The 70,877-nt window shown below is 44.2% G+C and overlaps 3 protein-coding genes and 2 long non-coding RNA genes across 24 annotated transcripts; 1 reads left to right on the top strand and 4 right to left on the bottom strand.

Annotated features, from left to right (window-relative positions):
* Positions 1-13,232: 13,232 nt before the first annotated feature.
* LOC129605072 (uncharacterized) lies at positions 13,233-14,481 on the bottom strand. Its single transcript, XR_008696559.1, has 4 exons — positions 14,461-14,481; positions 14,305-14,375; positions 13,926-14,041; positions 13,233-13,737 (listed from the first exon to the last, which is right to left on the bottom strand). It is a non-coding gene; the product is annotated as an uncharacterized LOC129605072 (long non-coding RNA).
* Positions 14,479-15,412, bottom strand: LOC129605034 (cellular tumor antigen p53-like). The gene is made up of 3 exons (XM_055514124.1): positions 15,205-15,412; positions 14,950-15,059; positions 14,479-14,707 (listed from the first exon to the last, which is right to left on the bottom strand). The coding sequence occupies exons 1-3, from the start codon at positions 15,373-15,375 to the stop codon at positions 14,479-14,481; spliced, it is 510 nt and encodes a 169-aa protein (XP_055370099.1). The 5' UTR covers positions 15,376-15,412.
* Positions 15,413-32,294: 16,882 nt separating this feature from the next.
* LOC114868413 (uncharacterized) lies at positions 32,295-44,907 on the top strand. 20 transcript variants are annotated; one of them, XM_029171963.3, is made up of 15 exons: positions 32,297-33,915; positions 34,262-34,424; positions 34,927-35,119; positions 35,602-35,679; positions 38,123-38,200; positions 38,903-38,980; positions 39,709-39,786; positions 40,497-40,574; positions 41,284-41,361; positions 42,070-42,147; positions 42,857-42,934; positions 43,417-43,476; positions 43,631-43,684; positions 44,153-44,272; positions 44,448-44,907. In XM_029171963.3, the coding sequence occupies exons 1-14, from the start codon at positions 33,804-33,806 to the stop codon at positions 44,198-44,200; spliced, it is 1,254 nt and encodes a 417-aa protein (XP_029027796.1). In that variant the 5' UTR covers positions 32,297-33,803; the 3' UTR covers positions 44,201-44,272; positions 44,448-44,907. The 20 variants fall into 20 exon arrangements, with proteins under 20 accessions (XP_040929469.1, XP_055370066.1, XP_055370065.1 ...); XM_041073535.2 differs by lacking the exon at positions 42,070-42,147 and having other exon boundaries at positions 32,295-33,915; XM_029171965.3 differs by lacking the exon at positions 38,123-38,200.
* A 4,235-nt stretch (positions 44,908-49,142) lies between these two features.
* On the bottom strand, positions 49,143-50,188 carry LOC129605064 (uncharacterized). Its single transcript, XR_008696552.1, has 2 exons — positions 49,827-50,188; positions 49,143-49,640 (listed from the first exon to the last, which is right to left on the bottom strand). It is a non-coding gene; the product is annotated as an uncharacterized LOC129605064 (long non-coding RNA).
* A 190-nt stretch (positions 50,189-50,378) lies between these two features.
* On the bottom strand, positions 50,379-51,341 carry LOC129605063 (cellular tumor antigen p53-like). Its single transcript, XM_055514254.1, has 3 exons — positions 51,115-51,341; positions 50,860-50,969; positions 50,379-50,617 (listed from the first exon to the last, which is right to left on the bottom strand). The coding sequence occupies exons 1-3, from the start codon at positions 51,283-51,285 to the stop codon at positions 50,389-50,391; spliced, it is 510 nt and encodes a 169-aa protein (XP_055370229.1). The 5' UTR covers positions 51,286-51,341; the 3' UTR covers positions 50,379-50,388.
* Between the last annotated feature and the right edge of the window lie 19,536 nt (positions 51,342-70,877).

The raw sequence follows: 70,877 nt of genomic DNA, 5'->3' as shown, positions 1-70,877 counted from the left end.
TCAGATTTTTAGGCCCAACAATAAGAATCTCGGTTTTATCTGAGTTTAGTTGAAAGAAGTTTTGGGACATCCAGGATCTGATGTCTTTTAAACAACCCTGAATTTTGACTAGTTGATCTGTTTCATTTGGTTCCAAGGACATTAATAGCTGAGTATCATCTGCATAAAAATGAAAATTAATAGAATGCTTTCTAATAATCTCACCTAGAGGAGACATGTATAGGCTAAACAGAATTGGACCCAGCACAGAACCCTGTGGAACTCCATAGCTAATCCTTGTGCGTGTGGAGAATTTATCATTAACATGAACAAACTGGAATCTGTTCAACAAATAGGATTTAAACCATCCCAATGCTGTTCCATTAATCCCGATTCTATGTTCTAGTGTCTGTAATAGAATGTTATGATCAATTGTATCAAATGCAGCACTAAGATCTAACAGGACAAGGACAGAAACAAGACCATTGTCCGAAGCTAATAGAAGATCATTAGTGACTCTAACCAGAGCTGTTTCTGTGTTATGATGTTTTCTAAATCCTGACTGAAAATCTTCATACAGGTTATTCCCACTAAGGTGGTCAGATAATTGCTTAGCCACGATTTTTTCCAGAATCTTGGAAATAAAGGGTAAATTTGAAATGGGCCTATAGTTGGCTAGTTGTCCAGGGTCAAGGGTTGGTTTTTTCAATAGAGGTTTGACCACAGCCACCTTAAAAGCCTGTGGTACATAGCCTAGTTGTAAAGATTGGTTGATTTGATTTAATATGGATGAGCCGATTAAAGGTAGAACCTCTTTGAGTAATCTGGTTGAGATTGGATCTAAAAGACAAGTGGACGACTTGAAAGACTTAATTATTGAGGTTAACTCCATATGAGTTACGGGGAAGAAGCTGTCTAGGTAAGACAGAGGATTTGGTATACTGTATTTAAAGTTGATGGATCTAGACAGTGCCTTCTGTCATTTGGAAAAAGTTGCTGCTGAATGTTTTTTCTAATGATGATAATTTTATTAGTAAAGTAGTTCATAAAGTCATTGCTGCTGAGATTTAAGGGGATAGTAGACTCAATACAGCTATGACTCTTTGTCAGCCTGGCTACAGTGCTGAAAAGAATCCTGGGGTTGTTTTTGTTTTCCTCAATTAGGGGGGAATAATATGTTTTTCTAGCAGCACAAAGTGCTTTTTTATATTTCATTAGACTGTCCTTCCATGCAATGCAGTTTACATTTATTTTGTTGGAACGCCACTGTCTTTCTAGTTGTCTAGTCCTTTGCTTTAGGCTGCGGATGTCTGAGTTATACCACGGAGCTAACCTCCTCTGATTCACTGTCTTCTTCTTCAGAGGAGCCACTGTGTCTAACATTGTACGTAGAGAAGCTGCAGCATCATCTACAAGACAGTCAACCTGTTCATAAGGATTAAGGTGACTGTTCTCTGTGTATCTGCAAGACATTGAGGCAAAAGATGATGGAATCATCTGCTTGAATCTGGCAACAGCATTGTCAGATAAACATCTGCTATAGTAACATTTCTTTCCAGCTGTTATAGGGTCAGTTGTGCTAAATTTAAAAGTTAATAAGAAATGGTCAGATAACAGAGGGTTTTGGGGAAGAACTATTAAATTATCAATTTCAACCCCATATGTCAGGACAAGATCTAGGGTGTGGTTAAAACGATGAGTTGGTTCATTTACCTGCTGTGTAAAACCAATAGTGTCTATTAAGGAGTTAAAAGCAGTGCTGAGACAGTTGCTGTCAACATCTACATGAATGTTAAAGTCTCCCACTACAATGACTTTATCTGTGCTAAGAACTAAGTCAGATAAGAATTCAGAGAATTCAGTTAAGAACTCTGAATATGGAGCAGGAGGACGGTAAACAATACAAAACACAACTGGTTTCTGAGTTTTAGAGTCTGGGTGAGAAAGGCTCAGAGTGAGGCTCTAAAATGAGTTATAACTATGTTTAGGTTTAGGAGTAATTAATAAATCTGATTTATAAACTGCTGCTACTCCTCCACCTCTACCTGTACATCTTGGAACATGATAGTTCCAAGGCATATGCAACTGTACATTTATGATGCATTGTTTTAAAGTAGCCTGGCATCAAAACATGACCAGTAGAGGCTGTTCTAAATGAAACCAATGCATAAACACTAAAACATCGTTTTTGAGCTTTTCAGGTGATAAGAACACTAGTTTAAACCAAGGCATTTGCAACTGTGCTTTTAGGTTGTAATGAGCTGTATTAGAGGCTGCTTTGATGGAAACGAATGCAGAAACACTAAAATATTGTTTTTGAGCTTTTCAGGCCAATAGAAAGCTAGTTTAAACCACATCATCTGCAACTGTGCTTTTAGGATGCATTGAGCTGTTTTAAAGTAGCCTGGCATCATAACATGACCATTATAAGCTGTAATGTTAGAAACCAATGCAGAAAAACTAAAACATCGTTTTGGGGCTTTTTAGGTCATAAGAACACACTAACATGACCATTATACCACGGCATATGCAACTATGCTTTTAGGGTGTATTGACCTGTTTGACAGTATCCTGGCATCAGAACATGACCATTAGAGGTTGATCTGATGGAAACCAATGCAAAAACACTAAAGCATCGTTTTTGAGCTTTGCAGGTCATACGAACACTAGATTCAAGCACAGCATGTGCAACTGTACATTTAGGATGCATTGAGATGTTTTAAAGTAGCCTGGCATGAGAACATGACCATTACAAACTGTAATGCTAGAAACCAATGCAGAAACACTAAGACATCGTCTTGGAGCTTTTTAAGTCATAAAAACACTAGTTTAAACCAAGGCATATGCAACTGTGCTTTTATGGTGTACTGAGCTGTTTTAAAGTATTCTGGCATCAAAACATGACCAGTAGACACTGTTCTAAATGAAACCAATGCATAAACACTAAAACATCGTTTTTGAGCTTTTCAGGTCATAAGAACACTAGTTTAAACCAAGGCATATGCAACTGTACATTTAGGATGTATTGAGCTGTTTGACAGTATTCTGGCATCAGAACACGACCATTAGAGGCTGTTCTGGTGGTAACCACTGCAGAAACACTAAAACATCGTTTTTGAGCTTTTCAGGTCATAGGCACACTAGTTTAAACCAAGGCAATGCAACTGTGTTTTTATGATGTTTTGAGCTGTTTTAAAGTAGCCTGGCATCAAAACATGACCAGTATAGGCTGTTCTGATAGAAACCAATGCAGAAACACTAAAACATCGTTTTTGAGCTTTTCAGGTCATAGGAACACTAGTTAAAACCAAGGCAATGCAACTGTGTTTTTATGATGTTATAAGCTGTTTTAAAGTAGCCTGGATTTAGAACATGACCATTACAAACTGTATAGTTAGAAACCAATGCAGAAACACGTAAACATCGTTTTGGAGCCTTTCAGGTCAAAGGAGCACTAGTTTAAACAAAGACACATGCAACTGTACATTTAGGATGCATTGACCTGTTTGACAGTATCCTGGCATCAGAACATGACCATTAGAGGCTGTTCTGATGGAAACCAAAGCAGAAATACCAAAACATTGTTTTTGAGCTTTTCAGGCCAAAAGAAAACTAGTTTAAACCACAGCATCTGCAACTGTGCTTTTAGGGTGTATTGAGCTGTTTTAAAGTAGCCTGGCATCATAACATGACCATTATAAGCTGTAATGTTAGAAACCAATGCAGAGACACTAAAACATCGTTTTGGAGCTTTTTAGGTCATAAGAACACTAGTTTAAACCAAGGCATTTGTAACTGTGCTTTTATGGTGTCCTGAGCTGTTTTAAAGTAGCCTGGCATCATAGCATGACCAGTAGAGGCTGTTCTAAATGAAAGCAATGCATAAACACTAAAACATCGTTTTTGAGCTTTTCAGGTCATAAGAACACTAGTTTAAACCAAGGCATATGCAACTGTACATTTAGGATGCATTGAGCTGTTTGACAGTTTTCTGGCATCGGAACACGACCATTATAGGATGTTCTGGTGGTAACCAATGCAGAAACACAAAAACATCGTTATTGAGCTTTTCAGGTCATAAGAACACTACTTTAAACAAAGACACATGCAACTGTACATTTAGGATGTATTGAGCTGTTTTAAAGTAGCCTGGCATGAGAACATGACCATTACAAACTGTATAGTTAAAAACCAATGCAGAAACACTAAAACATTGTTTTTGAGCTTTTCAGGCCAAAAGAAAACTAGTTTAAACCAAGACACATGCAACTGTACATTTAGGATGCATTGACCTGTTTTAAAGTAGCCTGGCATGAGAACATGACCATTACAAACTGTAATGTTAGAAACAAATGCAGAAACACTAAAACATCGTTTTGGAGCTTTTTAGGTCATAAGAACACTAGTTTAAACCAAGGCATTTGCAACTGTGCTTTTATGGTGTACTGAGCTGTTTTAAAGTAGCCTGGCATTAACACATGACCAGTTGATGCTGTTCTAAATGAAACCAATGCATAAACATTAAAACAGCGTTTTTGAGCTTTTTAGGTCATAGGCACACTAGTTTAAACCAAGGCAATGCAACTGTGTTTTTATAATGTTTTGAGCTTTTTTAAACTAGCCTGGCATCAAAACATGACCAGTATAGGCTGTTCTGATAGAAACCAATGCAGAAACACTAAAACATCGTTTTTGAGCTTTTCAGGTCATAGGAACACTAGTTAAAACCAAGGCAATGCAACTGTGTTTTTATGATGTTATGAGCTGTTTTAAAGAAGCCTGGCATCAAAACATGACCATTGGAGGCTGTTCTGGTGGTAACCAATGCAGGAACACTAAAACATCGTTATTGAGCTTTAAGGTAATAAGAACACTGGTTTAAACCACAGCATATGCAACTGTACATTTAGGATGCATTGAGCTGTTTTAAAGTAGCCTGGCATGAGAACATGACCATTACAAACGGTATAGTTAAAAAAAAATGCGGAAACACTAAAACATCGTTTTGGAGCTTTTCAGGTCATAAGAACAGTAGTTTAAACCAAGACACATGCAACTGTACATTTAGGATGCATTGACCTGTTTGACAGTATCCTGGCATCAGAACATGACCTTTAGAGGCTGTTCTGATGGAAACCAATGCAGAAACACTAAAACATTGTTTTTGAGCCTTTCAGGCCAAAAGAAAACTAGTTTAAACCACAGCATCTGCAACTGTGCTTTTAGGGTGCATTGAGGTGTTTTAAAGTAGCCTGGCATCATAACATGGCCATTATAAGCTCTAATGTTAGAAACCAATGCAGAAACACTAAAACATCGTTTTGGAGCTTTTTAGGTCATAAGAACACTAGTTTAAACCAAGGCATTTGCAACTGTGCTTTTAGGTTGTAATGAGCTGTATTAGAGGCTGCTCTGATGGAAACCAATGCAGAAACACTAAAACATTGTTTTTGAGCTTTTTAGGTCATAAGAACACAGTACTTTCAACCACTGCATATGCAACTATGCTTTTATGGTGTACTGATCTGTTTTAAAGTAGCTTGGCATCAAAACATGACTAGTAGAGGCTGTTCTGAATGAAACCAATGCATAAACACTAAAACATCGTTTTTGAGCTTTTCAGGTCATAGGAACACTAGTTTAAACAACGGCATTTGCAAGTGTGCTTTTACAGCATCCTGGCATTAGAACATGACCATTGGAGGTGGTTCTAATAGCAACCAATGCAGAAACACTAAAACATCGTTTTTGAGCTTTTCAGGTCATAGGAACACTAGTTTAAACCAAGTCAATGCAACTGTGTTTTTATGATGTTTTGAGCTGTTTTAAAGTAGTCTGGCATCAAAACATGACCAGTATAGGCTGTTCTGATAGAAACCAATGCAGAAACACTAAAACATCGTTTTTGAGCTTTTCAGGTCATAGGAACACTAGTTAAAAGCAAGGCAATGCAACTTTGTTTTTATGATGTTTTGAGCTGTTTTAAAGAAGCCTGGCATCAAAACATGACCAGTAGAGGCTGTTCTGATAGAAACCAATGCAGAAACACTAAAACATCGTTTTTGAGCTTTTCAGGTCATAAGAACACTAGTTTAAACAAAGGCATATGCAACTGTACATTTAGGATGCAATAAGCTGTTTGACAGTATTCTGGCATCAGAACATGACCATTGGAGGCTGTCCTAATAGCAAAACATCATTTTCGAGCTTCGCAGGCTGTAGAATTACTAGTTTGAACCACGGCAATGCAACTGTGCTTTTATGATGCCAGTAGCCTGGCATGAAAACATTGACAATATAAACTGTAATGTTAAAAAAACAATGCAGAAACACTAGAACATTGTTTTGGAGCTTTTCAGGTCATAAGAAAACTAATTTAAACCAAGGTATATGCAATTGTACATTTAGGATGCATTAAGCTGTTTAACTGTAATCTGGCATCAGAACATGACCACTGGAGGCTGTTCTGATGAAAACCAATGCAGAAACACTAAAACATCGTTTTTTAGCTTTTCAGGCTGTAGAATTACTAGTTTAAACCACAGCAATGTAACTGTGCTTTTAAGATGTATTGAGCTGTTTTAAAGTAGCCTGGCATCAAAACATGATCATTAGAGGCTGTTATGATGGAAAACAAAGCAGAGACACTAAAACATCGTTTTTGAGCTTTTCAGGTCATAGGAACACTAGTTTAAATCAAGACAATGCAAGTGTGTTTTTATGATGTAACGAGCTGTTTTAAAGTAGCCTGGCATCAAAACATGACCAGTAGAACTGACCCATTGGAGTATTGATCTAGACAAATTAGTCATGGATTGTTAAAATGTATTAATTTTGGCTGTGTATTACTCTGTCCCTTCTCCCTTACCCCTCCCTTCCCGGGTCCAATCTAGCTCATCAGCTGTGCCTCTATCTATCCTCTTCCCCTTATTGTGACTCCCTTCAAGGACAACTGTTGGACTGACCTGTAAACATCTTGGTCGGCCTCGGTCATACTTCTATAAACAACACTTCACTACACTGATTCAGATACACCCCCCCCCCCCCCCCCCCCCTCCCCTCCTTACAGTCTCACTGTCTGCTCTCCGACCTTATCTATCTGTCCTGATGAACCCGAGAAAAAATTCCAGCAAGGTTTCCACTTGTACTGTTTGATACTGTATGTGTGTGCGTTTTATTTTTACTGTTTGTACTGCAATTTGCTTCCACTGTCGGACTAGCGCCGGGTAACCTGGCTGCTGATGGGAATTTCCCCGCTGTGGGACTAATAAAGGCATTCTTAATTCTTAATTCTTAGAGGCTGTTCTGCTAGAAACCAATGCAGAAACACTAAAACATTGTTTTTGAGCTTTTCAGACCATAAGAAAACTAGTTTAAAACCACGGCATTTGCAACTGTGCTTTTACAGTATCCTGGCATTAGAACATGACCATTGGAGGCAGTTCTAATAGCAACCAATGCAGAAACACTAAAACATCGTTTTTGAGCTTTTCAGGTCATAGGAACACTAGTTTAAACCAAGGCAATGCAAGTGTGTTTTTATGATGTTTTGAGCTGTTTTAACCCTCACGCAGCTCTCATTTTTAGACCCCACGAGGGCAACGGAGGAGGGTTTTACATCTGACCCCACAAGTGGGTGAGGATGTGCAGTGGGGGGGTGGTGGTCGGGGTCACGCCAGACCCCAGGAGGAAAGCGAACGTGCAGGTTGGGAAGGGAGAAGAGGGGGTCACGCCAGACCCCACGAGGGCACAGAAAGTGCAGATTAGGAGGAGAGAGGTGGGGGTCACGCTCGACCCCACGAGGACACAGAAAGTGCAGGTTGGGAGGAGGGAGGAGGGGGTCACGCCGGACCCCACGAGGTCACAGAACGTGCAGGTTTGGAGGAGGGAGGTGGGGGTCACGCTAGACCCCAGGAGGAAAGCGAACGTGCAGGTTAGGAGGAGGGAGGTGGGGGTCACGCCAGACCCCAGGAGGAAAGCGAACGTGCAGGTTAGGAGGAGGGAGGAGGGGGTCACGCCAGACCCCAGGAGGAAAGCGAACGTGCAGGTTAGGAGGAGGGAGGTGGGGGTCACGCCGGACCCCAGGAGGAAAGCGAACGTGCAGGTTGGGAGGAGGGAGGAGGGGGTACCGCCGGACCCCACGAGGAAAGCGAACGTGCAGGTTGGGAGGAGGGAGGAGGGGGTCACACCGGACCCCAGGAGGAAAGCGAACGTGCAGGTTAGGAGGAGGGAGGTGTGGGTCACGCCGGACCCCACGAGGAAAGCGAACGTGCAGGTTAGGAGGAGGGAGGAGGGGGTCACGCCGGACCCCAGGAGGAAAGCGAATGTGCAGGTTAGGAGGAGGGAGGTGGGGGTCACGCCGGACCCCAGGAGGAAAGCGAACGTGCAGGTTGGGAGGAGGGAGGAGGGGGTAACGCCGGACCCCACAAGGACACAGAAAGTGCAGGTTGGGAGGAGGGAGGCGGGGGTCACGCTAGACCCCACGAGGACACAGAAAGTGCAGGTTAGGAGGAGGGAGGAGGGGGTCACGCCAGACCCCACGAGGACACAGAACGTACAGGTTAGGAGGAGGGAGGTGGGGGTCACGCCGGACCCCAGGAGGAAAGCGAACGTGCAGGTTAGGAGGAGGGAGGAGGGGGTCACGCCGGACCCCACGAGGACACAGAAAGTGCAGGTTAGGAGGAGAGAGGTGGGGGTCACGCTCGACCCCCCGAGGACACCGAAAGTGCAGGTTGGGAGGAGGGAGGCGGGGGTCACGCTAGACCCCACGAGGACACAGAAAGTGCAGGTTGGGAAGAGAGAGGTGGGGGTCACGCTCGACCCCACAAGGACACAGAACGTGCAGGTTTGGAGGAGGGAGGTGGGGGTCACGCCGGACCCCACGAGGACACAGAAATTGCAGGTTAGGAGGATCCACAGGTTGGAAGATGGAGAATCTCTGTCTGGAGAAACTGTGTGTGTGTGTGTGTGTGTGGGTCTTGTTTCCAAGTTGGAGGAATCTCCACCACGTTGGAGGAATCCTTCTGGTGGGATAAACTGCCGCGTTGGAGGATTTTTCACGTTGGACAAACCCAGGTTAGATGATTTTTTCCCACCACGCTGGAGGAATCCTTCTGGTGGGATAAACTGCCAGGTTGGAGGATTTTTCAAGTTGGATAAAGTGGAGAAAGTGTGTGTGTGTGTGTGTGTGTGTGTGTGTGTGTGTGTGTGTGTGTGTGTGTGTGTGTGTGTGTGTGTGTGTGTGTGTGTGTGTGTGTGTGTGTGTGTGTGTGTGTGTGCTTGTGGGGTTTTGTTTCCAAGTTGGAGGAATCTCCACCACGTTGGAGGAATCCTTCTGGTGGGATAAACTGCCAGGTTGGAGGATTTTTCATGTTGGATAAAGTGGAGAAGGTGTGTGTGTGTGTGCGTGTGTGTGTGCGTGCGTGCGTGTGGGGTCTTGTTGAAGGACGTGAGAGTGGTGGTGAAATAAGCCCCCCCCCCCCCCCCCCCCCCAGGTTAGATGTTTTTTTTTTGTTGGAGAAATCCTTCTGGTGGGATAAACTTGGAGGAGCTTGGAGGATTTTTCACGTTGGATAAGGTGGAGAACGGCTCCGAGTTCTTTGGCGGTGAGATGATTTTGGTTTGATGCCTCTGGCAGCGATGGAGATGTGGTGCCAGAGAATACGAAAAAACAAAACAAAAACAAGGTTAGGGTCGGGGATCGGACCCCCGGTCAGACCTGCCACCTTCCCACGGTCGGCGTCATATAAACCCCACAGAAGACAGAAGAGGATAGCTACTCTTCCCGTCCCTCTAAACTGAACAGAGCTCACCGACATGGACGCAGAGACCTCTAACTTCTCTAACGGACCGGAGCTCGTCGCCGTCGCTCAGATCTTAGAGACCTTCTCTAAAGGCACTGGAAAAGCCAGAGACAATGACAAGTTCGCTGTCTGGCGAGACGCGCATCCTCACGTCTCGCAACGCAGACCCGTGGGAAATTGGGCGCTCCTGAACGCCACCTGGGAGGAAATGGAGGTCCTAACGGGGAAGATCTGGGCCTCGCCCGGCAAGGGGCTGGTGCATCTGTGTCGCGCGCGCGTTACACCGTGCGAGGGAATAGTTTTGCTGGCCGACTGCATCCCAAGTCCCCGGAAAGAGTCGGGGGACGGCGTTGTTCTTTGGGGTGCATCAAGACCGTGAGGGGTCTGAAATTTTTCTCTCTGGTGGTTTACAATGGAGTCTACCGGATCCTCTTCGAGCCGGTGGCTTGCGACGACACGGTCATGGACACCACCGCCCCAATTTGGGCGTTGGACCCCGTGAGGCTGATCGGCAAAGTTATCGCCAAGGACCGCGCCAGGCTTATGAGTCCCCCCCAGGAAGACGGAGTGCGCTTTGAGGATCTGTCTGCCACGAGGTTGCTGAGTGAGGTGCGCGGCGCGATAACGACACTTGGCGACACCTGGTGGGGGCTGTACGCCTATCCGGAAAAGCTGCCCGAGGTGAAGCCGAACGCGGGGATAGTCTTTTGTTATATGGGCGGCTACAACGCGGGATACCTGTTTGACATCGCTACCGACGAGTGTACTCGGAGCGTTTTGTTTTGTTCGACCCCGTGCGGTTTCCAATACGTGCTCGTGGATGGCACTGTGAGAGACCCGTTCAAGTCTGTCTCTGAACTATTGGCTCACATCGCCGGCTGTATTGAGCTTCTCCCCGCCACGCCAGCCTCTGTCGTTACGCGTGCCGATTAAGATGTCCGGACACCTTTGGATTATGAATACATGTGATGTGAATTCTAATATGAATATAAATATGAGTGCATATGAATGCATTGTGTACCCCTTTCTTTGATTACTGTTTTATATTCAATAAATATTTAGCATTTAATCAAAAGTTTTGCTTATTTGGTCTTTATTTTCTCCCTCATAATATAATATAATATATATATAATATAATAATATAATAATCAATCAGTGTGTGTGTGTGTGTGTGTGTGTGTGTGTGTGTGTGTGTGTGTGTGTGTGTGTGTGTGTGTGTGTGTGTGTGTGTGCGGAGCATGGGGTCGTGTTGGACCTAGGGATGATGCGGAATGTGAGGGTGGTGGTGAAATAATTTGCAGGTGAAAGCACACACACACAAACACCGGGTTTCCAAGTTGGAGGAATCTTCACCACGTTGGAGGAATCCTTTTGGTGGGATAAACTGCCACGTTGGAGGATTTTTCACGTTGGATAAAGTCTCTCTGAGGTTTTAATATGAATATGAATATGAGTACATATGAATGCATTGTGTACCCCTTTCTTTGATTACTGTTTTATATTTAATAAATATTTAGCATTTAATCAAAAGTTTTGCTTATTTGGTCTTTATTTTCTCCCTCATAATATGATAATATTCAAATAATGTGTGTGTGTGTGTGTGTGTGTGTGTGTGTGTGTGTGTGTGTGTGTGTGTGTGTGTGTGTGTGTGTGTGTGTGTGTGCGAGCGTGGGGTCGCGTCAGACCCCGGGAGGACGCGGGACGGGTGGGTGGTGAAATCAATTTTTTTTTTATATTTTACATGTATGGGGAGCGTGGCTGCTGCGGGCACGGAGGTCTGCGCTATTGTGTCAACGCTATTCCACCAGTCTCAATGTGAGGAGCGCTGCGGCGGAACCTATTGACCAGTCGCCGCCTCATTTCCAATTTTTACACAAGTTTACACAAGTTTTCCCTCGATTTCCCAGGTTTCCCAGGATTTTTCCAAGTTGGAGGATCCTCCTGGTGGGAATAAATTGCCCCGGTCGGAGGACTTTTTCCACGTTGGACAAAGTGGAGGACGGTTCAGGAGGAGTTGTCTGGCGGTGAGATGACGATGAGCCGGTTGGAGGATCCCTCGCTGGTTGGAGGATTCCTAGATGGTCCGATTTGGGTTGAGGTGCCTGTGTGCCGGGGGGAGTGGGGGGGGGGGGGGGGGGGGGGGTTTGGGGGGGGGGGGGGAGGTGCGGCGAACCTTAACAAGTCGCAGAGAGAATACGTCGCCAGTACCACTTCCACCTGACGAGCTTGGAACGGAGCGTTACCCCCACAGGTCTTGTCGAAGGTTCCCAACGCTATGGCCCTCTCAAGAAAGAAGGTGACCTGCAAACCGACGGCATGCGCGGTTTGTTCAAGCCGCGGCTCGAGCGGACCACAGACTCTCTGCGCCTTCGCGTAGAAGAAGAGGGAACCCTGTGCCCGTTGGATCATAGCGGATTCCCAGACCCGGAAGGAGGCCGAGACGAAGGTCTGGAGTGCGACTGTTTGTGTGGGAACGCTCTGGCCGCTGAGGGTGCCTTGAGGGACGGACGGTGTGCTCGTGTCAAGGCTCATTACAGACACCGCCACCTGCCACCGGATCAATTGGCCTTGGACCTGGGCGAACTCAGGTTCGCCCACGGCATGGTGGCGTTTCCGGACGCCCTCTTATTTGCCAGCGGTGGCAAATGTTACCTGCTAAACGTAAAGTGATGCGTCATCTGTGGCGGCGCGGGGAGACGACACCGCAACAGATGCAAAGAAGTTTGCGAGAGATTCACGGCGTACCTGACCGACACCCTGCTGGACGACGACTACGGGCGCAAGCCTCTGCTGTACACGAAAAGGCCGAGTGAGAGGAGCGTGGTCGGCCCTCGCACTGCGGACAACCTGTTCAGGGAGCTGGGCAGCCGTGAGGGCATGTCGTATGAGCTGGACACCGTAGACACTCACGTGTGTGATGCGTGCGGCGTCAGGCTTTTCCCGTTTCGTAGCGGGTGACAACATGCTGAGAGAGCATGTGTATCACGTGCACGTTGCCGGAGTGGAGGAGTGCGACTTCCTGGCGAAAAAGTTCTCTGGCAGAGAAAGCGTCCGGAAAGCAATGATAGGCAAGGAGCGTTACAGAAGGGGCTACGTGGCGTTCCCCGAGTTGATGCTGAAGGAGGCCGTGGAAGGCCATGTCGGCTTTGGCTACGATATGCCCTGCGTCGTGTGCGGCTCGCGGCGGAGCGAGAGCCCACAACCAACGCTGCGGGATACTGATGCTGGCGCTGCTGCGAAAGTTGCTTCGCGTCAAGTTTTGATGAGCCGAGAATCCCGTTGATGAAGATTAAAAAAAAAAAAAAAAGGGCCGTATTCAATTTCTTTCTACGCCTGCCTCTGTTGCTTTACGCGTACAGATTAAATTATACTGTACGGAATGCGCCTTGTACTCCTTTATTTCATAACTGTTTTATATTATTAAATAAACTTTTGGCATTTAATCAAATGTTTTTGCCTGTTTGGTCTGTTTTATTTTTCGTTTAAAATGGTCAGCCCTTGCACGCAGCTGTCTGCTTGCATCATCATCATCATCATCATCATCATCATCATCATCATCATCATCATCATGTTCGTCATCATCATCATGTTCATCATCAGTGGGCCTGTGGCACGGGTGGAGGTAAAGGGGAGGAAAGGAGAAGGAAAAATAAAAAACAAAAAAAAATGGGGTCGCGCCGGACCCCGGCAAGACGCCTGACGGGGAGGTACAGGGGGCTGGGTTAGCGCCTGACCCCGGGAGGATGCGGGACGGGGAGGTACAGGGGGCTGGGGTCGCGCCGGACCCCGGCAGGACGAGGGACGGGGAGGTTCCGTGGGCTGGGGTCGCGCCGGACCCCGGCAGGACGAGGGACGGGGAGGTACAGGGGGCTGGGGTCGCGCAGTTCATCTGAACTCGATGATCGTGCAGCCTCCTGCTGAGGGATGTTGGCCAGGAAGCAACACTGAACATAACCTGCAGGAGATAAAAAAAAAAAAACTATTTAAAGGGCTTTGTAGTTAAAAATAGTAAAGCCCCACTGAATCGTTAATACGTTACTGCTCAACGTATGCCCTCAGACTGATGGCAGGAATTAATGTAGAAACATCAAAGGGAGGTAAACAATGATTCATAGTCATGATCGTAGATGTTCGTACTCGTACATGGCGGTTAAAAGAAGGCAGATTGCAACTAGTCGCTGTCGCTTCGTTCTGCTTTTTGCAAGACGCGCTTTCCACTGGACGGCAGCAGTTCCTTAGAAGCCCTGGTTTTGTTTTTACTGTGGAGAGAGGAAACAAACAGTGACCATGCAGAACAGAGATGGGACACGTCTGGTTTAAGGGAAAAAGTATTTAACACTACAGCTATGCAATGCTGAAAGTCTCATGCAGCTGTTCCGTAGCAGCTAATGTTTATCAAAGTGACATCCGATCACAGTTTCTGTGTGTGTGTGTGTGTGTGTGTGTGTGTGTGTGTGTGTGTGTGTGTGTGTGTGTGTGTGTGTGTGTGTGTGTGTGTGTCTTGTAGTTTAAAGATACTTACGCCTCTTTTTCAGCCAGTTCTAATGCATCATTTATCTTTTTTAACATGTTATAGCGCTCACGGCCTTTAACCTGCAGAAAAAAAAAAGGATTTAAATTGAGAGCTGCAATTCTGTGACAACACTAGTTTTTTTAAATACTTTGTGTGTGTACTAACTGGCAACATAAGTACTTCCTAGAACACTTCTAGGCACTTTCTAGAAAAGCAAAACGTGATCCGTAAGATAGAAGACAGCCAAGGTGCAAAGACAAACCCAGCATTAATAAACAAACACATACTTCTTTTCTTCACTTGTTTGGCCCCTGTCTGAAGTTTGGCACTATTTGCCTCCTCTGTTTTACGATCCCTGCCGGGACACGCGCAGACACGCACCTCGAAGCATCTTCGGCCCAAAAGTTGTCCGCTAAAAGACAGTAGAAAAACATTTACTAAGGCTGCAAAAGCTATCTTTGAGGTGGGATAACAGTGATGCACAACTTCAACTTCAAGTTACATTTAGAAACAAAATACACATAAAACAGGCAAATACATAAAGCAGGAGATCAAGTTACACCACGTCGACCCTCGGTTTCCATGTAACACTACTCTTTATCCAGCAAATACATTTCAGCTCACACCAATCCTGGTAGATGAAACCATACGTACTCTGAAGTCTCAAGGGTCAGGATGGTGAGGATGGGTCTGCGGTTCATGCCTCCCATGCAGGAGCTGTTGCACATGAAGTTGAACAGGATTGTGGTGATCTCTGAGCCCGGCTGAAACACATGCAGGATAGTAGTCGTTTAGTGCACGGGTAATTTCAGGGATGACAAACCGTGAAAGCAGAACGAGAGGCACAACAGAATGATAACATTTAATTGCTACGTTAGGGGAAAGGTCAGAAGTGAGAGGCAGTGATACCTGGGGCGGCTCATAGGGAACAGTCACACTGTGCCTTTTTGTGTTGTAATCCTCAAGATACTGAGGCCTTTGGCTGCCCTCCGCTCTGATCAAATGACTGCGATGGTCTGCAGCTGAAAAGGAAAAACAAAGCCAAAGCATCTCTCTCTCTCGTTTTCTTTTAACAAACATTTTAAAACAGAAGGTATTATTTCACTGAAACGCTTTTCTTACTGTCTTCTTGTAGACAGCCATTATTCTGAGAACCGCACCATGTGGAGGTTTACAACCAGGCTCAACTCCCCCGCAGACCGGTGGACAAGTCGCAGGGGGCGGGAGCTCCTCGACAGACCACCTCAACTAAACCTGCCAACAGCAGCGCGCTGATCAGTGACTCGCTGTGGAAACGTCGATGCCACTGGCTCTTCACACGCAGCGACTCGCTCTGGGCACGAAAATGTAGCAAATGGCCACAATGAACAAGGCTGCACACGAACGCCACAATGAGAGCTACGAAAGAATGGGTTTCTAACGCGGCGCCAAGACCCCGGCAGGACGCGGGACGGGAAGGTACAGCGAGCTGGGGTCGCGCCGGACCCCGGGAGGACGCGGGACGGGGAGGTACAGCGGGCTGGGGTCGCGCCGGACCCCGGGAGGACGGGGGACGGGGAGGTACAGCGAGCTGGGGTCGCGCCGGACCCCGGGAGGACGCGGGACGGGGAGGGTACAGCGGGCTGGGGGCGCGCCGGACCCCGGGAGGACGCGGGACGGGGAGGTACAGCGGGCTGGGCTCGCGCCGGACCCCGGGAGGATGCAGGACGGGGAGGTACAGGGAGCTGGGGTCGCGCCGGACCCCGGGAGGACGGGGGACGGGCCTGTGATGAAGAAGAAGGGAGGAATGACCGAGCCGCAGCGGATCCTGCAAAGGAATCAAAAGTTTCATAGTTTGTCTCGTGGGGTCAGACTGACCCCCTCGAAGGCTGCGTGAGGGTTTAAAGTAGCCTGGCATCAAAACATGACCAGTAAAGGCTGTTCTGATAGAAACCAATGCAGAAACACTAAAACATCGTTTTTGAGCTTTTCAGGTCATAGGAAAACTAGTTAAAACCAAGACAATGCAACTGTGTTTTTATGATGTTTTGAGCTGTTTTAAAGAAGCCTGGAATCAAAACATGACCAGTAGAGGCTGTTCTGATAGAAACCAATGCAGAAACACTAAAACATCGTTTTTGAGCTTTTCAGGTCATAAGAAAACTAGTTTAAACCAAGGTATATGCAATTGTAGTTTTAGGATGCATTAAGCTGTCTAACTGTAATCTGGCATCAGAACATGACCACTGGAGGCTGTTCTGATGAAAACCAATGCAGAAACACTAAAACATCGTTTTTGAGCTTTTCAGGTTGTAGAATTACTAATTTAAACCACGGCAATGTAACTGTGCTTTTATGATGTATTGAGCTGTTTTAAAGTAGCCTGGCATCAAAACATGACCAGTAGAGGCTGTTCTGATAAAAAACCAATGCAGAAAAACTAGAATATTGTCATGATCCGTGTCTTTGTTTCTAGTTGTTCCCTGTTTTCACGTCATGTCCTGCTTGTCTTATTTTGGTTCCAGTTTCCGTTTCCTGTTTTATTTTGGTAGTCTCCCGGTCTCTGTTTTGTGTTCTAGCTTTACTTCCGGTTTCTTGTCTTGTCACAGCTGCCCCTGCTCATTACCCACACCTGCACTCTGTTAGTCATCAAGTCACTGTGTATTTAACCACCACCTGTGTCCTTAGTTCCCTGCCAGATTGTCGTATTCGAGTTCCCTGAGTGTTCGTGTTTGATGAGTTGAGTTCCCTGAGTGTTCGTGTTTCCCGTGTCCTGTTCCTGCCTGTATCATGTATCCTGCCCGACCTTGGATTACCTACTTACCGTGAGTTTTTGCCTGTTCCCTGTCTGTACTTTCGCCGAGCCTTTTCTGTGTATGACCTGGACCGTCTGACCGTGCCTTTGAGAATAAACCCTTTTGTTGATTATAATATCGCCTCCGTGCTGTGCATGTGGGTTCGCCGTCTGCCTGCTTCGAGTCCCTGACAGAACAATCTGGCCAAACTTGGACCCAGCCAGCACTTAGCCTCCGGTCAGGTCAGTGACTGTTTTTCCTTGTTTTTTTTTACGGCGAATATAACTCTCCCGCGGAAGTATGGAGTTTACCTGCGCCGAGCTACCCAGCGACCTACATAAGTATTTCGAGATCCTTGCGGAGGATTACCGACGGGCTAGTAACTTGGAGGATCAGCGCAGCGCCGTAGAGGTGGCAATAGTGACGCTGGAGGACGATGACACCGCGTTAGATCACCCCAGCGTTCATCGCCTCTACGAGCGACTATGCGCGAAGTTTGATGAATTAAGCGACACGCTCTGTACCACGCCAGCGCCAGTCGCACCGCCTATGGTTTCGGTTTCCTCCTCCCCGCCCCGTCGGATCGTCGTGCCTACACCAACCTGCCCAGCTCCATGGTTATTTCCCTGGGAGGATTTCCTGCTCTCACGCGGCCCTCAGTCTCCAGTTCCGCCGCGCGCTGCTCAGCCTCCAGTTCAGCCGCGCGCCGCTCAGCCTCCAGTTCAGCCGCGCGCCGCTCAGCCTCCAGTTCAGCCGCGCGCCGCTCAGCCTCCAGTTCAGCCGCGCGCTGCTCAGCCTCCAGTTCAGCCGCGCGCTGCTCAGTCTCCAGTTCAGCCGCGCGCTGCTCAGTCTCCAGTTCAGCCGCGCGCTGCTCAGTTTCCAAGTCAGCCGCGCGCTGCTCAGTTTCCAAGTCAGCCGCGCGCTGCTCAGTTTCCAAGTCAGCCGCGCGCTGCTCAGTTTCCAAGTCAGCCGCGCGCTGCTCAGTTTCCAAGTCAGCCGCGCGCTGCTCAGTTTCCAAGTCAGCCGCGCGCTGCTCAGTCTCCAGATCAGCCGCGCGCTGCCCAGACCCCAGTTCAGCCGCGCGCTGCCCAGACCCCAGTTCAGCCGCGCGCTGCCCAGACCCCAGTTCAGCCGCGCGCTGCCCAGACCCCAGTTCAGCCGCGCGTTGCCCAGACCCCAGATCAGCCGTGTGTTGCCCAGACCCCAGATCAGCCGTGTGTTGCCCAGACCCCTGATCAGCCGTGTGTTGCCCAGACCCCTGATCAGCCGTGTGTTGCCCAGACCCCAGATCAGTCGTGTGTTGCCCTGACCCCAGTTCCGTCCTTGTCCCCGTCAGAGGGCGCTGTCCGTCTGACGACTGTTAACCCCACCCAATCAGGCCCGACGTCTCCCCCGTCGAGCTCGGCAGCTGTAAGCTGTCATGCCAGCTCCGGAGGGGACGCCGCTCCAGTCCCTGTCGGCCATGTTGCGGCCGTTCCAGTCCCTGTCGGCCATGTTGCGGCCGTTCTAGTTCCTGTCGGCTCCTCAGAGGAGGACGCCGTCCCTGTTCCCGTCGGCCATATTGAGGCCGTTCTAGTTCCAGTTCCTGTCGGCTCCTCAGAGGAGGACGCCGTTCTAGTTCCTGTCGGCCATGTTGAGGTCGTTCCAGTTCCTGTCGGCCATGTTGAGGTCGTTCCAGTTCCTGTCGGCCATGTTGAGGTCGTTCCAGTTCCTGTCGGCCATGTTGAGGTCGTTCCAGTTCCTGTCGGCCATGTTGAGGTCGTTCCAGTTCCTGTCGGCCATGTTGAGGTCGTTCCAGTTCCTGTCGGCCATGTTGAGGTCGTTCCAGTTCCTGTCGGCCATGTTGAGGTCGTTCCTGTTCCTGTCGGCCATGTTGAGGTCGTTCCAGTTCCTGTCGGCCATGTTGAGGTCGTTCCTGTCCCCGTCCCTGTCGACCAAGTTGAGGTCGTTCCAGTTCCTGTCCCTGTCGACCAAGTTGAGGTCGTTCCAGTTCCTGTCCCTGTCGACCAAGTTGAGGTCGTTCCAGTTCCTGTCCCGGTCGACCAAGTTGAGGTCGTTCCAGTTCCTGTCCCTGTCGACCAAGTTGAGGGCGTTCCCGTAGGCCAAGTTGAGGGCGTTCCCGTAGGCCAAGTTGAGGGCGTTCCCGTAGGCCAAGTTGAGGGCGTTCCCGTAGGCCAAGTTGAGGGCGTTCCCGTAGGCCAAGTAGAGGGCGTTCCCGTAGGCCAAGCAGAGGTCACCCCTGTCTTTGACCCCGTTCCTGTCGACCCTGTAGCGGTCGTTCCAGTCCCCGTTCCTGTCGACCCTGTAGCGGTCGTTCCAGTCCCCGTTCCTGTCGGCCCTGTAGCGGTCGTTCCAGTCCCCGTTCCTGTCGGCCCTGTAGCGGTCGTTCCAGTCCCCGTCACCCGTGGAGCCGCAGCGCCCGCCGGCCCCCAGGAGGAGGTCGCGCCAGTCGCAGTTCCTGCGCACCTCCAGGAGGAGGTCGCGCCAGTCGCAGTTCCTGCGCACCTCCAGGAGGAGGTCGCGCTAGCCGCAGTTCCTGCGCACCTCCAGGAGGAGGTCGCGCCAGTCGCAGTTCCTGCGCACCTCCAGGAGGAGGTCGCGCTAGCCGCAGTTCCTGCGCACCTCCAGGAGGAGGTCGCGCTAGCCGCAGTTCCTGCGCACCTCCAGGAGGAGGTCGCGCTAGCCGCAGTTCCTGCGCACCTCCAGGAGGAGGTCGCGCTAGCCGCAGTTCCTGCGCACCTCCAGGGGGAGGTCGCGCTAGCCGCAGTTCCTGCGCACCTCCAGGAGGAGGTCGCGCTAGCCGCAGTTCCTGCGCACCTCCAGGGGGAGGTCGCGCTAGCCGCAGTTCCTGCGCACCTCCAGGAGGAGGTCGCGCTAGCCGCAGTTCCTGCGCACCTCCAGGAGGAGGTCGCGCTAGCCGCAGTCCCTGCGCACCTCCAGGAGGAGGTCGCGCTAGCCGCAGTCCCTGCGCACCTCCAGGAGGAGGTCGCGCCAGCCGCAGTTCCTGCGCACCTCCAGGAGGAGGTTGCGCCAGCCGCAGTTCCTGCGCACCTCCAGGAGGAGGTCGCGCCAGCCGCAGTTCCTGCGCACCTCCAGGAGGAGGTTGCGCCAGCCGCAGTTCCTGCGCACCTCCAGGAGGAGGTCGCGCCAGCCGCAGTTCCTGCGCACCTCCAGGAGGAGGTCGCGCCAGCCGCAGTTCCTGCGCACCTCCAGGAGGAGGTCGCGCCAGCCGCAGTTCCTGCGCACCTCCAGGAGGAGGTTGCGCCAGCCGCAGTTCCTGCGCACCTCCAGGAGGAGGTGCCCGCCGCAGGCCCGGCGGACCCCCAGGAGGGGGTCGCGCCCGCCGCAGTCCCGGCAGACCCCCAGGAGGGGGTCGCGCCCGTCGTAGTTCCTGCCGACCTCCAGGAGGGGGTCGCTCCCGCCGTAGTTCCTGCCGACCTCCAGGAGGGGGTCGCTCCCGTCGTAGTTCCTGCCGACCTCCAGGAGGGGGTCGCTCCCGTCGTAGTTCCTGCCGACCTCCAGGAGGGGGTCGCTCCCGTCGTAGTTCCTGCCGACCTCCAGGAGGGGGTCGCTCCCGTCGTAGTTCCTGCCGACCTCCAGGAGGGGGTCGCTCCCGTCGTAGCTCCTGCCGACCTCCAGGAGGGGGCCGCTCCCGTCCCGGCTCCGGCCGCACCTGCATCGGTTCCTGGCGGCCCGGCTCCGGCCGCATCTGCATCGGTTCCTGGCGGCCCGGCTCCGGCCGCATCTGCATCGGTTCCTGGCGGCCCGGCTCCGGCCGCATCTGCATCGGTTCCTGGCGGCCCGGCTCCGGCCGCATCTGCATCGGTTCCTGGCGGTCCGGCTCCGGCCGCATCTGCATCGGTCCCTGGCGGTCCGGCTCCGGCCGCATCTGCTTCGGTTCCTGCCTCTCGTCGCGGTGGTCCAAGGAGGACGCCGCTGGTTCCTGCCTCGTCTCTGCCTTTGCTGCCGGACTGGTGGCCTCGCCCTCGGCGCATCCTGCTGCTGGGATGGCGCTGCCTCCTGCGGCGCCGTCCGCCTCGACTCCTCAACCGCCTGGATCAGCGTCCGCCTGGAGGACGCTGCCATGCGGGGTGGTCCCCGGGGACATCGTCCCAGCTCAAGGGCACTAAGAGTGCCATCCTGGCTCAGCGGCTGCTGAGCAGGATCTCGCCACGCCGTCACCCTCCGTGACGGAATCCCTGGACTTTTTTTTTATTTTCCTGTTCATGGACTTTGGGGTTTCCTTTGGACTCTTGTTTTGGCCCTCCTCCGGTCCTCCCTCCACCCACCCTGCTCATGTACCTTGAGGGGTAGGGATTCGGTCCCTCCGCCTGGGACCACCCTCCGCCCGCCCTGGTTTGGGGGGGGAGGCTTCCGTAGGCGCCGTGGAAGGCGCCATAGGGGGGGGGGGTACTGTCATGATCCGTGTCTTTGTTTCTAGTTGTTCCCTGTTTTCACGTCATGTCCTGCTTGTCTTATTTTGGTTCCAGTTTCCGTTTCCTGTTTTATTTTGGTAGTCTCCCGGTCTCTGTTTTGTGTTCTAGCTTTACTTCCGGTTTCTTGTCTTGTCACAGCTGCCCCTGCTCATTACCCACACCTGCACTCTGTTAGTCATCAAGTCACTGTGTATTTAACCACCACCTGTGTCCTTAGTTCCCTGCCAGATTGTCGTATTCGAGTTCCCTGAGTGTTCGTGTTTGATGAGTTGAGTTCCCTGAGTGTTCGTGTTTCCCGTGTCCTGTTCCTGCCTGTATCATGTATCCTGCCCGACCTTGGATTACCTACTTACCGTGAGTTTTTGCCTGTTCCCTGTCTGTACTTTCGCCGAGCCTTTTCTGTGTATGACCTGGACCGTCTGACCGTGCCTTTGAGAATAAACCCTTTTGTTGATTATAATATCGCCTCCGTGCTGTGCATGTGGGTTCGCCGTCTGCCTGCTTCGAGTCCCTGACAAATATCGTTTTGGAGCTTTTCAGGTCATAAGAACACTAGTTTAAACCAAGGTATACGCAACAGTACATTTAGGATGCATTAAGCTGTTTGACAGTATTCTGGCATCAGAACATGACCATTGGAGGCTGTTCTGATGGAAACCAATGCAGAAACACTAAAACATCGTTTTTGAGCTTTTCAGGTCATAGGAACACTAGTTCAAACCAAGGCAATGCAAGTGTGTTTTTATGATGTAACGAGCTGTTTTAAAGTAGCCTGGCATCAAAACATGACCAGTAGAGGCTGTTCTGATAGAAACAAATGCAGAAACACTAAAACATCGTTTTTGAGCTTTTCAGGTCATAGGAACACTAGTTTAAACCAAGGCAATGCAACTGTGTTTTTATGATGTTTTGAGCTGTTTTAAAGTAGCCTGGCATCAGAACATGACCATTGGAGGCTGTTCTGATGGAAACCAATGCAGAAACACTAAAACATCGTTTTTGAGCTTTTCAGGTCATAGGAACACTAGTTCAAACCAAGGCAATGCAAGTGTGTTTTTATGATGTAACGAGCTGTTTTAAAGTAGCCTGGCATCAAAACATGACCAGTAGAGGCTGTTCTGATAGAAACAAATGCAGAAACACTAAAACATCGTTTTTGAGCTTTTCAGGTCATAGGAACACTAGTTAAAAGCAAGGCAATGCAACTTTGTTTTTATGATGTTTTTAGCTGTTTTAAAGTAGCCTGGCATCAAAACATGACCAGTAGAGGCTGTTCTGATAGAAACCAATGCAGAAACACTAAAACATCGTTTTTGAGCTTTTCAGGTCATAAGAACACTAGTTTAAACCAAGGCATATGCAACTGTACATTTAGGATGCATTAAGCTGTTTGACAGTATTCTGGCACCAGAACATGACCATTGGAGGCTGTCCTAATAGCAACCAATGCAGAAACACTAAAACATCGTTTTCGAGCTTCGCAGGCTGTAGAATTACTAGTTTGAACCACGGCAATGCAACTGTGCTTTTATGATGTATCAAGCTTTTTTAAAGTAGCCTGGAATGACAACATTGACAATATAAACTGTAATGTTAAAAAACCAATGCAGAAACACTAGAACATCGTTTTGGAGCTTTTCAGGTCATAAGAAAACTAGTTTAAACCAAGGTATATGCAATTGTACATTTAGGATGCATTAAGCTGTTTAACTGTAATCTGGCATCAGAACATGACCACTGGAGGCTGTTCTGATGAAAACCAATGCAGAAACACTAAAACATCGTTTTGGAGCTTTTCAGGTCATAAGAACACTAGTTTAAACCAAGGTATACGCAACAGTACATTTAGGATGCATTAAGCTGTTTGACAGTATTCTGGCATCAGAACATGACCATTGGAGGCTGTTCTGATGGAAACCAATGCAGAAACACTAAAACATCGTTTTTGAGCTTTTCAGGTCATAGGAACACTAGTTTAAACCAACGCAATGCAAGTGTGTTTTTATGATGTAACGAGCTGTTTTAAAGTAGCCTGGCATCAAAACATGACCAGTAGAGGCTGTTCTGCTAGAAACCAATGCAAAAACACTAAAACATCGTTTTTGAGCTTTTCAGACCATAAGAAAACTAGTTTAAACCACGGCATTTGCAACTGTGCTTTTACAGTATCCTGGCATCAAAACATGACCAGTATAGGCTGTTCTGATAGAAACCAATGCGGAAACACTAAAACATCGTTTTTGAGCTTTTCAGGTCATAGGAACACTAGTTAAAACCAAGGCAATGCAACTGTGTTTTTATGATGTTTTGAGCTGTTTTAAAGAAGCCTGGCATCAAAACATGACCAGTAGAGGCTGTTCTGATAGAAACCATTGCAGAAACACTAGAACATCGTTTTGGAGCTTTTCAGGTCATAAGAAAACTAGTTTAAACCAAGGTATATGCAATTGTACATTTAGGATGCATTAAGCTGTTTAACTGTAATCTGGCATCAGAACATGACCACTGGAGGCTGTTCTGATGAAAACCAATGCAGAAACACTAAAACATCGTTTTTGAGCTTTTCAGGTTGTAGAATTACTAGTTTAAACCACGGCAATGTAACTGTGCTTTTATGATGTATTGAACTGTTTTAAAGTAGCCTGGCATCAAAACATGACCAGTAGAGGCTGTTCTGATAAAAACCTATGCAGAAAAACTAGAATATCGTTTTGGAGCTTTTCAGGTCATAAGAACACTAGTTTAAACCAAGGTATACGCAACAGTACATTTAGGATGCATTAAGCTGTCTGACAGTATTCTGGCATCAGAACATGACCATTGGAGGCTGTTCTGATGGAAACCAATACAGAAACACTAAAACATCGTTTTTGAGCTTTTCAGGTCATAGGAACACTAGTTAAAACCAAGGCAATGCAACTGTGTTTTTATGATGTTTTGAGCTGTTTTAAAGAAGCCTGGCATCAACACATGACCAGTAGAGGCTGTTCTGATAGAAACCAATGCAGAAACACTAAAACATCGTTTTTGAGCTTTTCAGGTCATAAGAAAACTAGTTTAAACCAAGGTATATGCAATTGTAGTTTTAGGATGCATTAAGCTGTTTAACTGTAATCTGGCATCAGAACATGACCACTGGAGGCTGTTCTGATGAAAACCAATGCAGAAACACTAAAACATCGTTTTTTAGCTTTTCAGGTTGTAGAATTACTAGTTTAAACCACGGCAATATAACTGTGCTTTTATGATGTATTGAGCTGTTTTAAAGTAGCCTGGCATCAACACATGACCAGTATAGGCTGTTCTGATAGAAACCAATGCAGAAACACTAAAATATCGTTTTTGAGCTTTTCAGGTCATAGGAACACTAGTTAAAACCAAGGCAATGCAACTGTGTTTTTATGATGTTTTGAGCTGTTTTAAAGAAGCCTGGCATCAAAACATGACCAGTAGAGGCTGTTCTAAATTAAACCAACGCAGAAACACTAAAACATCGTTTTTGAGCTTTTCAGGTCATAAGAACACTAGTTTAAACCAAGGCATATGCAACTGTACATTTAGGATGCATTAAGCTGTTTGACAGTATTCTGGCATCAGAACATGACCATTGGAGGCTGTCCTAATAGCAAAACATCGTTTTCGAGCTTCGCAGGCTGTAGAATTACTAGTTTGAACCACGGCAATGCAACTGTGCTTTTATGATGCCAGTAGCCTGGCATGACAACATTGACAATATAAACTGTAATGTTAAAAAACCAATGCAGAAGCACTAGAACATCGTTTTGGAGCTTTTCAGGTCATAAGAAAACTAGTTTAAACCAAGGTATATGCAATTGTACATTTAGGATGCATTAAGCTGTTTAACTGTAATCTGGTATCAGAACATGACCACTGGAGGCTGTTCTGATGAAAACCAATGCAGAAACACTAAAACATCGTTTTTGAGACTTTCAGACCATAAGAAAACTAGTTTAAACCACGGCATTTCCAACGGTGCTTTTACAGTATCCTGGCATTAGAACATGACCATTGGAGGCAGTTCAAATAGCAACCAATGCAGAAACACTAAAACATCGTTTTTGAGCTTTTCAGGTCAAAGGAACACTAGTTTAAACCAAGGCAATGCAAGTGTGTTTTTATGATGTAACGAGCTGTTTTAAAGTAGCCTGGCATCAAAACATGACCAGTAGAGGCTGTTCTGATAGAAACCAATGCAGAAACACTAAAACATCGTTTTTGAGCTTTTCAGGTCATAGGCACACTAGTTTAAACCAAGGCAATGCAACTGTGTTTTTATGATGTTTTGAGCTGTTTTAAAGTAGCTTTCCATCAAAACATGACCATTGGAGGCTGTTCTAATAGCAACCAATGCAGAAACACTAAAACATCGTTTTTGAGCTTCTCGGCTGTAGAATTACTAGTTTGAACCACAGCAATGCAACTGTGCTTTTATGATGTAATGAGCTGTTTTAAAGTAGCCTGGCATGAGAACATTGACAATATAAACTGTAATGTTAAAAAAACCAATGCAGAAACACTAGAACATCGTTTTTGAGCTTTTCAGGTCATAAGAAAACTAGTTTAAACCAAGGTATATGCAACTGTACTTTTAGGATGCATTAAGCTGTTTAACTGTAATCTGGCATCAGAACATGACCACTGGAGGCTGTTCTGATGAAAACCAATGCAGAAACACTAAAACATCGTTTTTGAGCTTTTCAGGTCATAGGCACACTAGTTTAAACCAAGGCAATGCAACTGTGTTTTTATGATGTTTTGAGCTGTTTTAAAGTAGCCTGGCATCAAAACATGACCAGTATAGGCTGTTCTGATAGAAACCAATGCAGAAACACTAAAACATCGTTTTTGAGCTTTTCAGGTCATAGGAACACTAGTTAAAACCAAGGCAATGCAACTGTGTTTTTATGATGTTATGAGCTGTTTTAAAGTAGCCTGGATTTAGAACATGACCATTACAAACTGTATAGTTAGAAACCAATGCAGAAACACGTAAACATCGTTTTGGAGCCTTTCAGGTCAAAGGAGCACTAGTTTAAACAAAGACACATGCAACTGTACATTTAGGATGCATTGACCTGTTTGACAGTATCCTGGCATCAGAACATGACCATTAGAGGCTGTTCTGATGGAAACCAAAGCAGAAATACCAAAACATTGTTTTTGAGCTTTTCAGGCCAAAAGAAAACTAGTTTAAACCACAGCATCTGCAACTGTGCTTTTAGGGTGTATTGAGCTGTTTTAAAGTAGCCTGGCATCATAACATGACCATTATAAGCTGTAAGAAACCAATGCAGAGACACTAAAACATCGTTTTGGAGCTTTTTAGGTCATAAGAACACTAGTTTAAACCAAGGCATTTGTAACTGTGCTTTTATGGTGTCCTGAGCTGTTTTAAAGTAGCCTGGCATCATAGCATGACCAGTAGAGGCTGTTCTAAATGAAAGCAATGCATAAACACTAAAACATCGTTTTTGAGCTTTTCAGGTCATAAGAACACTAGTTTAAACCAAGGCATATGCAACTGTACATTTAGGATGCATTGAGCTGTTTGACAGTTTTCTGGCATCGGAACACGACCATTATAGGATGTTCTGGTGGTAACCAATGCAGAAACACAAAAACATCGTTATTGAGCTTTTCAGGTCATAAGAACACTACTTTAAACAAAGACACATGCAACTGTACATTTAGGATGTATTGAGCTGTTTTAAAGTAGCCTGGCATGAGAACATGACCATTACAAACTGTATAGTTAAAAACCAATGCAGAAACACTAAAACATTGTTTTTGAGCTTTTCAGGCCAAAAGAAAACTAGTTTAAACCAAGACACATGCAACTGTACATTTAGGATGCATTGACCTGTTTTAAAGTAGCCTGGCATGAGAACATGACCATTACAAACTGTAATGTTAGAAACAAATGCAGAAACACTAAAACATCGTTTTGGAGCTTTTTAGGTCATAAGAACACTAGTTTAAACCAAGGCATTTGCAACTGTGCTTTTATGGTGTACTGAGCTGTTTTAAAGTAGCCTGGCATTAACACATGACCAGTTGATGCTGTTCTAAATGAAACCAATGCATAAACATTAAAACAGCGTTTTTGAGCTTTTTAGGTCATAGGCACACTAGTTTAAACCAAGGCAATGCAACTGTGTTTTTATAATGTTTTGAGCTTTTTTAAACTAGCCTGGCATCAAAACATGACCAGTATAGGCTGTTCTGATAGAAACCAATGCAGAAACACTAAAACATCGTTTTTGAGCTTTTCAGGTCATAGGAACACTAGTTAAAACCAAGGCAATGCAACTGTGTTTTTATGATGTTATGAGCTGTTTTAAAGAAGCCTGGCATCAAAACATGACCATTGGAGGCTGTTCTGGTGGTAACCAATGCAGGAACACTAAAACATCGTTATTGAGCTTTAAGGTAATAAGAACACTGGTTTAAACCACAGCATATGCAACTGTACATTTAGGATGCATTGAGCTGTTTTAAAGTAGCCTGGCATGAGAACATGACCATTACAAACGGTATAGTTAAAAAAAAAATGCGGAAACACTAAAACATCGTTTTGGAGCTTTTCAGGTCATAAGAACAGTAGTTTAAACCAAGACACATGCAACTGTACATTTAGGATGCATTGACCTGTTTGACAGTATCCTGGCATCAGAACATGACCTTTAGAGGCTGTTCTGATGGAAACCAATGCAGAAACACTAAAACATTGTTTTTGAGCCTTTCAGGCCAAAAGAAAACTAGTTTAAACCACAGCATCTGCAACTGTGCTTTTAGGGTGCATTGAGGTGTTTTAAAGTAGCCTGGCATCATAACATGGCCATTATAAGCTCTAATGTTAGAAACCAATGCAGAAACACTAAAACATCGTTTTGGAGCTTTTTAGGTCATAAGAACACTAGTTTAAACCAAGGCATTTGCAACTGTGCTTTTAGGTTGTAATGAGCTGTATTAGAGGCTGCTCTGATGGAAACCAATGCAGAAACACTAAAACATTGTTTTTGAGCTTTTTAGGTCATAAGAACACAGTACTTTCAACCACTGCATATGCAACTATGCTTTTATGGTGTACTGAGCTGTTTTAAAGTAGCTTGGCATCAAAACATGACTAGTAGAGGCTGTTCTGAATGAAACCAATGCATAAACACTAAAACATCGTTTTTGAGCTTTTCAGGTCATAGGAACACTAGTTTAAACAACGGCATTTGCAAGTGTGCTTTTACAGCATCCTGGCATTAGAACATGACCATTGGAGGTGGTTCTAATAGCAACCAATGCAGAAACACTAAAACATCGTTTTTGAGCTTTTCAGGTCATAGGAACACTAGTTTAAACCAAGTCAATGCAACTGTGTTTTTATGATGTTTTGAGCTGTTTTAAAGTAGTCTGGCATCAAAACATGACCAGTATAGGCTGTTCTGATAGAAACCAATGCAGAAACACTAAAACATCGTTTTTGAGCTTTTCAGGTCATAGGAACACTAGTTAAAAGCAAGGCAATGCAACTTTGTTTTTATGATGTTTTGAGCTGTTTTAAAGAAGCCTGGCATCAAAACATGACCAGTAGAGGCTGTTCTGATAGAAACCAATGCAGAAACACTAAAACATCGTTTTTGAGCTTTTCAGGTCATAAGAACACTAGTTTAAACAAAGGCATATGCAACTGTACATTTAGGATGCATTAAGCTGTTTGACAGTATTCTGGCATCAGAACATGACCATTGGAGGCTGTCCTAATAGCAAAACATCGTTTTCGAGCTTCGCAGGCTGTAGAATTACTAGTTTGAACCACGGCAATGCAACTGTGCTTTTATGATGCCAGTAGCCTGGCATGAAAACATTGACAATATAAACTGTAATGTTAAAAAAACAATGCAGAAACACTAGAACATTGTTTTGGAGCTTTTCAGGTCATAAGAAAACTAATTTAAACCAAGGTATATGCAATTGTACATTTAGGATGCATTAAGCTGTTTAACTGTAATCTGGCATCAGAACATGACCACTGGAGGCTGTTCTGATGAAAACCAATGCAGAAACACTAAAACATCGTTTTTTAGCTTTTCAGGCTGTAGAATTACTAGTTTAAACCACAGCAATGTAACTGTGCTTTTAAGATGTATTGAGCTGTTTTAAAGTAGCCTGGCATCAAAACATGATCATTAGAGGCTGTTATGATGGAAAACAAAGCAGAGACACTAAAACATCGTTTTTGAGCTTTTCAGGTCATAGGAACACTAGTTTAAATCAAGACAATGCAAGTGTGTTTTTATGATGTAACGAGCTGTTTTAAAGTAGCCTGGCATCAAAACATGACCAGTAGAACTGACCCATTGGAGTATTGATCTAGACAAATTAGTCATGGATTGTTAAAATGTATTAATTTTGGCTGTGTATTACTCTGTCCCTTCTCCCTTACCCCTCCCTTCCCGGGTCCAATCTAGCTCATCAGCTGTGCCTCTATCTATCCTCTTCCCCTTATTGTGACTCCCTTCAAGGACAACTGTTGGACTGACCTGTAAACATCTTGGTCGGCCTCGGTCATACTTCTATAAACAACACTTCACTACACTGATTCAGATACATCCCCCCCCCCCTCTCCCCTCCTTACAGTCTCACTGTCTGCTCTCCGACCTTATCTATCTGTCCTGATGAACCCGAGAAAAAATTCCAGCAAGGTTTCCACTTGTACTGTTTGATACTGTATGTGTGTGCGTTTTATTTTTACTGTTTGTACTGCAATTTGCTTCCACTGTCGGACTAGCGCCGGGTAACCTGGCTGCTGATGGGAATTTCCCCGCTGTGGGACTAATAAAGGCATTCTTAATTCTTAATTCTTAGAGGCTGTTCTGCTAGAAACCAATGCAGAAACACTAAAACATTGTTTTTGAGCTTTTCAGACCATAAGAAAACTAGTTTAAACCACGGCATTTGCAACTGTGCTTTTACAGTATCCTGGCATTAGAACATGACCATTGGAGGCAGTTCTAATAGCAACCAATGCAGAAACACTAAAACATCGTTTTTGAGCTTTTCAGGTCATAGGAACACTAGTTTAAACCAAGGCAATGCAAGTGTGTTTTTATGATGTTTTGAGCTGTTTTAACCCTCACGCAGCTCTCATTTTTAGACCCCACGAGGGCAACGGAGGAGGGTTTTACATCTGACCCCACAAGTGGGTGAGGATGTGCAGTGGGGGGGTGGTGGTCGGGGTCACGCCAGACCCCAGGAGGAAAGCGAACGTGCAGGTTGGGAAGGGAGAAGAGGGGGTCACGCCAGACCCCACGAGGGCACAGAAAGTGCAGATTAGGAGGAGAGAGGTGGGGGTCACGCTCGACCCCACGAGGACACAGAAAGTGCAGGTTGGGAGGAGGGAGGAGGGGGTCACGCCGGACCCCACGAGGTCACAGAACGTGCAGGTTTGGAGGAGGGAGGTGGGGGTCACGCTAGACCCCAGGAGGAAAGCGAACGTGCAGGTTAGGAGGAGGGAGGTGGGGGTCACGCCAGACCCCAGGAGGAAAGCGAACGTGCAGGTTAGGAGGAGGGAGGAGGGGGTCACGCCAGACCCCAGGAGGAAAGCGAACGTGCAGGTTAGGAGGAGGGAGGTGGGGGTCACGCCGGACCCCAGGAGGAAAGCGAACGTGCAGGTTGGGAGGAGGGAGGAGGGGGTACCGCCGGACCCCACGAGGAAAGCGAACGTGCAGGTTGGGAGGAGGGAGGAGGGGGTCACACCGGACCCCAGGAGGAAAGCGAACGTGCAGGTTAGGAGGAGGGAGGTGTGGGTCACGCCGGACCCCACGAGGAAAGCGAACGTGCAGGTTAGGAGGAGGGAGGAGGGGGTCACGCCGGACCCCAGGAGGAAAGCGAATGTGCAGGTTAGGAGGAGGGAGGTGGGGGTCACGCCGGACCCCAGGAGGAAAGCGAACGTGCAGGTTGGGAGGAGGGAGGAGGGGGTAACGCCGGACCCCACAAGGACACAGAAAGTGCAGGTTGGGAGGAGGGAGGCGGGGGTCACGCTAGACCCCACGAGGACACAGAAAGTGCAGGTTAGGAGGAGGGAGGAGGGGGTCACGCCAGACCCCACGAGGACACAGAACGTACAGGTTAGGAGGAGGGAGGTGGGGGTCACGCCGGACCCCAGGAGGAAAGCGAACGTGCAGGTTAGGAGGAGGGAGGAGGGGGTCACGCCGGACCCCACGAGGACACAGAAAGTGCAGGTTAGGAGGAGAGAGGTGGGGGTCACGCTCGACCCCCCGAGGACACCGAAAGTGCAGGTTGGGAGGAGGGAGGCGGGGGTCACGCTAGACCCCACGAGGACACAGAAAGTGCAGGTTGGGAAGAGAGAGGTGGGGGTCACGCTCGACCCCACAAGGACACAGAACGTGCAGGTTTGGAGGAGGGAGGTGGGGGTCACGCCGGACCCCACGAGGACACAGAAATTGCAGGTTAGGAGGATCCACAGGTTGGAAGATGGAGAATCTCTGTCTGGAGAAACTGTGTGTGTGTGTGTGTGTGTGGGTCTTGTTTCCAAGTTGGAGGAATCTCCACCACGTTGGAGGAATCCTTCTGGTGGGATAAACTGCCGCGTTGGAGGATTTTTCACGTTGGACAAACCCAGGTTAGATGATTTTTTCCCACCACGCTGGAGGAATCCTTCTGGTGGGATAAACTGCCAGGTTGGAGGATTTTTCAAGTTGGATAAAGTGGAGAAAGTGTGTGTGTGTGTGTGTGTGTGTGTGTGTGTGTGTGTGTGTGTGTGTGTGTGTGTGTGTGTGTGTGTGTGTGTGTGTGTGTGTGTGTGTGTGTGTGTGTGTGTGTGTGTGTGTGTGTTTGTTTTTACATCGTTGTGTGGACCGCAGCATGTTAGCACACTCACAGTGTGGGGACCAAAATTTATGTGGGGACCAAAACCTGGTCCCCACAAAAATTACTTCATTTTCAGTGTAAAGAAGCTCAAAGAAATGCCCTGTCAAATTTTCAGCATGGACCCCATTATACCGGCATTGGACAAAATGTGTGTAAGTGTGCTTAGGGAGGAGTAACTCAGTACTGCCTACTAGGGGCATGTGGTGGTATTGCAGGAACACACACTTGTAGCTTTAGAACACACACTGCGCCCAACTGAGCATGCTCAAACAGCTGGCGGCCATGATGGCTAATATCTAGATTAGCTGCTAACTAGCTAGCTAATTAATTGTAAAACAAATTGACTATAATTGGAACTAGTTGGTGATGTACAACTATATTATTCACAAAGAATTTTAGACTACACTGACTACAGTTTCAGATAAACTAATACACATTATTTTTATCGGTTTACACAAAAGTAGAGGTTAAGGAATTAGCCATTTACATGATATGATTTGCGATTAGCTAATGAGATAACTGGTGGAACAGGACAAGTAGATCTTCATATATAAGAACTTCACAGAAAAAAAGTCAACTTATTCTGTAAATGTAACACAGCCATCTTGTTGTAATCAAAACTAATAAGTCTCTATGAAATGCTAGCTAATACTTATCGGACGAAAAATAATAACATGCATTTGTGTATGCTGACATGCCTGGTGGGTGGAACTGGGGAGGCAATACTAAAACATTGTCACCACCCATGCAAGATGCGCTCACTATTCAAACAAGTATCCCTAAAAAGTGTTAGCATAGGACGAAGAAAACTGATTAGTAAGAAGCACATGGTGAAGAAAGAAGCCTCAAACAGACGTGCAACAGGGATATTACTGTAAGGGTAAGTCAAGCCTACAGATATAACCAAGTTAAGTCAACATTAAAACCAATATGATGTTTCTAAAACACTAGTTGTTTATTTTTTTTATTATTTTAGTCCTTTTGGCTAGCTAGCTAGCTAACTAGCTAGGAATGGCATGCTAGCAATGTGCCCAACTAGGTTACCTTTAATTTATTACTTCATCCAAGCATCATGTACTTGATTTAAAACACCAGTTAGGATTCTTTTATTAATAAAAAACGAACTGTAATTAATATCACACAGTGGACATAGTTAGCCCTATTGGTTGAGATTTTTATTGTTATTTAGCTCAGTATACTGTAATTTAGATTGAATTGAAGCTACATTAGATAATGCGGTTAATTTAGGTACCTGTATGACTGTTCTTAGGTTTAAAACTAGCTAACTAACTTACTATAAATCCTATACTAGCTTGTATGTGGTAACTGCAGCCTACACAGCATTAAGTCATATTCCATTGGTTACATTGGTATTTTGAATGCAGGAATAACAATGGCCACAATAAGACGAAGGAACACGCCATTAAAAGATGCTATTGCACATGCTACCAGGGCCATTGACAAGGCAAGAGAGTTGGAGGTGAAATATATTAACTCTTTTAAAGGTATGATGCTGCATTTTGTTTTCCTAATTACTATTAATAAAATATTATATATCGCATTGTAATAAAGGGATCAATTGGCACAGTAGCTGAGTGGATGTAGATACGTAAAGCAAGCATATTTTTATATTTTATTATTTTTAAAAATTGTTTAAAAGAATAATGTAATAACTGTTAAGCTGTGTCTTGAAGCCTAGAGCATATTAATATTACTGAAGATGTAACTATTAATGACATTACATGGTTGTTGTCGTATGAAATTAAATTTTTTTGCATACGCTTTTAGAAGCTTCTAGGTGTGTAATAATACATACATTTATATTCAACATTGTGTTTTTGTATTTTCTAGGTCGAGGCTTGTTTGCAAAGGTCCCTTACCAAAAGGGAGACTTTATAGTTGAATATAGAGGAGAACTAATCAGTTCACAAGAATCTGAAAGGAGAAGGGGGATTTACCATAGTAAATGCACTGTTTTTATGTTTGACTTCTGCTGGAAAGAAAGAATGTGGTGGTAAGAAGAGTTTCTCTTTTGTTCACATTTTAAACAAAGGTGTAACAATGATTTCATAGTGTTTAAGTAAACATGTGAGCATACTGTAGAAAATAATCACCTTACTTGTGTCCTAATAACATTGAACTTTCTAATATTGTCAATAGTTACTGTGTTTATTCAGTAAAAATGTATTTCAGACCAAAATCACTTTTTATATATGAGTCCATACAAGAGTCATGCAATAAACATCAACAGGCCCACGTCCCTTACAAGGAATAAGGGGCAGTGGAACAAGAAAAAATGAACGAGTTATTGTTTCAATCATATATAAGCTAATTATTTCTTTTCTATAGACTTTACACTATTTGAGTAAGGAATATCTTGTATTGAACAGATTAACCTGAATAAAGTTTAGAAGTAAAATAAATTTGAAAATGTCATATTGATGACTGATAATGGTTTAATTTAATTATAAACCTTTTTGTGAAACTTAATTTTTGATTCCTATTTTTGAATGAAGTATTGATGCAGCGCAAGAAGATGACAGTCTTGGAAGACTAGTCAATGATGACCACATCTATCCAAACTGCAAAATGAAGAGGGTCATAGCAGAGGGCAAGCCACATCTTTGTCTTTTTGCTCTGAGAGACATTAAGGCTGGAGAAGAAATAACGTATGACTATGGGGGATCTGATTGGCCTTGGAGAAAACAGGTTTGTCACTCTTGAATTGTGTGATGTAGATTAGTGAATGTGTACATATTTGCTTTCATGAGGAGATCGGTGAAGGATTTGTGTTTCTTTTGTGAGATTTATTCTGCTACTGGTTTTTTACTCTGAGTTTTTTTTTAAATCAAATGACAGTGATTGCTAATGCTAATAAGTTTGAAGAGACAAATACAGGAAAAAAGCCTTTTCTTCAGTACAGGGACAATATACTTAAGCTAAATAACCAGAAGTGTGTTCTGCCACTCTTCAGCTTTCCTTATTCTTAATTACCGTAGTATATTAGCAGACATCTGTGCTAAATTGAAAATTTAATAATCAAATATAACTGACTTTTAGTTGTATACAGAGACTATTTAAGTTGCATCATCAATTGCATGTTTCCTGTATACATGTGCTTCATATTGTGACTGATTGATACAAGTGTTAATGCTGATGTGCTAAATACAGATATTGAATTCATTTGTCAGGCTAAAGTGCAAGAAACTGCATCTGATACACTGTCATCAGAGGAGGTTCCTCAGAGTCCTTCCCCCTCCAAGATGCAGGTATTGCTATAACACACAATTACACTTTCTGTCAGGTCTGTAGTTTAGTTTCTAGTGTTTTTCTTTAAAGTCAGTGAACAGAAGTTATTTATAAATATAATCATTATTAACTTAGATGTTTAGATATTTACATCACTTGCAGCACCCTATGTCACATGCATGGTTATTGCACACTTATTTTATGGTTATTGCACTGTCATTGTTTTGTGTGACTGGAGAGTTCAGATCAGACACAACCTGGGAGAATAGGCTGACTTTGTGTCTAATGGTTCTGGAGGCTATAGCTCTGTAGCTCCTTTCTGAGCTGTCGTAGGAAGTACAACCTCTGCTGGGACTTTTTGCGGACAGTGTCTATGTGGGGGGCCCACTTCAGGTCCTGTGAGATTGTGGATCCTAGGAACCTGAATGAGACATTGTTATTGTGGATGGTGGGGGGGGCAATTCCTTCAAAGTTCACCATCATCTCCACAGTCTTCAGCGCCAACTGGTTCTAACTGCAGCACTGAACCAGCTGCTCAACCTCCTGCCTGTAAGCAGACTTATCACTGTCCTGAAGCAGACCAGTGACAGTCTGTGTACTTCAAGGTGCAGTTGTTTGTGTACAGGGAGAAGAGCAGTGGGTAGAGGGCGCACTCCCGTGGTGTGCCAGTGCTGATTGTGCAGGTGCCAGATGTAATGCCGCCCAGCCTCACCAGAGCTATAGTATGCCTATGGTTTGGCTTCTCTATATCACACACCAGTCAGGTCTGTAGTACTTGTTGGGTCCACGTTAGATAAATAATATTGTGCACATTTCATGTCATGTGAATTTATTGTCCAATGCACAATACAGGTAAATTAACTTGAGCTCACTTCAGTTCATCTCAGTTGTACTGTGGCACACCACAAAATATGTACACTTACTTTGGTGTGGTACTTATTCTACATATTATATAATTCTATATTATATTGCAGATACTGTAGATAGTTAGTATTTTTACCTATTATCAATAGCTAGTAATAGCAGGAGCCAGTAAAGAGAGCAGCACCAGCAGTAGGTAGGAACCTTTGGCACTGGGTCAGTTGCGCCAGGGTGGCTTATGGGGTGGAGCTTCGTCTCGAATCTAGAGTTAATGTGGACAGTGATTTGAGTGTGCCACCTGTTTTCAATGTTAATATTAGATGCAAAACTGCCAGCACAATTACACGTGAAGGGTGAGTGTTATTAGCGTGCTCGTAAAGTTGGATATTTTTTTTGTCGAATTTTAAAGATAGAAAGTTTGAGCTGCGCAGGTGGGCGTGTGCCGCGCCGTGCGACGCCGTTGTCTTTTACGTAGATTGCAGATTGTCTTGCAGACAAGCTGCTATGTTTAATTGCTTTATGCAGTATTATTATCAGGGCTCCTACAAGCATATTACGTTTATAAGTTTATTACTACTAATTACAAGCTGAGCTGAGTTTGTTAAACTAGTATCTAAATGTTAGAATTAATGATGGGAAGTCTAGCTCTTTTTTACAGATTTGGCTCGGCTCTCTCAAAAGAGCCGGCTCTTGTGGCTCCTGGTCTGCTCCTAATTTATTATCCCTATTTATTATGTTTTAACCTAATTTAGCGATTATAAATTGTGCGTGTTTCTAAGCATTTGTTTTTGTTCCGTGTTTTCATAAAAGCCTTTAATGCAATTTTCTCTTAAAAAATACAGTTAATGCCTTTTAAAATTTTAATTAAACCTTTGGGTCTTAATATCTGTCAACCTCCACAAAACATTATCTAAAGTATTATAATGTTTTAATTTTACAAAGTGTGCACTCAGGTTTGCCGTCTCAAATATCATTGAAATGCATCTAGATGCTGCTGCTTTTTCGGCCATTTTTACTTATTCCCGACGCGCTTTATTTTAATTCTGGAACCCCGTTTGTCTACCTGTACCACTACACTCGCTGTCTTAGGAGCGTTTGGCCCCTTTACGTCAATCCTCGTACGTGATTGGCCGATTGGTCCGCCCATAATAGTCTCGTGTTTGTGTGTATGGATGTTCAGCAGAGCGGACAAATGGCTGCTGAAGATTCGGCTCTCCCCGGCGGGAGTTGGCTCTTCTCATTTGCTACATTTGCATCGCTGGTTAGAATATAGAAGTGAAGGTTTTGGGCCGTTAGCCTCAAGGTTCAACCTCCCTGTATTACACACCTGTCAGGTCTGTAGTACTTGTGGGGTCATACCAGCGTTTTGTTCTGCCACTCTTCAGCTTTCCTTATTCATAATTACAGTAGTTAATTAGCAGACATCTGTACCAAATAGAACCTATCAAATGTAACTGACTTGTTGTTGTAGACAGAGACTATATTGAAATTGCATTGCCACTTGCATGTCTTTTTCCTGTATACATGTGCTTCATATTGTTATTGATTTATACAAGTGTTAATGCTGATATACTAAATACTAATGTTAAATTAATTTGTCAGGCTAAAGTGCAAAATACTGCAGCTGATACAATGTCATCAGAGGAGGTTCCTCAGAGCCCTTCGTTCTCCGAGATGCAGGTATTGCTTAACCACACAATTACACTTCCTGCCATATCTGTAGTTTAGTTTTTAGTGTTTTTCTTTTCAGTCTGAATTTGGTTTATTTAGTCAAATATGAGCATTGCACAAAACTGGAGATCACATTAGGTCTAATACAAAGTATTTTAAAGCTAAACCTAAAATGTGTAGCACTCTTTGATTTTTGAGTATTCATTCATCATTCATTTGTGGCTAGTCTCTCACACACGTGGTGGGTGTCTTTCTGGGGACCAGTGAGAGTTGTAGTTTGCCTAGATTTTAACCTCTGTATCACACACACCTGTCAGGTCTGTAGTACTTGTGGGGTCCACGTTGGGTAAATAATATTGTGTACATTTCATCTTTGTAACATGAATTTATTGTCTTTAGTTTTATTACACTTGAATGCACAATATGGGCAAACAAACTTGAGCTTACTTCAGTTCATCTTAGTCACACCAACTTTTTGTTTTGCCACTTTTCAGCTTTTCTTATTCCTAATTACAGTAGTTAATTAGCAGACATCGGTACCAAATTGAACCTATCAAATGTAACTGATTTGTTGTTGTATAAAGAGACTGTATTGAAGTTGCATCGCCACTTGGGTGTCTGTTTCCTGTAGACATGTGCTTCATATTATGATTGATTCATGCAAGTGTTAATGCTGATGTGCTAAATACAGATGTTGAATTCATTTGTCAGGCTAAAACACAAGAAACGGGCGCTGATACACTGTCATCAGAGGAGGTTCCTCAGAGCCCTTCCGTCTCCGAGATGCAGGTATTGCTCACAAACACAATCATACTTTCTGTCAGGTCTGTAGTTTAGTTTCTATTTTTTTCTTTTCAGTCTATTTTATTAATTTAAATTTACTTAAATATGAGCATTGCTCAAAGCTGGAGATCACATTAGGTCTAATACAAAGTATTTTAAAGCTAAATCTACATGTAAAATATGTAGCACTCTTTGATTTTTAAGTATTCATGGGGTCCAGTTGTGGCTAGTCTCTCACACACGTGGTGGGTGTCTTTCTGGGGACCAGTGAGAGTTGTAGTTTGCCTAGATTTTGATATCTGTATCACACACACCTGTCAGGTCTGTAGTACTTGTGGGGTCCACGTTGGGTAAATAATATTGTGTACATTTCATCTTTGTAACATGAATTTATTGTCTTTAGTTTTATTACACTTGAATGCACAATATGGGCAAACAAACTTGAGCTTACTTCAGTTCATCTTAGTCACACCAACTTTTTGTTTTGCCACTTTTCAACGTTCCTTATTCCTGATTACAGTACTTAATTAGCGGACATCTGTACCAAATTGAACCTATCTTACTTATCTTACAGTTACCGATGTAACTGAATTGTAGTTGTATGCAGAGACTGTATTGAAGTTGCATCGCCACTTGCATGTCTGTTTCCTGTATACATGTGCTTTATTATGTGATTGATGGATACAAGTGTTAATGTTGATGTGCTGAATACAGATGTTTAATTCATTTGGCAGGCTAAAACACAAGAAACTAGCGCTGATACACTGTCATCAGAGGAGGCTCCTCAGAGCCCTTCCGTCTCCGAGATGCAGGTATTGCTCTAACACACAATCATACTTTCTGTCAGGTCTGTAGTTTAGTTTCTATTTTTTTCTTTTCAGTCTATTTTATTAATTGAAATTTAGTCAAATATGAGCATTGCTCAAAGCTGGAGATCACATTAGGTCTAATACAAAGTATTTTAAAGCTAAATCTACATGTAAAATATGTAGCACTCTTTGATTTTTAAGTATTCATGGGGACCAGTTGTGGCTAGTCTCTCACACACGTGGTGGGTGTCTTTCTGGGGACCAGTGAGAGTTGTAGTTTGCCTAGATTTTGATCTCTGTATCACACACACCTGTCAGGTCTGTAGTACTTGTGGGGTCCACGTTGGGTAAATAATATTGTGTACATTTCATCTTTGTAACATGAATTTATTGTCTTTAGTTTTATTACACTTGAATGCACAATATGGGCAAACAAACTTGAGCTTACTTCAGTTCATCTTAGTCACACCAACTTTTTGTTTTGCCACTTTTCAGCTTTTCTTATTCTTAATTACAGTAGTTTTTATAGCAGACATCTGTGCCAAATTGAACCTATCAAATGTAACTAACTTGCAGATGTATACAGAGACTGTATTGAAGTTGCATCGCCATTTGCATGTCTGTTTCCTGTATACATGTGCTTCATTATGTGATTGATTGATACAAGTGTTAATGTTGATATGCTGAATACAGATGTTTAATTCATTTGGCAGGCTAAAACACAAGAAACTAGCGCTGATACACTGTCATCAGAGGAGGTTCCTCAGAGCCCTTCCGTCTCCGAGGTGCAGGTATTGCTCTAACACACAATTATACTTTCTGTCAGGTCTGTAGTTTAGTTTCTATTTTTTTTTTTTCAGCCTATTTTATTAATTGAAATTTAGTCAAATACGAGCATTGCTCAAAGCTGGAGATCACATTAGGTCTAATACAAAGTATTTTGAAGCTAAATCTATATGTAAAACATGTAGCACTCTTTGATTTTTAAGTATTCATGGGGACCATTTGTGGCTAGTCTCTCACACACGTGGTGGGTGTCTTTCTGGGGACCAGTGAGAGTTGTAGTTTGCCTAGATTTTGACCTCTGTATCACACACACCTGTCAGGTCTGCAGTACTTGTGGGGTCCACGTTGGGTAAATATTATTGTGTACATTTCATCTTTGTGACATGAATTTATTGTCTTTAGTTTTATTACACTTGAATGCACAATATGGGCAAACAAACTTGAGCTTACTTCAGTTCATCTTAGTCACACCAACTTTTTGTTTTGCCACTTTTCAACGTTCCTTATTCCTAATTACAGTAGTTAATTAGCAGACATCGGTACCAAATTGAACCTATCAAATGTAACTGATTTGTTGTTGTATAAAGAGACTGTATTGAAGTTGCATCGCCACTTGCGTGTCCGTTTCCTGTATACATGTGCTTCATATTATGATTGATTCATGCAAGTGTTAATGCTGATGTGCTAAATACAGATGTTGAATTCATTTGTCAGGCTAAAACACAAGAAACGGGCGCTAATACACTGTCATCAGAGGAGGTACCTCAGAGCCCTTCCCTCTCCCATATGCAGGTATTGCTTTAACACACAATTACACTTTGTCTTGTCTGTAGTTTAGTTTTTCTTTTTTTCTTTTCAGTCTGTTTTATTAATTGAACTTTAGTCAAATACGAGCATTGCTCAAAGCTGGAGATCACATTAGGTCTAATACAAAGTATTTTAAAGCTAAATCTACATGTAAAATATGTAGCACTCTTTGATTTTTAAGTATTCATGGGGACCAGTTGTGGCTAGTCTCTCACACACGTGGTGGGTGTCTTTCTGGGGACCAGTGAGAGTTGTAGTTTGCCTAGATTTTGATCTCTGTATCACACACACCTGTCAGGTCTGTAGTACTTGTGGGGTCCACGTTGGGTAAATAATATTGTGTACATTTCATCTTTGTAACATGAATTTATTGTCTTTAGTTTTATTACACTTGAATGCACAATATGGGCAAACAAACTTGAGCTTACTTCAGTTCATCTTAGTCACACCAACTTTTTGTTTTGCCACTTTTCAGCTTTTCTTATTCTTAATTACAGTAGTTTTTATAGCAGACATCTGTGCCAAATTGAACCTATCAAATGTAACTAACTTGCAGATGTATACAGAGACTGTATTGAAGTTGCATCGCCATTTGCATGTCTGTTTCCTGTATACATGTGCTTCATTATGTGATTGATTGATACAAGTGTTAATGTTGATATGCTGAATACAGATGTTTAATTCATTTGGCAGGCTAAAACACAAGAAACTAGCGCTGATACACTGTCATCAGAGGAGGTTCCTCAGAGCCCTTCCGTCTCCGAGGTGCAGGTATTGCTCTAACACACAATTATACTTTCTGTCAGGTCTGTAGTTTAGTTTCTATTTTTTTCTTTTCAGCCTATTTTATTAATTGAAATTTAGTCAAATACGAGCATTGCTCAAAGCTGGAGATCACATTAGGTCTAATACAAAGTATTTTGAATCTAAATCTACATGTAAAACATGTAGCACTCTTTGATTTTTAAGTATTCATGGGGACCATTTGTGGCTAGTCTCTCACACACGTTGTGGGTGTCTTTCTGGGGACCAGTGAGAGTTGTAGTTTGCCTAGATTTTGACCTCTGTATCACACACACCTGTCAGGTCTGTAGTACTTGTGGGGTCCACGTTGGGTAAATAATATTGTGTACATTTCATCTTTGTGACATGAATTTATTGTCTTTAGTTTTATTTCACTTGAATGCACAATATGGTCAAACAAACTTGAGCTTACTTCAGTTCATCTTAGGCACACCAACTTTTTGTTTTGCCACTTTTCAACGTTCCTTATTCCTAATTACAGTAGTTAATTAGCAGACATCGGTACCAAATTGAACCTATCAAATGTAACTGATTTGTTGTTGTATAAAGAGACTGTATTGAAGTTGCATCGCCACTTGCGTGTCCATTTCCTGTATACATGTGCTTCATATTATGATTGATTCATGCAAGTGTTAATGCTGATGTGCTAAATACAGATGTTGAATTCATTTGTCAGGCTAAAACACAAGAAACGGGCGCTGATACACTGTCATCAGAGGAGGTACCTCAGAGCCCTTCCCTCTCCCATATGCAGGTATTGCTTTAACACACAATTACACTTTGTCTTGTCTGTAGTTTAGTTTTTCTTTTTTTCTTTTCAGTCTGTTTTATTAATTGAAATTTAGTCAAATACGAGCATTGCTCAAAGCTGGAGATCACATTAGGTCTAATACAAAGTATTTTGAAGCTAAATCTACATGTAAAACATGTAGCACTCTTTGATTTTTAAGTATTCATGGGGACCATTTGTGGCTAGTCTCTCACACACGTGGTGGGTGATGATGGTACTTCACTTGTCGTTAGTAGACAAGCCTCCTCAGGAGGCGGAAGGAAATAAAATTATTCATACCCCTGGCAAATTCTGCCTTAGGTACTAGTATTCAACCTGACCTTAGTAAATAGGAAAAACAATGCAAGTACCGTTATTAAAAACACTTTACCTGTTTAGATTTAAAACTGTACAAGTCATGTGTCTAGAATAGATTCCTTCTTAATTACTCTTCTAACCCTTCACAGAGAATGTGGATGTACATGAGGACAATGACAGTGGAGCAGCATGTGGGTCAGGGTCACAAGGTAAGGATTATTCAAAATGTCATATTTCATATCACACACACGCACATACACACATACATAAATATATATAACCTGGCCTTTAGGTTAAAACTGTACCTTTTAGTCATGTGTCTAGAATAGATTCCTTCTCAATTACTCTTCTGCCCCTTCACAGAGAGTGTGGATGTACTTGACGACAGCATCAATGGGGCAGCATGTAAGTCACAAGGTAAGGATTTTTATATTGTCAAAAATTAGTATATTCGGTGGTGACAAATATTGTAAAAGATCAAATCTAATAATTAACCTGAATGAATACACTTGTACTTCACAGTATTTTAAGTAGACCTTGCAAAAATAAATCTAAATCTGTGCCCTCCAACTACTTCCATGGTCATGAAGAGAGAGTTGGAGAGAGAGGAAGAAGTTTATAGTGACATGTTTAGTTTTAGTCATTATATAAGACAAGCTTTCATTATATAAGCAGAGAGAAAGAAAAGTAAACTAGTGTATTTACTGATAGTCCTGGTTCCAAAGTATTGAGTTAATTAACTTAAAGTGCTAATAATAATTTTTAAAAAGTCTAATGCTGCACTTTTTCTATTTAACTTCTTTTTCTATCTTTTCTATATAACAGTATTAGTTACTATACAAATACTGTAAAGGGTAATACTGTCTTCTGTTTTTTTATTTTTAGAGTGTCTGGTTAAATGTAATCAGACTGAAGATGGCAAGGCTACACTGACGGATGTTAGTGATTCAGCACCACATCAAAGTTTCATGGCTACAACACATCATAAGTCACCAAAACAAATAGGTTGGCATATTAACAATTTTAATTTCATTTTTGCTTAGGAAGTATACTTTTCATGAATTCAGATATAGTGTTGTCTTCTCCTTGTGCATTTATAGTCTTCAAATGATTTTTAATGAAGCATTTTTCATATAGAGACCTATACACCAATATTAATTTGAGTTGTGTAATTGTACAGGTCGCCAAGTTTTCAAAAGAAGGAAATGGGAGAATGAAGAGGTACAAGTTGTTGAAAGACATCTGATGCACTTCATTACCTCATGCCGTGTTCCAGGAAAACTTGAAATTGATAAGTGTCTTGGGGTTGAAAATGTGGCGCTGAAAGACAGGGACTAGTTGTCCATGAAGTTTTATGTCAAGAACCGTATAACAGCTTTGAAAAGAAAGGCCTTTGAAACTGGCCTCTGAAACACAGTTCAATAGTAACTGTTCAATTGTTTGTCTAAAGCAGCGTTTTTGTTTACAATGCTGTAACTGAATAATTCTTATATTTGAATGACTACCTTTTTGTAGTATTATTATATTTTTATAAACAAATCTTCTATATCAGAATATGAATCTGATCTTTTTTTTTTCTACAGAAGTTCAAGGTAAATACCAGTAACTAATGTTCAAATAAAATTATGTGGCTTACACAATTTTTATGTCTTATTTTAAGTCCAGGTAAATTCTACTTATAGTGGTCCTTAATGCTAGAAGGTAAGTACTTAATTTTGAATGCATGAATATTTAATGTCAAGTCCACAGTAAGAAACAAAACCTAGACTTTGTGTATTCTGAAGTCCACAGTAAGAAACAAAACCCAGACTTTGTGTGTTCTGGTCCCACTTCTACCTAAAAACCTGACAAGTCCTCAGAAGTCTGGCCCTTGTCAGACGTGGAACACTACTTTGTCTAAATGGTAATTTAAATAGGCAAGCTTGTATATCTCACTATGTGGTTGCTACCTGATTTTTTAGAGTGCTCTACAACCCACAGAAAGGGTGGTTCCCAGAAAGGGGTGCCTTGTCTGGTGATCCCACAATGTAGTATAGACAAGCCTGTGTGTGTGTGTGTGTGTGTGCTTGTGGGGTTTTGTTTCCAAGTTGGAGGAATCTCCACCACGTTGGAGGAATCCTTCTGGTGGGATAAACTGCCAGGTTGGAGGATTTTTCATGTTGGATAAAGTGGAGAAGGTGTGTGTGTGTGTGCGTGTGTGTGTGCGTGCGTGCGTGTGGGGTCTTGTTGAAGGACGTGAGAGTGGTGGTGAAATAAGCCCCCCCCCCAGGTTAGATGTTTTTTTTTTGTTGGAGAAATCCTTCTGGTGGGATAAACTTGGAGGAGCTTGGAGGATTTTTCACGTTGGATAAGGTGGAGAACGGCTCCGAGTTCTTTGGCGGTGAGATGATTTTGGTTTGATGCCTCTGGCAGCGATGGAGATGTGGTGCCAGAGAATACGAAAAAACAAAACAAAAACAAGGTTAGGGTCGGGGATCGGACCCCCGGTCAGACCTGCCACCTTCCCACGGTCGGCGTCATATAAACCCCACAGAAGACAGAAGAGGATAGCTACTCTTCCCGTCCCTCTAAACTGAACAGAGCTCACCGACATGGACGCAGAGACCTCTAACTTCTCTAACGGACCGGAGCTCGTCGCCGTCGCTCAGATCTTAGAGACCTTCTCTAAAGGCACTGGAAAAGCCAGAGACAATGACAAGTTCGCTGTCTGGCGAGACGCGCATCCTCACGTCTCGCAACGCAGACCCGTGGGAAATTGGGCGCTCCTGAACGCCACCTGGGAGGAAATGGAGGTCCTAACGGGGAAGATCTGGGCCTCGCCCGGCAAGGGGCTGGTGCATCTGTGTCGCGCGCGCGTTACACCGTGCGAGGGAATAGTTTTGCTGGCCGACTGCATCCCAAGTCCCCGGAAAGAGTCCGGATCCTCTTCGAGCCGGTGGCTTGCGACGACACGGTCATGGACACCACCGCCCCAATTTGGGCGTTGGACCCCGTGAGGCTGATCGGCAAAGTTATCGCCAAGGACCGCGCCAGGCTTATGAGTCCCCCCCAGGAAAACGGAGTGCGCTTTGAGGATCTGTCTGCCACGAGGTTGCTGAGTGAGGTGCGCGGCGCGATAACGACACTTGGCGACACCTGGTGGGGGCTGTACGCCTATCCGGAAAAGCTGCCCGAGGTGAAGCCGAACGCGGGGATAGTCTTTTGTTATATGGGCGGCTACAACGCGGGATACCTGTTTGACATCGCTACCGACGAGTGTACTCGGAGCGTTTTGTTTTGTTCGACCCCGTGCGGTTTCCAATACGTGCTCGTGGATGGCACTGTGAGAGACCCGTTCAAGTCTGTCTCTGAACTATTGGCTCACATCGCCGGCTGTATCGAGCTTCTCCCCGCCACGCCAGCCTCTGTCGTTATGCGTGCCGATTAAGATGTCCGGACACCTTTGGATTATGAATACATGTGATGTGAATTCTAATATGAATATAAATATGAGTGCATATGAATGCATTGTGTACCCCTTTGTTTGATTACTGTTTTATATTCAATAAATATTTAGCATTTAATCAAAAGTTTTGCTTATTTGGTCTTTATTTTCTCCCTCATAATATAATATAATATATATATAATATAATAATATAATAATCAATCAGTGTGTGTGTGTGTGTGTGTGTGTGTGTGTGTGTGTGTGTGTGTGTGTGTGTGTGTGTGTGTGCGGAGCATGGGGTCGTGTTGGACCTAGGGATGATGCGGAATGTGAGGGTGGTGGTGAAATAATTTGCAGGTGAAAGCACACACACACAAACACCGGGTTTCCAAGTTGGAGGAATCTTCACCACGTTGGAGGAATCCTTTTGGTGGGATAAACTGCCACGTTGGAGGATTTTTCACGTTGGATAAAGTCTCTCTGAGGTTTTAATATGAATATGAATATGAGTACATATGAATGCATTGTGTACCCCTTTCTTTGATTACTGTTTTATATTTAATAAATATTTAGCATTTAATCAAAAGTTTTGCTTATTTGGTCTTTATTTTCTCCCTCATAATATGATAATATTCAAATAATGTGTGTGTGTGTGTGTGTGTGTGTGTGTGTGTGTGTGTGTGTGTGTGTGTGTGTGTGTGTGTGTGTGTGCGAGCGTGGGGTCGCGTCAGACCCCGGGAGGACGCGGGACGGGTGGGTGGTGAAATCAATTTTTTTTTTTATATTTTACATGTATGGGGAGCGTGGCTGCTGCGGGCACGGAGGTCTGCGCTATTGTGTCAACGCTATTCCACCAGTCTCAATGTGAGGAGCGCTGCGGCGGAACCTATTGACCAGTCGCCGCCTCATTTCCAATTTTTACACAAGTTTACACAAGTTTTCCCTCGATTTCCCAGGTTTCCCAGGATTTTTCCAAGTTGGAGGATCCTCCTGGTGGGAATAAATTGCCCCGGTCGGAGGACTTTTTCCACGTTGGACAAAGTGGAGGACGGTTCAGGAGGAGTTGTCTGGCGGTGAGATGACGATGAGCCGGTTGGAGGATCCCTCGCTGGTTCAGATTTTGGGTTGGGTGCCTGTGTGCGGGGGGGGGGGGGGGGGGTGGGGGGGTGGGGGGGGAGGTGCGGCGAACCTTAAAAGTCGCAGAGAGAATACGTCGCAGTACCACTTCACCTGACGAGCTTGGAACGAGCGTTTACCCACAGTCTTGTCGAAAGGTTCCAACGCTATGGCCTCTCAAGAAGAAGGTGACCTGCAAACCGACGGCTGCGCGGTGTTCAAGCCGCGGCTCGAGCGGACCACAGACTCTCTGCGCCTTCGCGTAGAAGAAGAGGGAACCCTGTGCCCGTTGGATCATAGCGGATTCCCAGACCCGGAAGGAGGCCGAGACGAAGGTCTGGAGTGCGACTGTTTGTGTGGGAACGCTCTGGCCGCTGAGGGTGCCTTGAGGGACGGACGGTGTGCTCGTGTCAAGGCTCATTACAGACACCGCCACCTGCCACCGGATCAATTGGCCTTGGACCTGGGCGAACTCAGGTTCGCCCACGGCATGGTGGCGTTTCCGGACGCCCTCTTATTTGCCAGCGGTGGCAAATGTTACCTGCTAAACGTAAAGTGATGCGTCATCTGTGGCGGCGCGGGGAGACGACACCGCAACAGATGCAAAGAAGTTTGCGAGAGATTCACGGCGTACCTGACCGACACCCTGCTGGACGACGACTACGGGCGCAAGCCTCTGCTGTACACGAAAAGGCCGAGTGAGAGGAGCGTGGTCGGCCCTCGCACTGCGGACAACCTGTTCAGGGAGCTGGGCAGCCGTGAGGGCATGTCGTATGAGCTGGACACCGTAGACACTCACGTGTGTGATGCGTGCGGCGTCAGGCTTTCCCGTTTCGTAGCGGGTGACAACATGCTGAGAGAGCATGTGTATCACGTGCACGTTGCCGGAGTGGAGGAGTGCGACTTCCTGGCGAAAAAGTTCTCTGGCAGAGAAAGCGTCCGGAAAGCAATGATAGGCAAGGAGCGTTACAGAAGGGGCTACGTGGCGTTCCCCGAGTTGATGCTGAAGGAGGCCGTGGAAGGCCATGTCGGCTTTGGCTACGATATGCCCTGCGTCGTGTGCGGCTCGCGGCGGAGCGAGAGCCACAACCAACGCTGCGGGATACTGATGCTGGCGCTGCTGCGAAAGTTGCTTCGCGTCAAGTTTTGATGAGCCGAGAATCCCGTTGATGAAGATTAAAAAAAAAAAAAAAAGGGCCGTATTCAATTTCTTTCTACGCCTGCCTCTGTTGCTTTACGCGTACCGATTAAATTATACTGTACGGAATGCGCCTTGTACTCCTTTATTTCATAACTGTTTTATATTATTAAATAAACTTTTGGCATTTAATCAAATGTTTTTGCCTGTTTGGTCTGTTTTATTTTTCGTTTAAAATGGTCAGCCCTTGCACGCAGCTGTCTGCTTGCATCATCATCATCATCATCATCATCATCATCATCATCATCATGTTCGTCATCATCATCATGTTCATCATCAGTGGGCCTGTGGCACGGGTGGAGGTAAAGGGGAGGAAAGGAGAAGGAAAAATAAAAAACAAAAAAAAATGGGGTCGCGCCGGACCCCGGCAAGACGCCTGACGGGGAGGTACAGGGGGCTGGGTTAGCGCCTGACCCCGGGAGGATGCGGGACGGGGAGGTACAGGGGGCTGGGGTCGCGCCGGACCCCGGCAGGACGAGGGACGGGGAGGTTCCGTGGGCTGGGGTCGCGCCGGACCCCGGCAGGACGAGGGACGGGGAGGTACAGGGGGCTGGGGTCGCGCAGTTCATCTGAACTCGATGATCGTGCAGCCTCCTGCTGAGGGATGTTGGCCAGGAAGCAACACTGAACATAACCTGCAGGAGATAAAAAAAAAAACTATTTAAAGGGCTTTGTAGTTAAAAATAGTAAAGCCCCACTGAATCGTTAATACGTTACTGCTCAACGTATGCCCTCAGACTGATGGCAGGAATTAATGTAGAAACATCAAAGGGAGGTAAACAATGATTCATAGTCATGATCGTAGATGTTCGTACTCGTACATGGCGGTTAAAAGAAGGCAGATTGCAACTAGTCGCTGTCGCTTCGTTCTGCTTTTTGCAAGACGCGCTTTCCACTGGACGGCAGCAGTTCCTTAGAAGCCCTGGTTTTGTTTTTACTGTGGAGAGAGGAAACAAACAGTGACCATGCAGAACAGAGATGGGACACGTCTGGTTTAAGGGAAAAAGTATTTAACACTACAGCTATGCAATGCTGAAAGTCTCATGCAGCTGTTCCGTAGCAGCTAATGTTTATCAAAGTGACATCCGATCACAGTTTCTGTGTGTGTGTGTGTGTGTGTGTGTGTGTGTGTGTGTGTGTGTGTGTGTGTGTGTGTGTGTGTGTGTGTGTGTGTGTGTGTGTGTGTGTCTTGTAGTTTAAAGATACTTACGCCTCTTTTTCAGCCAGTTCTAATGCATCATTTATCTTTTTTAACATGTTATAGCGCTCACGGCCTTTAACCTGCAGAAAAAAAAAGGATTTAAATTGAGAGCTGCAATTCTGTGACAACACTAGTTTTTTTAAATACTTTGTGTGTGTACTAACTGGCAACATAAGTACTTCCTAGAACACTTCTAGGCACTTTCTAGAAAAGCAAAACGTGATCCGTAAGATAGAAGACAGCCAAGGTGCAAAGACAAACCCAGCATTAATAAACAAACACATACTTCTTTTCTTCACTTGTTTGGCCCCTGTCTGAAGTTTGGCACTATTTGCCTCCTCTGTTTTACGATCCCTGCCGGGACACGCGCAGACACGCACCTCGAAGCATCTTCGGCCCAAAAGTTGTCCGCTAAAAGACAGTAGAAAAACATTTACTAAGGCTGCAAAAGCTATCTTTGAGGTGGGATAACAGTGATGCACAACTTCAACTTCAAGTTACATTTAGAAACAAAATACACATAAAACAGGCAAATACATAAAGCAGGAGATCAAGTTACACCACGTCGACCCTCGGTTTCCATGTAACACTACTCTTTATCCAGCAAATACATTTCAGCTCACACCAATCCTGGTAGATGAAACCATACGTACTCTGAAGTCTCAAGGGTCAGGATGGTGAGGATGGGTCTGCGGTTCATGCCTCCCATGCAGGAGCTGTTGCACATGAAGTTGAACAGGATTGTGGTGATCTCTGAGCCCGGCTGAAACACATGCAGGATAGTAGTCGTTTAGTGCACGGGTAATTTCAGGGATGACAAACCGTGAAAGCAGAACGAGAGGCACAACAGAATGATAACATTTAATTGCTACGTTAGGGGAAAGGTCAGAAGTGAGAGGCAGTGATACCTGGGGCGGCTCATAGGGAACAGTCACACTGTGCCTTTTTGTGTTGTAATCCTCAAGATACTGAGGCCTTTGGCTGCCCTCCGCTCTGATCAAATGACTGCGATGGTCTGCAGCTGAAAAGGAAAAACAAAGCCAAAGCATCTCTCTCTCTCGTTTTCTTTTAACAAACATTTTAAAACAGAAGGTATTATTTCACTGAAACGCTTTTCTTACTGTCTTCTTGTAGACAGCCATTATTCTGAGAACCGCACCATGTGGAGGTTTACAACCAGGCTCAACTCCCCCGCAGACCGGTGGACAAGTCGCAGGGGGCGGGAGCTCCTCGACAGACCACCTCAACTAAACCTGCCAACAGCAGCGCGCTGATCAGTGACTCGCTGTGGAAACGTCGATGCCACTGGCTCTTCACACGCAGCGACTCGCTCTGGGCACGAAAATGTAGCAAATGGCCACAATGAACAAGGCTGCACACGAACGCCACAATGAGAGCTACGAAAGAATGGGTTTCTAACGCGGCGCCAAGACCCCGGCAGGACGCGGGACGGGAAGGTACAGCGAGCTGGGGTCGCGCCGGACCCCGGGAGGACGCGGGACGGGGAGGTACAGCGGGCTGGGGTCGCGCCGGACCCCGGGAGGACGCGGGACGGGGAGGTACAGCGAGCTGGGGTCGCGCCGGACCCCGGGAGGACGCGGGACGGGGAGGTACAGCGGGCTGGGGTCGCGCCGGACCCCGGGAGGACGCGGGACGGGGAGGTACAGCGGGCTGGGCTCGCGCCGGACCCCGGGAGGATGCAGGACGGGGAGGTACAGGGAGCTGGGGTCGCGCCGGACCCCGGGAGGACGGGGGACGGGCCTGTGATGAAGAAGAAGGGAGGAATGACCGAGCCGCAGCGGATCCTGCAAAGGAATCAAAAGTTTCATAGTTTGTCTCGTGGGGTCAGACTGACCCCCTCGAAGGCTGCGTGAGGGTTAAAGTAGCCTGGCATCAAAACATGACCAGTAAAGGCTGTTCTGATAGAAACCAATGCAGAAACACTAAAACATCGTTTTTGAGCTTTTCAGGTCATAGGAAAACTAGTTAAAACCAAGACAATGCAACTGTGTTTTTATGATGTTTTGAGCTGTTTTAAAGAAGCCTGAAATCAAAACATGACCAGTAGAGGCTGTTCTGATAGAAACCAATGCAGAAACACTAAAACATCGTTTTTGAGCTTTTCAGGTCATAAGAAAACTAGTTTAAACCAAGGTATATGCAATTGTAGTTTTAGGATGCATTAAGCTGTCTAACTGTAATCTGGCATCAGAACATGACCACTGGAGGCTGTTCTGATGAAAACCAATGCAGAAACACTAAAACATCGTTTTTGAGCTTTTCAGGTTGTAGAATTACTAATTTAAACCACGGCAATGTAACTGTGCTTTTATGATGTATTGAGCTGTTTTAAAGTAGCCTGGCATCAAAACATGACCAGTAGAGGCTGTTCTGATAAAAAACCAATGCAGAAAAACTAGAATATCGTTTTGGAGCTTTTCAGGTCATAAGAACACTAGTTTAAACCAAGGTATACGCAACAGTACATTTAGGATGCATTAGGCTGTTTGACAGTATTCTGGCATCAGAACATGACCATTGGAGGCTGTTCTGATGGAAACCAATGCAGAAACACTAAAACATCGTTTTTGAGCTTTTCAGGTCATAGGAACACTAGTTCAAACCAAGGCAATGCAAGTGTGTTTTTATGATGTAACGAGCTGTTTTAAAGTAGCCTGGCATCAAAACATGACCAGTAGAGGCTGTTCTGATAGAAACAAATGCAGAAACACTAAAACATCGTTTTTGAGCTTTTCAGGTCATAGGAACACTAGTTTAAACCAAGGCAATGCAACTGTGTTTTTATGATGTTTTGAGCTGTTTTAAAGTAGCCTGGCATCAGAACATGACCATTGGAGGCTGTTCTGATGGAAACCAATGCAGAAACACTAAAACATCGTTTTTGAGCTTTTCAGGTCATAGGAACACTAGTTCAAACCAAGGCAATGCAAGTGTGTTTTTATGATGTAACGAGCTGTTTTAAAGTAGCCTGGCATCAAAACATGACCAGTAGAGGCTGTTCTGATAGAAACAAATGCAGAAACACTAAAACATCGTTTTTGAGCTTTTCAGGTCATAGGAACACTAGTTAAAAGCAAGGCAATGCAACTTTGTTTTTATGATGTTTGTAGCTGTTTTAAAGTAGCCTGGCATCAAAACATGACCAGTAGAGGCTGTTCTGATAGAAACCAATGCAGAAACACTAAAACATCGTTTTTGAGCTTTTCAGGTCATAAGAACACTAGTTTAAACCAAGGCATATGCAACTGTACATTTAGGATGCATTAAGCTGTTTGACAGTATTCTGGCACCAGAACATGACCATTGGAGGCTGTCCTAATAGCAACCAATGCAGAAACACTAAAACATCGTTTTCGAGCTTCGCAGGCTGTAGAATTACTAGTTTGAACCACGGCAATGCAACTGTGCTTTTATGATGTATCAAGCTTTTTTAAAGTAGCCTGGAATGACAACATTGACAATATAAACTGTAATGTTAAAAAACCAATGCAGAAACACTAGAACATCGTTTTGGAGCTTTTCAGGTCATAAGAAAACTAGTTTAAACCAAGGTATATGCAATTGTACATTTAGGATGCATTAAGCTGTTTAACTGTAATCTGGCATCAGAACATGACCACTGGAGGCTGTTCTGGTGAAAACCAATGCAGAAACACTAAAACATCGTTTTGGAGCTTTTCAGGTCATAAGAACACTAGTTTAAACCAAGGTATACGCAACAGTACATTTAGGATGCATTAAGCTGTTTGACAGTATTCTGGCATCAGAACATGACCATTGGAGGCTGTTCTGATGGAAACCAATGCAGAAACACTAAAACATCGTTTTTGAGCTTTTCAGGTCATAGGAACACTAGTTTAAACCAACGCAATGCAAGTGTGTTTTTATGATGTAACGAGCTGTTTTAAAGTAGCCTGGCATCAAAACATGACCAGTAGAGGCTGTTCTGCTAGAAACCAATGCAAAAACACTAAAACATCGTTTTTGAGCTTTTCAGACCATAAGAAAACTAGTTTAAACCACGGCATTTGCAACTGTGCTTTTACAGTATCCTGGCATCAAAACATGACCAGTATAGGCTGTTCTGATAGAAACCAATGCGGAAACACTAAAACATCGTTTTTGAGCTTTTCAGGTCATAGGAACACTAGTTAAAACCAAGGCAATGCAACTGTGTTTTTATGATGTTTTGAGCTGTTTTAAAGAAGCCTGGCATCAAAACATGACCAGTAGAGGCTGTTCTGATAGAAACCATTGCAGAAACACTAGAACATCGTTTTGGAGCTTTTCAGGTCATAAGAAAACTAGTTTAAACCAAGGTATATGCAATTGTACATTTAGGATGCATTAAGCTGTTTAACTGTAATCTGGCATCAGAACATGACCACTGGAGGCTGTTCTGATGAAAACCAATGCAGAAACACTAAAACATCGTTTTTGAGCTTTTCAGGTTGTAGAATTACTAGTTTAAACCACGGCAATGTAACTGTGCTTTTATGATGTATTGAACTGTTTTAAAGTAGCCTGGCATCAAAACATGACCAGTAGAGGCTGTTCTGATAAAAACCTATGCAGAAAAACTAGAATATCGTTTTGGAGCTTTTCAGGTCATAAGAACACTAGTTTAAACCAAGGTATACGCAACAGTACATTTAGGATGCATTAAGCTGTCTGACAGTATTCTGGCATCAGAACATGACCATTGGAGGCTGTTCTGATGGAAACCAATACAGAAACACTAAAACATCGTTTTTGAGCTTTTCAGGTCATAGGAACACTAGTTAAAACCAAGGCAATGCAACTGTGTTTTTATGATGTTTTGAGCTGTTTTAAAGAAGCCTGGCATCAACACATGACCAGTAGAGGCTGTTCTGATAGAAACCAATGCAGAAACACTAAAACATCGTTTTTGAGCTTTTCAGGTCATAAGAAAACTAGTTTAAACCAAGGTATATGCAATTGTAGTTTTAGGATGCATTAAGCTGTTTAACTGTAATCTGGCATCAGAACATGACCACTGGAGGCTGTTCTGATGAAAACCAATGCAGAAACACTAAAACATCGTTTTTTAGCTTTTCAGGTTGTAGAATTACTAGTTTAAACCACGGCAATATAACTGTGCTTTTATGATGTATTGAGCTGTTTTAAAGTAGCCTGGCATCAACACATGACCAGTATAGGCTGTTCTGATAGAAACCAATGCAGAAACACTAAAATATCGTTTTTGAGCTTTTCAGGTCATAGGAACACTAGTTAAAACCAAGGCAATGCAACTGTGTTTTTATGATGTTTTGAGCTGTTTTAAAGAAGCCTGGCATCAAAACATGACCAGTAGAGGCTGTTCTAAATTAAACCAACGCAGAAACACTAAAACATCGTTTTTGAGCTTTTCAGGTCATAAGAACACTAGTTTAAACCAAGGCATATGCAACTGTACATTTAGGATGCATTAAGCTGTTTGACAGTATTCTGGCATCAGAACATGACCATTGGAGGCTGTCCTAATAGCAAAACATCGTTTTCGAGCTTCGCAGGCTGTAGAATTACTAGTTTGAACCACGGCAATGCAACTGTGCTTTTATGATGCCAGTAGCCTGGCATGACAACATTGACAATATAAACTGTAATGTTAAAAAACCAATGCAGAAGCACTAGAACATCGTTTTGGAGCTTTTCAGGTCATAAGAAAACTAGTTTAAACCAAGGTATATGCAATTGTACATTTAGGATGCATTAAGCTGTTTAACTGTAATCTGGTATCAGAACATGACCACTGGAGGCTGTTCTGATGAAAACCAATGCAGAAACACTAAAACATCGTTTTTGAGACTTTCAGACCATAAGAAAACTAGTTTAAACCACGGCATTTCCAACGGTGCTTTTACAGTATCCTGGCATTAGAACATGACCATTGGAGGCAGTTCAAATAGCAACCAATGCAGAAACACTAAAACATCGTTTTTGAGCTTTTCAGGTCAAAGGAACACTAGTTTAAACCAAGGCAATGCAAGTGTGTTTTTATGATGTAACGAGCTGTTTTAAAGTAGCCTGGCATCAAAACATGACCAGTAGAGGCTGTTCTGATAGAAACCAATGCAGAAACACTAAAACATCGTTTTTGAGCTTTTCAGGTCATAGGCACACTAGTTTAAACCAAGGCAATGCAACTGTGTTTTTATGATGTTTTGAGCTGTTTTAAAGTAGCTTTCCATCAAAACATGACCATTGGAGGCTGTTCTAATAGCAACCAATGCAGAAACACTAAAACATCGTTTTTGAGCTTCTCGGCTGTAGAATTACTAGTTTGAACCACAGCAATGCAACTGTGCTTTTATGATGTAATGAGCTGTTTTAAAGAAGCCTGGCATGAGAACATTGACAATATAAACTGTAATGTTAAAAAAACCAATGCAGAAACACTAGAACATCGTTTTTGAGCTTTTCAGGTCATAAGAAAACTAGTTTAAACCAAGGTATATGCAACTGTACTTTTAGGATGCATTAAGCTGTTTAACTGTAATCTGGCATCAGAACATGACCACTGGAGGCTGTTCTGATGAAAACCAATGCAGAAACACTAAAACATCGTTTTTGAGCTTTTCAGGTCACAGGAACACTAGTTTAAACCAAGGCAATGCAACTGTGTTTTTATGATGTTTTGAGCTGTTTTAAAGTAGCCTGGCATCAAAACATGACCAGTATATGCTGTTCTGATAGAAACCAATGCAGAAACACTACAACATCGTTTTTGAGCTTTTCAGACCATAGGAAAACTAGTTTACACCACGGCATATGCAACTGTGTTTTTATGATGTATTAAGCTGTTTTAAAGTAGCCTGGCATCAAAACATGACCGGTTTTGATGGAAACCAATGCAGAAACACTAAAACATCGTTTTTGAGCTTTTTAGGCCTTAAGAACACTAGTTTAAATCCAGGGCATATGCAACGGTACATTTAGGATGCATTAAGCTGTTGACAGTATTCTGGCATCAGAACATGACCAGTGGAGGCTGTTCTGATGGAAACCAATGCAGAAACACTAAAACATCGTTTTTGAGCTTTTCAGGTCATAAGAAAACTAGTTTAAACCAAGGTATATGCAACGGTACATTTAGGATGCATTAAGCTGTTTGACAGTATTCTGGCATCAGAACATGACCATTGGAGGCTGTTCTGATGGAAACCAATGCAGAAACACTAAAACATCGTTTTTGAGCTTTTCAGCCTGTAGAATTACTAGTTTAAAACACGGCAATGCAACTGTGCTTTTATGATGTATTAAGCTGTTTTAAAGTAGCCTGGCATCAAAACATGAGCAGTTTTAATGGAAACCAATGCAGAAACACTAAAACATCGTTTTTGAGCTTTTCAGACCATAAGAAAACTAGTTTAAACCACGGCATATGCAACTGTGCTTTTACAGTATCCTGGCATTAGAACATGACCATTGGAGGCAGTTCTAATAGCAACCAATGCAGAAACACTAAAACATCGTTTTTGAGCTTTTCAGGTCATAGCAATACTAGTTTAAACCAAGGCAATGCAAGTGTGTTTTTATGATGTAACGAGCTGTTTTAAAGAAGCCTGGCATCAAAACATGACCAGTAGAGGCTGTTCTGATAGAAACCAATGCAGAAACACTAGAACATCGTTTTGGAGCTTTTCAGGTCATAAGAAAACTAGTTTAAACCAAGGTATATGCAATTGTACATTTAGGATGCATTAAGCTGTTTAACTGTAATCTGGCATCAGAACATGACCACTGGAGGCTGTTCTGATGAAAACCAATGCAGAAACACTAAAACATCGTTTTTGAGCTTTTCAGGTTGTAGAATTACTAGTTTAAACCACGGCAATGCAACTGTGCTTTTATGATGTATTGAACTGTTTTAAAGTAGCCTGGCATCAAAACATGACCAGTAGAGGCTGTTCTGATAAAAACCTATGCAGAAAAACTAGAATATCGTTTTGGAGCTTTTCAGGTCATAAGAACACTAGTTTAAACCAGGGCATATGCAACGGTACATTTAGGATGCATTAAGCTGTTGACAGTATTCTGGCATCAGAACATGACCAGTGGAGGCTGTTCTGATGGAAACCAATACAGAAACACTAAAACATCGTTTTTGAGCTTTTCAGACCATAGGAAAACTAGTTAAAACCAAGGCAATGCAACTGTGTTTTTATGATGTTTTGAGCTGTTTTAAAGAAGCCTGGCATCAACACATGACCAGTAGAGGCTGTTCTGATAGAAACCAATGCAGAAACACTAAAACATCGTTTTTGAGCTTTTCAGGTCATAAGAAAACTAGTTTAAACCAAGGTATATGCAATTGTAGTTTTAGGATGCATTAAGCTGTTTAACTGTAATCTGGCATCAGAACATGACTACTGGAGGCTGTTCTGATGAAAACCAATGCAGAAACACTAAAACATCGTTTTTTAGCTTTTCAGGTTGTAGAATTACTAGTTTAAACCACGGCAATGTAACTGTGCTTTTATGATGTATTGAGCTGTTTTAAAGTAGCCTGGCATCAACACATGACCAGTATAGGCTGTTCTGATAGAAACCAATGCAGAAACACTAAAATATCGTTTTTGAGCTTTTCAGGTCATAGGAACACTAGTTAAAACCAAGGCAATGCAACTGTGTTTTTATGATGTTTTGAGCTGTTTTAAAGAAGCCTGGCATCAAACCATGACCAGTAGAGGCTGTTCTAAATTAAACCAACGCAGAAACACTAAAACATCGTTTTTGAGCTTTTCAGGTCATAAGAACACTAGTTTAAACCAAGGCATATGCAACTGTACATTTAGGATGCATTAAGCTGTTTGACAGTATTCTGGCATCAGAACATGACCATTGGAGGCTGTCCTAATAGCAAAACATCGTTTTCGAGCTTCGCAGGCTGTAGAATTACTAGTTTGAACCACGGCAATGCAACTGTGCTTTTATGATGCCAGTAGCCTGGCATGACAACATTAACAATATAAACTGTAATGTTAAAAAAACAATGCAGAAGCACTAGAACATCGTTTTGGAGCTTTTCAGGTCATAAGAAAACTAGTTTAAACCAAGGTATATGCAATTGTACATTTAGGATGCATTAAGCTGTTTAACTGTAATCTGGTATCAGAACATGACCACTGGAGGCTGTTCTGATGAAAACCAATGCAGAAACACTAAAACATCGTTTTTGAGACTTTCAGACCATAAGAAAACTAGTTTAAACCACGGCATTTCCAACGGTGCTTTTACAGTATCCTGGCATTAGAACATGACCATTGGAGGCAGTTCAAATAGCAACCAATGCAGAAACACTAAAACATCGTTTTTGAGCTTTTCAGGTCAAAGGAACACTAGTTTAAACCAAGGCAATGCAAGTGTGTTTTTATGATGTAACGAGCTGTTTTAAAGTAGCCTGGCATCAAAACATGACCAGTAGAGGCTGTTCTGATAGAAACCAATGCAGAAACACTAAAACATCGTTTTTGAGCTTTTCAGGTCATAGGCACACTAGTTTAAACCAAGGCAATGCAACTGTGTTTTTATGATGTTTTGAGCTGTTTTAAAGTAGCTTTCCATCAAAACATGACCATTGGAGGCTGTTCTAATAGCAACCAATGCAGAAACACTAAAACATCGTTTTTGAGCTTCTCGGCTGTAGAATTACTAGTTTGAACCACAGCAATGCAACTGTGCTTTTATGATGTAATGAGCTGTTTTAAAGTAGCCTGGCATGAGAACATTGACAATATAAACTGTAATGTTAAAAAAACCAATGCAGAAACACTAGAACATCGTTTTTGAGCTTTTCAGGTCATAAGAAAACTAGTTTAAACCAAGGTATATGCAACTGTACTTTTAGGATGCATTAAGCTGTTTAACTGTAATCTGGCATCAGAACATGACCACTGGAGGCTGTTCTGATGAAAACCAATGCAGAAACACTAAAACATCGTTTTTGAGCTTTTCAGGTCACAGGAACACTAGTTTAAACCAAGGCAATGCAACTGTGTTTTTATGATGTTTTGAGCTGTTTTAAAGTAGCCTGGCATCAAAACATGACCAGTATATGCTGTTCTGATAGAAACCAATGCAGAAACACTAAAATATCGTTTTTGAGCTTTTCAGGTCATAGGAACACTAGTTAAAACCACGGCAATGCAACTATGTTTTTATGGTGGTTTCAGCTGTTTTAAAGTAGCCTGGCATCAAAGCCTGACCGGTTCTGATGGAAACCAATGCAGAAACACTAAAACATCGTTTTTGAGCTTTTTAGGCCTTAAGAACACTAGTTTAAATCCAGGGCATATGCAACGGTACATTTAGGATGCATTAAGCTGTTGACAGTATTCTGGCATCAGAACATGACCAGTGGAGGCTGTTCTGATGGAAACCAATGCAGAAACACTAGAACATCGTTTTGGAGCTTTTCAGGTCATAAGAAAACTAGTTTAAACCAAGGTATATGCAATTGTACAGTTAGGATGCATTAAGCTGTTTAACTGTAATCTGGCATCAGAACATGACCATTGGAGGCTGTTCTGATGAAAACCAATGCAGAAACACTAAAACATCGTTTTTGAGCTTTTCAGCCTGTAGAATTACTAGTTTAAACCACGGCAATGCAACTGTGCTTTTATGATGTATTGAGCTGTTTTAAAGTAGCCTGGCATCAAAACATGATCATTAAAGGCTGTTCTGATAGAAACCAATGCAGAAACACTAAAACATCGTTTTTGAGCTTTTCAGGTCATAAGAACACTAGTTTAAACCAAGGCATATGCAACTGTACATTTAGGATGCATTAAGCTGTTTGACAGTATTCTGGCATCAGAACATGACCATTGGAGGCTGTCCTAATAGCAACCAATGCAGAAACACTAAAACATCGTTTTCGAGCTTCGCAGGCTGTAGAATTGCTAGTTTGAACCACGGCAATGCAACTGTGCTTTTATGATGTATTGAGCTTTTTTAAAGTAGCCTGGCATGACAACATTGACAATATAAACTGTAATGTTAAAAAACCAATGCAGAAACACTAAAACATTGTTTTTTAAGCTTTTCAGACCATAGGAAAACTAGTTTAAACCACGGCATTTGCAACTGTGCTTTTACAGTATCTTGGCATTAGAACATGACCATTGGAGGCGGTTCTAATAGCAACCAATGCAGAAACACTAAAACATCGTTTTTGAGCTTTTCAGGTCATAGGCACACTAGTTTAAACCAATGCAATGCAACTGTGTTTTTATGATGTTTTGAGCTGTTTTAAAGTACAGAGTTAGCCGGTAAAAGTGTCTACCCCCACCGTGTTTGGGATTCAAAACTGCTGCGTAGTTTGTACTGCGGGAAGAGTGTGTTACGTCCGTTTGGCCTGTAGGTGGCGATTGACTCCCACTTTTGGTCCTAAAACACCATAGTTGCTTACATCATATAATCTCATGTAGACCAACCAATGATCAGGTCTTTGGTGGCCTAGTGGTTAACATGCATGGCAATAAAACTTTTTGTCCGGGGTTCGAGTCTGAGTGGAAGCAGTTTTTTAATTTTAATTATTGGAAAAACAGCGTCTCATCATCATCATGTGATCACGAGATGACAACGTTGTATTACTTAGTGCATGGATCACCAAGACCATGAACCGCTGGTCGCGTTATAGTATTTAGTATAGTTATGAACGTAGGTAAGTTATGGCAAATTATGGCAGTTTAAAACCGAAAATAAGAAGCGGAACGGTGCGCCCTCCCGCGTGCAGCGTTCGATTTGAGGCAGACAAACTACTGTAACCCTGATTTCTCGCTGTTGGTACGGGCAATTTTCTTTACGTGGAATGCTTCTTTAATGCACCACACGGCAAGACAGTACGGCACATGTACACTTTTTTCTTTACGCCGCTCTTACCCAACGCGCGTCACCTTTTTCCTTTCCCCCGTCAACAAGGACAGGTAGGAACTAATGTTGATGACAACTAAAATCACAGTAGCTGAAATGTCACGTTTCCCAAACATGAAATAAAAAAATAAAAAGGAATACTAACTAAGGTTACACTACTACAATTTAAAAAAGTAAATAAGGATGATCTAGACCAGGGGTCGGCCACCGGTAACAGCCACGTTTTCAATGAAAAAAACAAACACTGGGAGCCGCGGAGGGCGGCAATATTATATTATTTGAGAACATTCAACATTTGTTTTTTAATCCAAAGAAAACATAAAAGTCAGGGCTCAGAGATCCAACATTTTATATTTTATTGACAGAAGATCGTAGCATTGACAAGGACAGCTAACTCGCTTTTCCCTGCTTCAAACAGCTGCTGTAACTGAGAGCAACCCGTGCGGCATCACCGGTCAATCTGGAAACGTATTCATTGGTCCGGACGTTGTTCTGCCCGCTTTCATGTAGACACAAAACTTGTCAAAGCAAAGGAGCTCAGTGCAGCATTTACAAATCACGTGAAGGTCTTAATTTTTTTTTTTTTTTTGTAAATAAAAATAATGTTTGCCCTGTTCAAACCTGGGGAATAAAAACGATTCTGATTGTGAAAGCGGCTGATCAACTTTGCAGGAACACATTTCATGTGGTACAGGTGAAAGGGACACTAACAACCCAACGCAGCCGAGGCTGTAGCAGGCAGAGAAACGCAGATCTTTGTCCTGCGTGTTGATGCGCGTTTCCCCTCCCCCCAGTGTCCCTGCTCTGGGACGTTCACCAGACAGACATGAAAGAGGGAATAACGAAATAAACAGCTGGTTAACCTCTTAGGAACATGGCTGTAACTGTGCAATGACTTTATGTGGTACAGGTGAAAGGAGTAATAACGAAATAAACGGAATATAAAACGGAAACGCTTTCAAGCGTTTTCTGTTTATATTTTGTATTGCACATTTGTTCAAACTACATGCGGCTTATCAACTTCGTAGGAACGCATTTCAGATGGTAGAGGTGAAAGGGACACTAACAACCCAACGCAGCCGAGGCTGCAGCAGCAGAGAAACGCAGATCTTTGTCCTGCGTGTTGATGCGTGTTTCCCCTTCCCCCAGTGTCCCTGCTCTGGGACGTGGATGGCCCCGCCCACTTTCATTCACCAGACGGACATGAAAGAGGGAATCACGAAATAAACAGCTGGTTAACTTCGTAGGAACACGGCTGTAGCTCTGCAATGACCTTATGTGTTACAGATGAAAGCAGTAATAACGAAATAAACAGCTGGTTAATTTCGTAGGAACACCTTGTAGTAGGAACTGGTATATTTAGAAAACGCAGTAGTCCTAGTGTTAAGATGTGTGAACTGGGGAGGAGACGGCAGCAGCGACTGAAGAGCGACTGAATAGAGTTGATGTCTTCCCCGCTGACAGGCGCGTTCATTTAATAATGCACGTACCTTGGCTGACAGTTCAGTTGAAAAACACACTGAATCTTTACAAGCCGTCCCTGAATAACATCTGTGAACTGCAGTTTCTTCCTTGATTATCCATGATTATTATGGAAGAAGAGCAAATAATCGACAGCGTAAATTGTGCTAGTAATACTAATACTGAATAAGCCGTTTAAGTATAAATAGAGGTTTCCTTTTGTTGTTAAACAAGCAGTTAATGCATCCGCTACAAGTCTTCGGCGATTCCGTTTTCCGATTCCGAGGACATGTTTAACTGGTCTCATACAGATATTAAAGTGGTCAAATGACTTGGTGGTTCATTAATTTGTTGTTGATCTGCTAATTTCTTGCCTACCTTAGAGAGATTCTGTACAATTCCTTTTTTTAATTAAATAATATCCTCTTTTACATTTTATGTAAACGCCCATAGCAACAGTATTTAAAAGCAGTGAAGTAAAAATGTTTTATTTGTCTGTTGCAGGTATGACAAAAAGACCATTGTTTTTAGAAACCAGGCGGTGTTTTATTAGGCTCGGTACACACATTACAACATATAGTGTATTTTATCCTTGAAAGCCATTGACATCTGAGTAAGACACCTACTGCACAGTATAAAGTGTAGCTGCTGAAATGTACACGATCACCTTCCGCTATGCCCTCCCTGTCTTTGTACAATTAATGGAAGGACTTTCGCTAAACCTGTAATCAGAGTATTGCATATCCTTGATGTCAGTCTATGCCTCTAATAAAACCTCAGGGCTGAAATGAGTTCCTCCTTGGTCTTGGGCTTGGCTTCTCTGCGATCTTTCATGAGATGCCAAACAAGTTCTATGGGGTTCAGATCAGGTGATTCAGCCGGAGTGCGCACCCAGTTGATCCCTTCTGCCTCCAGACTGTTACGAACTCGCCCCGTCGGTTCCGAACCGGCGGGGTTTGACAGGGAACCTACTAACTCCTCCCGTCGGTTCCGAACCGGCGGGGCTTTGACGGAACCCTGGGGCAGGAGAGGGAATGCGGTGGAGAGAGACGGTGACAGCACCCGCTCCAAGCGGGGAGAACTCCGGCTCTCACGGAGCCGGGAGGAGAACACGCTCACACTGAGCGGAGGCTTCAGGCACCACGGCCGACGTGCTTCCAGCACACAGCTCTCTGTGTAATCCCTCACACAGACACCTGGCCGCAACCGGCAGACCAGGTCCCAGGGAACACAGGAGAGGGAAGACCCCAAATGCACGACCCAACACAGAAGGTACAATTACATAAACAGGTTTATTCAAGTACAAACAAAACTCACTGCACAGCAGGACTCAGTTCAACACAAAGGAAGAACTAAAAATCACTGCAATGCAGGAAAACGATTAACAACCTAAACTCACTAAACTAAACGCTCCGTACACTACGGGCAAAACCTAAACATGAAACATAAGACACTCACAAACCTTACGAGGTGAGACAGGACATAAGCAAAACCAAAACTCCATTGCATCACGACTCTCCTCAATGTAACAATGGGGTAGCATCCAGCTACACCGAGAGTACACACCAGCAATGTGTGATACAAAAAACATCCCTTATATACACAAACCAAACAGGTGGGTCAACTAATTACACAGGAAATTAAACTCAAACAAAGACCCACCAAAAGTCCCAGGAGCGCCTCTAGCGGCGCGGAGGCTGAATGTCACACAGACAGGCTCTTGCAGCTACGTGTTTGGGGTCATTGTCCTGAAAAAAACGGTGCCGTGGTCCAAAAGTCTCCCTTATATACGGCCCCACTGTGCTTTTGATTATGGACTCCTCAAAGAACTGTCTGTCCATAATCCCCTCAAAAATAATGATCGGTCCTGAACCCCACCTTGAAATCATACCCCAAACGTGGAGTTTGAGTGGATGTTTAGGTCGCGATTTGGAAACAAAGTGTCCTTTCTTTGGGAAGCTCATTCTTGCGAAGTGCTCCGGTGCTACAGTTGTTTCGTCAGTGAACAGCACGTTGTGAAACAGTTCGCGGTTTTCAATCCACAGTTGAGCCTGTCTCAGTCGTGCTTCTTTGTTTTGTTCACGTATCATGGGAGAAAAAACTGTTTTGTTGAACTTCCATCCCAGCTTTCTGCGTGCATAGCGTATTGAGGTCTCGCTGACGTTCACTCCATAATCTGCGTGCAGAATCCTTTGCACATCTCTGGCCACTAATTCGGTATTCTTTTTAGTGAGATTGTCTATGGCAGCCATAACATGACTAGAAAGACAAAAAGCACTCATATAAATCGAAAGAAGTTTTCAAGTGGTAAACACGCTTTAGCGTCGTTTGGATATAAACCACAAAAAGACATTTGACTTACCTCAACAATTTTCTTGGATGCTCACACCTTGGCTCACGGACTTTAAAGTGCAGGCTTATGGTCCGCTCAGACACGTTGACTCCAGCGGATACAAGATGAGCCCTGATCTCACGGAGAGTCTTGCCTGCCGCAAGTAGAATGCGGATATCTTCAGAATGAGCTTTTGAAATCTTGGTCATTATTATTTATTTGTAATGTATTTGTAACAACAAAGTAGCAACGAACAACTCAATATGTTCTGGTATTTATACGGCACAGCGCAGTAAATTGCGGGAGTAAACAACGGCGTAGGGGCGTGGTTAGATCAGCTGACCACCTGGCCAAGGTGAGCGACGCCTCGCACCACCCACACACCTGAGATATAAATATAGCTCATTTTCCTCAGCGAAATCATTCTTGGACCTCAACACGTCTACAGATCCGTGAAAAATGTCTGAAAAGATGGATTCACGGCGGTTCATCCGGCGGTTTTCCCATAGAACGGGAAAACCGCCGGACCAAAAAGAAAGGTACATATCAGCCACACAGACTTAAAGTGTATGATCAAAATGCAGCTGTATTTTCATTATTATTCCGTAATTAATGTTTTTTTTTGTCTTTCTGCATTCCCAGCGGACTGCATCTGCAGCCAAAGTCACCTCAAAAGTCCGGCTTGTGAAAAAAAAATCTGTAAGTGTTATGTATTATTTCTGTTTCACATATGTCACCGAAGTTAATCATCTAGCGTGACGTTCTACAATTATGTGCTAATATGTGTTCTTTTATTTGATAGGCTGCCATCTGTGTCGTAGAGAGGCCTACAGCCTCCATTGACATAGCGCCTGTAGAAGGGCTGCTGCATAACAGTTTGCAGGCAGAGCGTCAGGCGATGATGCAGACCATGGAAGGGCTGATCAGCCAGAGATTGGAGGCAGAGTAACAGACGATGATGCAGACCATGGAAGGGCTGATCAGCCAGAGATTGGAGGCAGAGCAACAGACGATGATTCAGACCATGGAAGGGCTGATGAGCCAGAGATTGGAGGCAGAGCGACAGGCCATGATGCAGACCATGAAAGAGCTGATGAGCCAGAGATTGGAGGCAGAGCGACAGACGATGATTCAGACCATGGAAGGGCTGATGAGCCAGAGATTGGAGGCAGAGCGACAGGCCACGATGCGGATGATGCTCGAGCAAAGGTGCACCTGTGACCATCGCCAGAGCAGGAGGCAACTTTGGAATGACAGCCAAATAGATCCACCCACCTCAGCCATAGAGGCGTTTCTGAATAAACTAGAACTGCCAAAGCTAAATGAAGAACAATCTACAACTCTAGACTCATTGTTATCTTTGGCAGAACTACATGAAGCTCTGCAGGAGATGCCCAATAAAAAAGCTCCAGGACCAGATGGATTCCCAACTGAATTTTATAAAGAGTTCTGGTCCATGCTGGCACCCAGCTTTTACAAAATGTTAGCTGAAATTAAACAACAACATTCATTACCCACAAATATGAATTCTGCCTTCATAAGCCTGCTCCAAAAACCAGGGAAAGACCCTACACTCCCATCGAGTTATAGACCAATTTCACTAATAAATGTAGATCTAAAAATAGTGTGTAAAGCACTTGCTAGAAGATTAGAAAAAATCACTCCATATATAATTCACTCTGATCAAACAGGCTTCATTAAAGGTAGACAGTCAACAAACAATATGAACAGACTAATTAATTTAATTGATTATGTCACCATCCATAAACTAGAGACAGCCATCGTCTCCTTAGATGCAGAAAAAGCTTTCGATAGAGTAAACTGGAAGTTTCTTTTAGCCACTCTGCACAAATTCGGCATTGGGGAAACATTCATAGACTGGATCCAAATATTATACAACTCAGCAAACGCTGCAGTCAGAACAAACAACCAGATCTCACCAAGGTTTAATCTGCATAGAGGGACAAGACAGGGCTGCCCACTGTCCCCATCACTATTTGCAATATTTATTGAACCTCTAGCCGCAGCAATAAGACAGCATGAAGGAATTACTGGAATATCGACCAAATCAGTAAATCATAAAATAAGTTTATATGCTGACGATGTGTTACTGTTTCTCCTTGAGCCACAGACGTCTCTTCCTACAACTATCAGCCTCATAGATGAATTCTCAGGACTTTCAGAGTACTCTATTAACTGGACCAAATCTATAGTGCTACCACTTAACCTTAAGGTGACTAACATCTCCTCTACCACACTCCATTCAGGAAACATTAAATACTTGGGCATTGAATTGTCGTCTAGGCTATCAGAGCTTATTGATCTAAACTACAATCCATTATTAAAACAAATAGAAGCCAACCTCAAAAGATGGCAGTCCTTACCCATTTCACTTATGGGAAGAATTGCCACCATAAAAATGATGATCCTGCCAAAAATTAATTACATATTTTCAATGATTCCAACTCAGCCAGCCCAGGCGTGGTTTAAGACATTAGACTCCTACATCTCACAGTTTTTGTGGAAAACCAAGCCACCACGAATTAGTTTAAAAACTCTTCAAAAATCCAGACGCTGCAGCGGCCTAGAACTACCTAACTTCCACCACTATTTTCTTGCCAATAGACTGAACCATGTCCACAAATGGATAAAACCCATGCCAGCAGACTCCTCCTGGATAGACATTGAACAAACATTTTGTGGAAATATTAAAGTTGCAGATCTGCCCTTTATCAGCACCAAAATCAAACATCATAGTTGTTACCAGAACATTAGCATAAAAGCATCTCTGCAAGCCTGGTGGGAGTTTCTTAAAATTAATGGGTCTTCGCTTACTCTTTGCCAAAACACACCTCTCTGGAACAATCCAGACATCATACAAAACAAAAAGGCAATACACTTTCCAACTTGGCATATCAAAGGGATAACACATCTGAAACATGTTTTCACAAGAGACAAGTTTACCTCTTTTGAAGAACTAGTGTCTCACTACGAAATCACTAGTGCCAATTTCTTAGAATACCAACAACTAAAGTCAATACTTAATGCAAAAAGTAAGAATACTGCCATCCACATGCAACCACCACCAGTAATAGAGCGATTTATTGATATATCAGGGAAAAGGACAGTATCCAAAATCTATATCTTAATTTCCAATGTAGACCAGACAGTGAGCCTTCCGATCTCTAAATGGGAAGCTGATCTCAATATCACCACTAATTACACGTTCTGGAATAACATATGTTCTAATTTATTCAGAATGACAAAAAATACAAATTTACAACTAATACAATACAAAATTCTTCATAGAACTCACTATACAGGACAAAGGATGTTCCAAATGGGTCTCACAAACTCAAATATTTGCCCTCACTGTACAGATAACACAGCAGATAGATTCCTACATGCATTCTGGTCATGCTCACCTGTGCAGCAATTTTGGCAAAGAGTATGTGAACACCTGTCAACCCAGTTAAGCTGTCCAATCCCAGCAGCCCCTGCACTTTGTCTTCTAGGAGATCTAAGTGGGCTTGATCTAGAGACAAACTCATCACACACACTTCTTTCTGCCCTCTGTGTCGCAAAGAAAATCATCCTCATGAACTGGAAAACTAAAAAAAAATTAAGCATTACTCAATACCTGAACAGCTTGTTAGATTATACCACCTTAGACACATTGTCTGCTTCATCAAATCAATGACCAAAACTATACTCTGATTGATTCCATTTCTAGGTAAGGATGCGTGGGGCTCGGGTGCTGCGTCATGTCTGGCACAGTGGTGGGGGGGCGACTGGTGGTTGGTGGTGCCTGCCGGCTGGCCGCATGGGTCCCCTGCGGCGGGGGTGTGGTGGCTGTTGGGACCGGCGGCCCTGTGCCGGGGTGGGACCATTTTGAGGGTTGGCGTGTGCCTGTCTCCGGGGAGCCGGAGGCGGGCCTCCCTGCCAGTGTGCGGGGGCGGACCTGGGGGTGGAGACCTGGGTAACCTGCGTCCGGGGGACTCCCTCTGGGGGTGCCTGCCTGTGCCCGGAGGGGTGTCTCTCCCCTGGGGCGCTGCCCCTGCTCGGGTGGGGCGCTGCCTGCCCTAGCGGTCCGACGCCCTCTGGTAACTGCTCGGGCCTGTTGCAGGGGGGGTTGGCGGACTACTCAGGCTAGAACCTTCATTGGGCCCTGGGCGGAGGCTGGCCCTCAATGCACAACCGCAGAGTATGTGTGTGGGTTTGAGTGTCACACTACACGGGGCGAGCATGGGCATACTTGAGCGAGAGAATGGGTAAGTGTGAAAGAAGGGTGAGGATGGCTCTGGCTGTGCTGCGTGTGGCGCCTGGGCAGTAGTACTGCGGTCCCTGGGTCTCGGCTGTCCCTTCCTGGCTGGGGGTTGTGGGGGGTGGTGGGATAGGTAGCAGAGCCAGTCGGGAACCTGGCTCTGCGGACCCTGGTGCTCTGCTTCCCAACTACATTTCTCCGCATTCATCCACTTAGGTCTGCAAGGGGCGTCCTGCTGATGGAGGGACCAGGGCTACTGGGAAGTGGTTCCGTCCCTTCCAAGTGGGATGCTCTGCAGTTTTAATTGCACTAGTCATACACACTTGTCCAGGAATCTGGGGGCTCCTTCCGGGGGGGCCAGTAGACTTCCCATTGATGGCTCTGTCTGCTGGACCCCCCGGAGAATTGGGTATCTCCCAAAGTTCCTCATACTTAGCTACATACACATACATTTAGGGCCGGGGGTGGGCTCTTTCACTGGGGCCTGGGGCTCAGGCCAGTTGTGTCCTCGGCCACTGGCCCTGATGGAGAGATCACCACCCAGTTTTAACTGCAAAAAGACATTTAGGGCGAGGGGGGGCACTGTCCGGGGGACACACCGTCAGCCAGCGGTTGTGCTCCTGGAGGTGTCACCCACCTTCAGTGCACTTTAGTTCCACACACTCACGTCCAAGCTGGGTTGCAGGGTTCTG

Source organism: Betta splendens, chromosome 13 (assembly GCF_900634795.4).
Source record: "Betta splendens chromosome 13, fBetSpl5.4, whole genome shotgun sequence".
NCBI classification, from domain to species: domain Eukaryota; kingdom Metazoa; phylum Chordata; class Actinopteri; order Anabantiformes; family Osphronemidae; genus Betta; species Betta splendens.
Note: the sequence above shows the minus strand (reverse complement) of the source record. Positions and strands in the feature narration are given on the sequence as shown.

Bases quoted from the DNA above. Each gene is read 5' to 3' on its own strand.
- LOC129605034 (XM_055514124.1), bottom strand. From the start codon at position 15,375: ATGTTTGTTAAAAGAAAACGAGAGAGAGAGATGCTTTGGCTTTGTTTT. The intron at 15,060-15,204 runs GTATCACTGCCT...CATGTGTTTCAG, and splicing joins TTCCCTATGAGCCGCCCCAG to CCGGGCTCAGAGATCACCAC. The intron at 14,708-14,949 runs GTACGTATGGTT...ACTGTCTTTTAG, and splicing joins CTGACCCTTGAGACTTCAGA to CGGACAACTTTTGGGCCGAA.
- LOC114868413 (XM_029171963.3), top strand. From the start codon at position 33,804: ATGGCCACAATAAGACGAAGGAACACGCCATTAAAAGATGCTATTGCA. The intron at 43,477-43,630 runs GTAAGGATTATT...GCCCCTTCACAG, and splicing joins ATGTGGGTCAGGGTCACAAG to AGAGTGTGGATGTACTTGAC. The intron at 43,685-44,152 runs GTAAGGATTTTT...TTTTATTTTTAG, and splicing joins GGCAGCATGTAAGTCACAAG to AGTGTCTGGTTAAATGTAAT.
- LOC129605063 (XM_055514254.1), bottom strand. From the start codon at position 51,285: ATGTTTGTTAAAAGAAAACGAGAGAGAGAGATGCTTTGGCTTTGTTTT. The intron at 50,970-51,114 runs GTATCACTGCCT...CATGTGTTTCAG, and splicing joins TTCCCTATGAGCCGCCCCAG to CCGGGCTCAGAGATCACCAC. The intron at 50,618-50,859 runs GTACGTATGGTT...ACTGTCTTTTAG, and splicing joins CTGACCCTTGAGACTTCAGA to CGGACAACTTTTGGGCCGAA.